The 72,089-nt window shown below is 37.6% G+C and overlaps 1 pseudogene; it reads right to left on the minus strand.

Annotated features, from left to right (window-relative positions):
- Nucleotides 1-27,108: 27,108 nt before the first annotated feature.
- On the minus strand, nt 27,109-27,775 carry LOC130830507 (60S ribosomal protein L7-like; annotated as a pseudogene).
- Nucleotides 27,776-72,089: the final 44,314 nt, after the last annotated feature.

A 72,089-nucleotide genomic window follows, 5' to 3' on the forward strand; every position in this document is an offset into this window, starting at 1 on the left:
TGGGAGCAGGGATTTTCATGTTAAGCCCCACCCCCATCCTGGTAGTGTCAGTGGGGAGGCTGGACTTCCAAACTCGCCCTTCTCTCTCCCCACTGTGTGTGTCAGAGGAGGCCTAGAGGAAAGTCAGGACTTTCATCACTACCTATAGGTAAGAAGGACATCCCCATACCCATGGTGTTGACAGAAGCCACGTGGGGAGCAGTAACAAGGCACTCCTGCCCCTCTAAACCAGGGTAGTATCAAAGGACACTTATCAAAACTCCAGAATTCCCACCCACACCTACCAGTGATGAGGAGAAACTTCCTAACCAGCGTCAGCGGGGAACTTGGACTTCTGCTCCCACCAGCTAGTAACAAGGTAGGGCCCCCCTGCAACTTCCAAAGTGGAGTCAGAGGAGGCCTGCTGTAACAGAAGATTTAAGTACATTTCAGAATCTTATAGTACCCAAAATATCCAGGGTTTCACCAAAAGTCACTCCTCCTACCAGGAACCAAGAAAATCTCAACATTTGCTTGTGTTGTTATTCACCAAATGGAAGCACTCTGCCTACTAAAACAGCTGTGAGAAATCCCGACTTTCTTACACTCTTTAATTACCAAAGCTAGTCAGATTTTCCTTTACTCATGCAATTTCCATCACCGCAAAAGAGAATATGCACTCTCAAAGGAGGCAAAATCCATCAAAGGTTTTTGGGTTTGGGGGGGTGTTACTGGTTTACAAATAAACATTAATCTAAAAAAAGGGAAAATCTCAGCATGAATGAGAAAAGATAATCAACAAACACCAGCACCAAGATGACACAAAGATTAGAAATCTCTGACCATGATGTGAAAGCAGGAATTATTAAAGTGCTTCAACAAGCAATTCTGAACATGCTTGAAATAAATGAGAAACTAGAAAGTCTCAGCAAACATACAGAAAATATAAAGAAGAATCAAATGGAAATTTTAGAATTGAAAAATATAATAACAAAAACAAACACAAAATTAATGGATGGCCTCAACAGCAGAATAGAGAAGATAAAGAATCAGTGAACTTGAAGACAGAACAATAGAAATTTCCCAATCTGAAAACAGAGAGCAGATAGACCGAGGGGGAAAATGGACAGAACCTCAGGGAACTGTGGAACAATAACAAAATATCTAACTTATGTGTCATTGGAGTCCTAGAAAGGAAGGAGAAAGAGAATGGGGCTGGAAATGTATTCAGAGAAAGAATCTAAAGATCTGAATAAGACTCTTTTAAGTTAGCACCATCAATTCCCTGCTTTTCCAATTTCACTTATCCTTGGAAGCTAGAGTCCTGGCTTGCTGAATTTTAGGAGGAAAATACTGGCCTCGTGAACAGCACCAGAGGGCCATCAATGCAGTATTCCAAGCCCAATTTCAAAGATATAGGTAGATAGATGATAGATAGATATAGATAAAAGTTGTAAACTCAAAAACTCCTTTTCTGACCCTAATAACTTTCCAGTTCACTATCAGTTCCAGTCCCTTCCCATGATGTGAACCTGAGAATCCTCCAAAGACAAAGAGTAGGGCTCTAAAGGGAACCACACCCCAAATTCGGCAGTAGGAGCTGTATTAGGTCGTGAGGGAGGGGCAGATGGGGCAAATCTGACCCTTGGATTTTCTGTTCTAGGGAGGGGTAAAGAAGTCTGTGTTTGCCCTACTTCCTTTAACAAAAGCCCCTGGTCAGCGAGGAGTGAGTAATACTTTGAACTTGAGACTATCTAAGAATTGTATCTTTAAACAATTCAAGAAAAGCTGTGATTTTTCAGTTTCTATCCATTCTGGCATTGCTAAATATGCATTGAAACCTGGCATTTTGTTTGAAAAGACATATTCTTGGGACTTTAAAAGGCAGCGTCTGGGGCAGAGTCTGGAATGAGGAGGTTGACAAAGAGGAAGCTGACGTGTTCCACTGAACAAATTATCAGTAAATTCCACATGCAGTAATAACAGCTTTCAATTTTTTTTTCTTTAAAATGAGTAGGAGGTGAATTTGGGGCCTTGGAGTAAAGAGGAGGGGGAAAAAAGTCTCTGGTGTGAGAGAGAAGACCCACAAAAATGGCAGCAGGCAAAGAGCCAAAAAAAAGTACAAAAAGGTAAGAATCCCATAGAGCAGAAATGGCTGATGAACTGGAGGCAAAATGATTCATTTCTGCAAATTTAGGTTGTTTGCTGATTTGTGCTCTAATTCCTCACCACTATCACCAAGACTTCACATAAAAATCTCCATAGCAGCTCTGGGCTGGTGATAGACAAAGGAACAGAGGACAGGTGAATTTTTTGTTCACCTGTCTTTGAATGAACTGGTGTGGGCAGGACACAGGTACAGCAATGTGACAGATGCAGCCTTAAAGAGAGATGGGAAATGGTCATTGGGAGGCATGGCAGATGGGAGAATAGAGGAGCCACGGGCATCTTGTACCCATTCTCTTTCACTCTCTTACCTGGGAAATAAGAGAAAGGGTATTCGACGGATTGTATCATTTATTGCATTTGTACAGGAAGGTCTCAGCTATTGAATTTGTATTTGAAAGAGCAGAGAACTCCAGAAGGCAGAAGGTCTTGGGAATACTTAGCTCACATTCTTCTTGAGGATTCTTGAAATCTTGCAGAGTAGGGTCCCTGCCATTGAGAATTATAAAGGTTTCCCAGTAAAGCTGTGTGAGTTTGTTCTTTAGGCGACTACACGTGGGTTTGTGCATGTTTCCTGTCAGGAGTTCCCTGTCAACAAATGAGACAAATACCAAAATGATATAAATCTTACATAGTAAATACAGGAAAGATATTCTAACACAAAAATATCAGTCAGGTTGTCCTTGGCTGGACCTAATTGTAAATAAGGAAGTGTATGCAGGCAGTTAGGGAAATCGTATTGGGTGTTACATGGAAACTGGAGAAGAAAAGGACCCACCACATGAGGTTATTAATGTTCTAAGACTTCTGCCACTTGGATGGTATCTTGGTTTGGGTCTTCCTGACAGCAGAGCCTAAGATGGGGACTTGGACTTGGGTATTTCTTTGAGATGAGATCCCAGGAAGCAGGAATGAGGGAGCAAAATACTGAGAAAAGAAAGAGAAAAGAGTATATAAGGCTGCATTATCATGAAGGAGGGTTCGAGTCTGCCAGGCACACTGAAAAGAGAAGGAAATACCTCTCAGAATCATTCCCTAAAGGCCAAGAGGTTGAAGCATTTCTCCAACATCTTCCCATCATCTTTGATTAAGTATTGCTCCCAGGGACAGAAATCCCTGCCACTTCCAGTCTACACTTTCCTGAGCCAATTCCCAGGAAAACAGGACACATGTGCCAGCAGGAGATGAGTCTGAACTCCCAGGGAATGTCCAGCAAAGCTGTGGCTAAAGTCAGAGGTAGGCTAAGAGGAAGAGATACAGGGTAAGGGTACCAAAAGCATCTGCCACAACTCAATGCCCAAAGCAGCCACCCAAGTTCATGTCATGTTCTTTTCAGTTCCCACAACAAACTTGTTAGTGGCAGCAGAAAAGTAGAATTCAGTTTTCCTGTTGCCCCCAAAGTGACACTTTCCTTCTTCATCATGCCTCCTCCCCCAACCTCAACCTTCTGCAAATCAATCAATCTACTTATTCAATTAAATTGTTGGTGATGGGATTGAAAGATGAATAATATCTGTCACCACCCTTATGAATTGTATGATTCACTGACAGACGCAAACACATGAAGAGATCATTTCTAATAACATGGTGAAGACAGCGGAAAAGTACAAACACCGGCACAAAACACTAGACAAGGACAGAGATGGAACCCTTGGCCCAGCCTGGGGAGTGGGACTGTGGTTAATGACATCCCCCTGAAGGGGGCATTCTAGGTGCATGGAAGAGCTTTAAAAAGGCCACGAGAAAAATCAGCATTCTGTGCACTTCTGTTTTCCTTATTTATTCCTTCCAACATTTATATCCAATGATAGTGCCTTAAGTTTTGCCTTCAAAACAACTTTTCTATGTGTAAGAACTATTTCATGTTCATCCCATGAAGACAGGCTATTTCTGTCTTTTTCACTTCTCTACCCTCAGTATAAACCCATTAAGACTCTCAATATTTGATGAATGATTTAAAGAATAAGTGAATGAATGATATTTATAATCTCTTTAAATTCGATAATCTACAAGAATATTAGGACTATTCCACAGTAGACCAGACACCAACTCCTCTATGAAGGACAAACAAGGAACCCAGGAGGTCTAATACTGAATCTCAAGGACATTTGATTATTCACCATCCCAGAAACAGCAGGTAATTTATGTTCCAGGAAAATTTGTTTATTTTCATAATCTAGAAAGTATACATTCTAAGTGGTTTATAGAATTATTTGGCTATTTATGAATAATAAGTATATATTCATCACAAGCTTTATCTCTATATAGAAATAAATGGAAATATGGGAAACCAGTTGCTCCCCTCTGAGGTATGAGCCTCTTCTCTAGTTATATATCTGGGGCCTCTAGTGCCTACACATGTTTTGTGGGGTGGGAGGTGAGTACACCCACCTAATCAGCACTCTACTGTGCCGTGCTCATGGGGTTGGCTGTTGATTGAAGCTGACCTTGGCCAGCATGTCAGCAGCACGTAGTTTGTCTGCACTCCCAATTCAATAACAGTCATGTGTAATAAAACTAGATGCTTTGTTTTCACTTTTAATTTTGTAAAATTTGATTAAGTTCAACTTTTATGTGTGAATTACAATTTAATTTGAATACCAACTAATACATGATATACTTTTCCAAAGGGATAATTCCTGGACAATTTTTAAATCATTTTTTGTAGAATTGGTGATGTATTGGTTCAGGTACATCTATTTACTGAAGAGGGCTGAGTTTACTTATGACTTATAGCAGAAAGTTGCAAGCTGGTATATAAGTTTAGGAAATCAGTCTATTTTTATGGAGCAAATCAAAGCTAACCAATCCTTCCAGAATATTCAATTTGGAAATTTCATTCTTTCTGCAAACACTCACTGAGTATCTACTATGGGCCAAATATTGTTCTATATGTTAATCCCAAACATCAAGGAACTCACAATCAAACTTGCTATTTATACTTGTACTAAATTACATTGGAAAATAGTTCAAAGCCTCAAAACTGGTCTAGGTCTATAAATGTATTGGGATCCATCAGCAAATAGTCAGTACAAAACAAATTTTCTTATTCAAGATTTGAACTAGGAGGGAAGAAAAGTGGTGCCTAAGTTTGTTAATATGTTACAGACCTGTGGGTATCAGAAATGAGGTCAATTTCATGTCCTAATTGCTGTTTTTAAAAAATCAGAAAAAGATTTATTCTGGGAAATTGATTTTCTTATATGAAAAATACTATAGATATTTCAATATGAAGACAATGCTTTCAGGTTTTGAATGTGTCTGTCTTTGTACCCTTCCTTTAGCCACTCTGTTCTTCATTATTTTATAGCAAAATGTTTGAATAGATTTAATTTCCACTACTTTAAGACTTTTTAAAGGATGATTCTGGTCTAATTCATTGATCTAATAATTATAATAATATAATACATATAATTATATTAATTTTACTGAATCCTTGTTATCAACAGGGCAATCATCTTGACAGTTATATGAAGGAAAACACAAAAATCAAATCTAAATAATAAATTAAGAGTTTGTGACCAGAGCCTATTCATGTACCTTAGGAAATAAATGCATAACTATAGAATTTTTTAAATTACTGTGGACGATATCCTATCTCGCCAGTCTCTTTCTCTTTAGTATTTCCTTATAGCCATTTTTTTCTACTTTGCATAATTTTAGACCAAAGCTTATGCTTAAAGCATAGATGTGTACTTTTTACTTACCTCTTCTTTCTCCTCCTTCAGACACCTCATTTTCTGTCGCCCTGTCTGTCTCTGTCTGTCTCTCTCTTTCTTTCGTTCTTTCTTACATACCTACACCCACACACATACACAAACTTCTTGAGTCTTATAATCAACGACCCATGAAACATTTGTTCTTTGTCACTCCCTTTTTTACTTTTAGAAAAGGAATATGACAGTATCTGTTTCTATATAGGAAAACCAGTGGAAATTTGAAGCAGATTTCTAGATAGTTGTCCATAGTACACAGTTTTTTTGTCTTAAAATATTATACTCTTAATGACTCAACGTTTACCTTCATTGTACTTACACAGAGGGACACATGAAGTAGAAGCAGTATTTGCAGTCTTTCTCCTCAGTTATATTGAACATACATTTTTATCATGGAGCCACTAGAGGAAAAAAAAACAGTATTCTCCAGGTGTCAACCCAAAATGAAATTCCTTTTCCAGAGAACTGTTTCATATCTGTTCCTAAAGTAATAAGAGTTTCTCATGTACAAATGACATAGAGAAAAAAAAAGAACATGTAATTGCCAGGAAGAACTAAAATTTTTTTCAAAACTTTTCTGGGTTCTTTCATTTCTATTTGGAAAGTCACTGATGTGACAAGACATCAAGTAAGGAAATTCCCCTCTGATTGTAACTTATACTGGGTCAGAGAAGCCTAGAAGAGCAGGTACGGCCTGGGACAAACCGTAGGAGGTTACCAGTAACACAGTAGTAAGTTTCCTCCCTAGAAGATAGACAATATCCTTCAGGACTGACAAGTCCCTATAGAAGTAACTTCAACATTATTGTCATAGGAAAACACCATGCAAATTCTCTTCTCTCTGCCCTTTCTATCCCTAGCTTCATAGAATCAATCTGTTTCCAACCAAGTTATTTTCCTCTATATTTTCATCAACCTAACTGTAAAAAGGAGGGCCCATCCTGTTGTTTTCGTGTGTATGTTTATTTATAAACCTCTAAAGTTTTTAAACTTTTTTATAAGGAAAAGGAATAGATCTTTGAAGGTACACAGAGTGTAACAATAAAAAGGAGGCAGAAAGAAAGGAGAGAGAATATAAAGAAAAGCACACCTGGAATAAAAATCTCTTCTTGAAAAGATCTGTAAAAATCTCAGCTACCACTTAAACATGCATCACAAAGTCACTAAGGGTAGTCTTAGCAGCAGACTCCACACCCACACAGCTGGAACTCACAGTGGTCATCTTCCCCTCCTCCAGGGGAACTGGAGCCATTGAAAATAGGTTTCTGACTTTGTAAGTCCTACCTCTTAGTCTTTAATTCCTTGCTGTTGTCAGCAGGGTAGAGATAACAAAGTAAATGTGTTAGGTTCTAAAGCCAGGGACACATTTTCCCAATACTGCAGCCTCCATGGATCCCATAATCTCCAACATATAAAATGTACAAATGGCTCCCATTTTGGAATAAGTCCTGGGTGAAGATGAAGGAGAACTTCTCATGGGTAAGAGCTGTAACTTCATCACACACTTTACCGGTGGCACCCATCATTAGTATTTTTTTTTAATTTTTAAATGTTGCTTGTTTATTCCTTTTTCAACATCCACATTAAAGCTGCCTCTTCCATACAGTCTTCCCAAAATATCTTTCTTTTTAAATATTTATTGGGGTAGAGTTGATTTACAATGTTGTGTTAGTTTCAGGTGTACATCAAAGTGAATCTGTTATTCATCTACATATTGGGATTGACATATACACACTACTATGTATATAAAACAGATAACTAATAAGGACCTACTGTACAGCACAGGAAACTCTACTCAATACTCTAATGGCCTATATGAGAAAAGAATCTAAAAAAGAGTGGATATATGTATATGTATTAGTACTTTTTTATAGTTGGTATTTAACATATATCTGTTTGATAGAATAAAGGCGTGAATGAATAAAAGTACGATAGCAACACATCGAAAAAAGCTGATACCTGGGGCTAAACATATGCCATCTTGGAGACATATTTCTTTTGGATAGGCTAAAATAAGATACTGGTGTTATCCAATTGTCTCAGTTGTAATTCACCCATATTTGGCCCTCACCTCTCAGCCGGCAAAATTCCTGCAAGTCTTCATTAGTTTTTTTACTTTTGCCTTTTTCTGACTTCAAATTTTTCTCATTATTAAGCAATTCATTGTATTTTCGAATCGAAATTCCCCTTTGAATTGCGATCAAAAAAGTTGAGGTGCAAAAATAAAAGTCATTTGCAAGGGCACTGCAGTGACTCAGCTACTGGAAAAGACTTCAGGTTGAGCTTTCAATCTTCTGACATATGGTCCCAAATAGTATTATAATTATTGTTTGATCACCACCGAGAAGCTTTCCAAGTGACCTTGTCCAGAATAGAATCTTAGTCATTTCTCAACCAGACAACACATGAACAAGTCTGTGTACTTTCTGAGACTGATCTAGGTATACTAAATAGGAATAAGAGAAATAGTTCTCTTTTTCAACTCAGTGAAAAATTGCTCCCTCTTTGTGTGGATTTGTATCAAGGAACTTGTTTCATTTGTGTATATATATTTTTTCTTACTGAATTTGCAATTTATTTGAGATTTAGTTTGGAATTTTTCAAATAAGAAACATGAAAGTTTAGGAAAGCTTTCTCAACACCACACAAAATAAAATATTTCTTCAACATAGAATTTGCCAGCCATAGATTTTTTTTCTAATTAACTGCACAAATCAGATTTTAATGAAAGTAATTATATTCAGAATTGCATTCTCCAAATTGTGAATCATAAAGTGTTTGCTAAATATCCAATTTTAATGTTCCAGAAAAAAAAATTTTGTTTTTTTCTTAACCAGGGTTATGGAGAAACATATCAAATGAGATTAAGTTCCAAAGCCAAAGAATTAACAAAGAAGAGGGGGAAAAATTGTGTAGTATGTTTTATATGACCCCCAATATTTAATACTCATGTTCTTATTATCTTGCTTAATATTATTAAGTAAACTTAACTAGACAATAAATGCAAGTTTCAAATTAGTATGACACCACTCTAGGATGTAAAACTATTTCTTCTCCAATGTTTACCTCTGTTTTCTTTTTCATCTACAACACACTTTTTTTTAATGGACATAGTAATTAATTATCAAGTATTTAAGTTTAACACAAGAAATATCCATGTGAGTGCTGTCCTCAAAGTACAAATCAGCTACTGGAGAACGTTTTCACACAGTTCAAAGCAGATTCTAACCTGAATGTTATGGCACAAAAGAAATATAGAAAAGGGAGTGGTCCCTATTGGCTTGAAAGCAGTGCAACCCAAGAAAAAGATGAAAGTTGAGCTTACCTGCTGGAGAAAGAGAACAGAACATGCGTTCAAGGTATTTAGAAATCTGCAGGTTGAGTACAAGCTAAAAACTCAGAACACAGATGAAGATGTGATCCTCTTCATCATCTAATTCATGAAGAAAACGCTAAGGAAATAAAACCTCTGCAAAGAAATTAGTATATAAAAGAAAAGAGAAAGCTAAAGACTAATCCTTGAGAAACTCCATTGACTGGGATGTAGAGTAAAGAAGTGCCAGTGGGAAGAAAATTGAGGATGCTGTGGTGACACGGTAAAGGGTAAGAGATTTTTCAAGGAAGTAGTTCTCAACAGAATCACATAAAGCTAAGTAGCCCAAGAGGTTGAGAATTTTAAAAGGCCATTGATTTTCACTAGAAATATGTCACCAATGACCTTCCCATAAGCAGTTTCAGGAGGCTAAGTTTCCATTTCAAAGTTTATGAACAAAACAGATAATGTAAAAATGAGAGTGAATGTAGACTATTTCTTGGAAGAGTTGGTCATTAAAGGAAGAAAATTAATTCAAAGTTCATTCAGTAGACATCAGAAGCCAAAGAAAAGCATTAATTTGTTTAAAGTAATTGACCTCTAGGCATGACTAACAGCAAGAAAGATTAAAAAAAAAAAAAGAAAGAAAGAAAAGGAGAGATTGAAGACCCTAAGGAGAAGGGATATGGTGAGATGTGGGAGCAATGCATGAAAATCTCCATTGAAGGATGGATTCCAAAGCAGAGAAAAAAAATAACGTTAGAAATTAAAATAGAAATAATAGTGGTTAACATTTACTGAGCAGTGGTTATGTGCAAAAAGCTCTACATCATCTCCTAAAATACTTATAAAAACCTTGCAAGGGAGATATCATCATTCCCATTTCTCCTGGGAGAAAATTGGAACTAAAAGAAGTTAAGTAACTTGGCTGAGATCACCCAGGAAGTATGAGGCAGTAGCCACACACAGGCTTACCTGATTTCAAGCTTAACCTTGAAAATTCTTATTTCTGATTAATTGCCTGGTGTCACAAGGCATAAAAAAGCACAATTCCCATTCAGTGTGATTGGTAGAAGTTATATTCTTAAAACTAATCTACAAATGCGTACTTTGGACCCCCACAACTTCTAATATTGAAAATACAGATTTTTCATCCAATGTTTGCTGCATAGATCATGCTCAGAGAGGCTCTGAAGGTGGAGAAGGATAAACCTTTATTCCTGCAGCAGTCTCCTTCTAAAGAGCAGTCCCTTGATCTCTGTGAGTGGAGTGCACACATAGAAAAATTATATGAGGCTGATTTCAGTAATCTTACTTCAAGGAGCCAAAAGAAATACTTTTCTAACATGCTGCCTCTTTATGAATATTGGAGCAGTGTGCAAACCCCAAACTGACACCCCTCTCCCCAGCCATCTCTAACCACACGAAGCCCTATCCCAGTGAGGAAAATGAGCAACAAAATTTGTCGTTAAACTAAAGAGAATGTTATATCAATCATCACCCTATTGCTAAATTCAAAAGATGCTTTTCAGTCTTTTCTTACTTCTCTGCAGAATTGGAAGCCATTCTGCACATACTCTTTTTGGAAGTTCTCACCTCCCTTTGTTTTTTTGACTATAGTCAACCCTGGATTTTTTTCCACCTACCTGCTTTTTCCTTCGCTTCACTTTCACAGGCTCCTCATCCTCTGCCCCTCCTTTAAATTTTGGAGCTTCCTCTACTCATCCTCTTCTTTCTCTTTCTTCACGCTGTCCCTAAAACATCTCATTCTCTCTAAGGACTTGAATTACCACCTTTATGCGGCTGTGTTCCAGAAGCGTATCTTTAGCTTGGACCTCTCTGCTGAGCTACAGATCCACTGGTACGACTCTAAACGTCCCCATCTGTGTGTCCTGTGGAAGTACCCCATCATTTTCCTAATAACCTGTTCCTCTTATGTAGCCACTCCTTTGATGAAACAGTCAACCAATACAGTAAACTAGCAATCATCTTTGAGGTTTTCTTCTTTTTTCATCTCCTCTTCACATTCAATCCAATCACCAAATTCAGTAAATCCTATTCCCAACATCTCTCAAATCTTCTCTTCCTCTGCATTCACGTCATCAGTATCATATTTGGGGACTCGTCTCTTCTTGCATAAATTACTTCTTAACAGCAAAATCTGATTTTCCTGCCTCCAATCTTGGTCACTTCAAACCTGGTGTCCATACACCTCCAAAGTGAGATTTTTTTTTTTAATTCATATCTGATCATGTTACTCTTACTCGTAAAATCCTCAAAGTCTTCCTATTAATTTATCTATAGAATCCAATCTTTTAAGAGTGCCACATAATCGTTCTCTATAAGGTCCCTACCCACCTCTCTACTCCCAACCAAGATCACTCCTCAAATTCCACTCTGGGTGCCAACTGCACAAAAATACTATATCATTCCCAGTATGTGCACATGCCCCTCCCAATGCCTGAAATGTGGTTTTCTTCCATCACCATTGACTGATTCTTACTTATCAGCATGACCACGTTTTCCAGGGTACCATGTCTTATCCCATCAATTAAGTTTGTCTCCCCCATATTCTCTTAGTGTCTGTGCTTTCTTCCATCACAATCTGCTTGATTGATTTCTAGCAGGTTTACCACAATGACTAGAATTTCAGTCCCTTTGTCACCAAGCTGGGTTCTTTTGGCCTGATGCACTTCAAGCCAAGAAGCTGAGATACAGAAGTCTGCAGAAAAGAGAGGGTTTACTTGAAAGGCAGCCAAGCATGGAGACAGGAGAAAAATCTCAAATCCATTTCCCTGAAGGCAAGGGGCTTGTGGTATTTATGGTGTAAAGAATAAAGAAGCACGGTGGGGAGCATGCGGAGAGTAGAGAAAGGTGACTGGGAAAAGCTGACATAGTCATCATCCTGGGTATGCATAACCAGGCTACAGGCCTCTGCACATTCCAAAGGTCACCAAGCAGACACCCTCACAGGCCCAGCTGAAGGGTCAGAGGTCCCACCCAATCTTAACCAGCTCAGCTTAAACTGGACACAGCTGTCTCTGGAAAACAACGTATGGTTTAAGCAAACATCTTATTGTTTAGGCTACATGCAGCTTGGAGGACATGCAAGTCTTTTGTAACAATTAAAATGACCTTGAGTAGTAGAGGCAGGTTACAGCTGAAATGGATTCAACTAATGATTCCCCATGGTTTCACCTTCAAGGCAAAAAAAAAAAAAAAAAAAAAGGTACTTGGAAGGAGAAGGTATATTAGTTAAGAACACCAGCTTTAGAATAAAATAAACTTGCATTTGAATCCTGTAGTTTCCACTTACTTAATCATTGTGTGTATGTGTGTACAGGGGAGCAGGCAGGATCACCTCTTTAAACTCCAATCTCTGTATCAGTAAAACACGTTTCAATAACATCTTCTTTTTAGGGTTTCTTTTACGATTGAAACAAAATAGTACATAGGCTTTGACAGTGCCTTAAATTTGATAGAATGACATCATTTTATCCATTCTGCCCAAGTGGTAACTAGTACATGGTAGATACTTAAAGGGTAGACACATTTGCTATGGATGCCTCCTTCTTGACAGCAGTGGTCAGTGGACTCTGAAGCAATGGCAGGCAGACAGAGAACTAGTGGATCCTTCAGAATCTTGATACACTTTTTTTATTAATTTTTATTGGAGTGTGGTTGCTTTACAATGTTGTGTTAGCTTCCACCGCACAACAAAATGAATCAGCCACGCACATACAGATATCCCCTCCATTCTGGACTTCCCTCCTGTTTAGGTCACCACAGTGCATTACGTAGAGTGCCCTGTGCTATACAGTATGTTCCATCAGTTGTCTATTTTATACATAGTATCACTAATGTATATGTGTCAATCCCAGTCTCCCAATTCCTCCCACCCCATCCCTTTCTGCCTTGTGGATACTTTTATTGATCCTACAGTGACAGTGATTGCGGGCATTGATGAAAGGCTATACAAAGTCTCAAGCTTGGCTTGAAGGAAAATGCTTTCATGAAGGTTTGTGCTTCTATCTCATGATAAAAAGCCCCCTCCAAGCTCAGTCCCTCTCTAATCCCCATAAAATCTACATCCCATTGTATGCAACATATTACTTGTCAGGGATAAGAAACACAATCCCTCATATCCAGTCCTTGCTCTCAGTTCAGAGATACTGTCCTTGGGGTGCTAAACCAGAGACATGATCTCAGAAGCTCTTGAGGTGAGCTCTACGCTCATCATTTACCCTTGGGAAAATTTCAGAATCAGACTATATTCTACTGATATCTGGTACCAGGGATAACACATTTTTTAAAAAGGAAGATATCCACTCTAAATTACTGAACAAACATTTCAAAAAGAACTGTAAGTCAGCCCCAGATCTTCTTATCCATAGATAAGCACAGATATTAGAGAACTAAGAAGAACTGATGTCCTGAAATAAAGAAAAGAAAGACAATTCTTCTTTTTTTAATTTTTTTAATTTTTATTTTATATTGGAACATAGTTGATTTACAATGTTGTGTTCGTTTCAGGTGTACAACAAAGTGATTTAGTTATACATATACCTATTGAAAAGAAAGATGAGTCTTCTGATTTCAGATCTTTACCCTTTGAGTTCCCCTCAGTCTTTGTTTGAATAACCTGCTCTGCAGGCCAATTAAAAGCTTTGTGAAATAAATAAAATACATTTATAATATCCCCCAGTGTTTGCCTTAGCAAACAATTTTTCTAATAACACGTTCATACAGTACAGGGATGAAATCTTTTTATAAGGAACGAGACCTAAGGTCTAGGCCAATAGATTTTGTGGCTGTATCTCTAAAACTTGAAGTGTGGTCAGAGGTGATCTCTTTGGTTGTCCATAAACAGCAAGAGCTCAGACTAATCCCTTCTTAAGGGAAAAGGGAAAAGCCTTCTAAAATCCTCTGGATCAGAAATAAATGGTGCTTGCTTGTACACTTATACTGATTGTCTAAGATAAAAACCCATCTAAGAACATGCACTGCATACCTCATTGAAGCAACATCTTCCTTTGCTTGGCTACTGCTTTCTCACAGTCTAATTGGCCAACATGAAATAAATTTCCATTCTGAAAGCCAAGTTTCCCAAGAGAAACAATAATTCTTTTTTTGAATAGTTGATCTTCATATTTATCTTGATACTTTACAAAAGAAAAGGAAAAAACCTCATGTATATCACCCCATTTAATTCTTGTCTCGGTCAGTGATTGTTTGGTGGTAAGAGAAGGCATTTTCTCTAACAAGGGAAATAAAAGAAGTTTTATTAGAAGGCCACAGAAAGAAATTTTTATGCATATTCACAGGTAAGATAGAAAATGTAGCAGGGCCCCTTAGAGACAGATCAGGAACTGGAAATTCAGTCATTGAGGTCATTTCTCTTGGTCAACGTGATTTCTCATCTCCTTCTCTCTAACAGACTTTATTTACCTCCTGATTCCTGGTCTAATCCATTGCACCCATTGTTTCCACTCAACATGAGTAATTGCCAAGAGTAGTATCAAAATTTGCAGGAAGATACTGCTTCGGGCCATTTCCCTAAAAGGAAATTATAAGTAAAGTCTTTGGAGTTTCATGAGCTCCTCCATTCTTTTTACTACATGGGAACTTATTACCCTTGATCGAATAACAGATTCCCTCTAACTAGTCCACAGCATCCAGATGGAAGATGGGTGCACCTACGGTTATGGGGAAGAAAAAAGAATCAACATTTTAGTTAGAAAAGTCAATCAAAGTTGGCCTCTTTTTAATGGGTTGATAAGAGGTAAAATTTTCCTGGGTCACAGAGGACAGACAGGGAAATATCCCTTTATGAGGGAATTGATCCATAAGAAAATGCTGTTTTGTGGTCGAAAAGGGTCAAACATCATCAATTTTATAAGGCCCAACTTAATAAAAAATGTATAACCAGACAAATTATTCTGATTATTGCTACTAGAGATGGTAAAATTTTGTCAGTGTATTTATTTATGTACTTGAATTAAATAATCCTGCTTTTACCTCAATAGATTTGTTTTTCTTGCAGAATACTTGGAATAATCCTTCATTAATAAAGATTTTTCCCAATTTTCTGGGTCTATATTTTTATTCCACTTAATCAAAAATATCCAGAGTTCCTGATTATGGGACCATCAGAGGTGATTTTCTCTTAATCATATTTCATTAAAATTAGTTTATTTTTCCAAAACATAAAAATGCATGTTCATAGAAAACAAATTCATGGTTACCAAAGGGAAAAGAGGTGGCTGAGGGAGGGATCAATTAGGAGTTTGGAATTAACAGATACACACTGCTATATATAAAATAGAGAAAACAAGGACCTACTGTATAGCACAGGGAATTACATTCAATATCTTGTAATAACATATAATGGAAAAGAATCTGAAAAAGTATGTGTGTGTGTATATATATATAAAAAAATCTGAAAAAGTATATATATATATATATATATAACTGAATCACTTTGCTGTACACCTGAACATTGTAAATCAACTATACTTCAAATAAATAAATAAATAAATATATCTGTTACCAAAAAAGTTAATAAATAGAAAACCAAAAAAAAAAAAAGCATGTTCATAAATAAGTACAGTCCCTGAAAGCCTAGATGTCTAGTGTAATCACTAACAAAAAAAGAGGCGATGGGCGTAGTCATGTGGTTCTTATTCCCCAAGCTTAAAAAACAGGGAGGTTTAAAATTAAGCATGGAAGAGTAAAAACAGCATGACCTGATTTCAGTTCCAAGTTCTTCCACCTACCAGTTTTGCAATCTTGGGCATGTCAATAAACCAACTGAACCTCTCTGGCTGCACATGGAAACTGAGGCACGAAAGGAGCTGCGAGGGAGAGTTGATATGAGCATTGATGGAAACCATACGCATATTTGTCCTTCTCTGTTAGGGCGGAGATATAATAGGAGGGAGAGGAAAGACAGGGTCCCTTTTGGACTTCTGAGTATACTTATAATCTAGGGGGGAACACAGACAGTAATCAAAGGCTCACATGAATAAAGGTAACAAATAATCAAGGTAAATTAGGGTAAATTCTCTGAAGAAGAATAAGGCTCTGAGAACATAGGGAAGGGGGAGCAGGCAGAGGAATAGGTCCTATGGCCAAAAGGTACATGATGGGAACAAGCAGATGGCAAAAGATCTGTGTGGCCAAATGAAGAGAAGCCTGATGTGAAATGGGGCTGCAGTGGTAGTTAGGGTCCAGAAATTATAACCTTAACTTATTCAATGAACATGAGAAATTATTAAATATTTTTGGAAGAGTAGTGATATGATGCGATTTGAAATTGAAAAATACCAGCCTGGCTACAGTGTAGATAAGAGATTAGAAGGGGGTCAAAAAAGAGTGCAGGGGTCTAATCCACTGATCCAGGTGAGGAACATTGGCAGCCTTGGATTCAGAGGGGTAGTAAGTCTTGATGTAGGGTTGGATTTGGAGAATAAAGGGAAAGGGATAAGGGATAACAAGTTTCTGGCTTTGGAAGATACAAGTTGGAAACACTGAAGATGAACAAGGTGTACGTGATGGGGAAGGGCAGGTGAACACGTTTTAGGACATGTTGACGTAGATGTCTCTGAGACATAGAGTGGAGGGACTCAGGTAGGCATTTGATTATTCAGATCTGGAGCTCAGTGGAAAAGTTTAGGCTATAGATACAAATTTGTGAGTCATGTGCCGTACCTGTGGTAACCAAGGCCTTGTAGCAGTGTGGATGGAATTTTCTAGGAAGAGAGCATAAAGTGAGAAGAAGAGACAGACAAGAAATGAACTTGATCCAGAAGAAGACTAATTGTGCAAAGGAGCCAAAGTTGGAGCACATAGGGAAACCAGAGAAAACCAGGAAATATGCTAAAAATCCAGTGTTTCGAAAAGAAGGCCATGGTCAGCACTGCTGAGTGCTGCTGAGATCAGGTAGAATCAGGACCAAAAGGAATGCCAAGCACAGTGCCAAGTGCATACCAGTCATTCACCGAATGATGCAAGAAGTCAATGCAAGTTGGTTGAACTATAAGCCACAGAATATATTAATAAGACCCAGCTGCTGATTTCCCTGTGGTGAAACAGAAAGTGAAGCCCAGAGAAGAGGGTCTGATGTTCCCTTCACTGGAAATTCATCCCTTTTCAATTAGCCCTTCAGGATCTGTCAGCTCCTCAACTGTCCAGATTTTGCTCAAGCACAACCTTATTTAACTAATATTTACTGAGATGCACTGTCTCAGACTGTTCTAAATGCTTTAATGTATAAAAATTATTTAAACTACATAACAACCCCATGCAGGAGACTTAATTAGTACCCTCATTTTACAGATAAAGGAAACAAGGCACAGAGAGGGTAAATTTTTTGCTCTGGTCTACCCATCCAGTGAAGTGGCAGAGCAGACGTTCAAACCCAAGCATTCTGGTTCCAGAGTTTGTGCTTTAATCATCTCACCATCCGTGAGCAATCTTCCTTAACAGCCCCAAACAGATATCAACATCTTTCTTTCATGCTCCCATGGTATTTTGTGCATATATCTTTTATGAAACTTGCTATTTACTTCCATAAATGTCTAGAGCAGTACTGTCCAATAGAAATCTGATGTGAGTGACAAATGTGAGCCGCATACAAAATTTATGATTTTCTAGCAACCATGACTTAAAAAGAAAAAAGGAAATAATTTTAATGGTATATTTTATTGAGCCCAGGCGTGTGTCAGTGTGGCTAGGCTATGGTACCCAGTTGTTTGCTCAAACACTAATCCAGATATTGCTGTGAAAATATTTTTTAGATGTGATTAACAATTTAATCAATAGATTTTAAGTAAAGCAGATTACTCGTCATGGTATGGGTGGGCCTCGTCCAATCAGTTGAAGGCCTTCAAAGCAAGGACAGAGATTTCCCAAAGAAGAAGGAATTCACCCTTAAGATTGCAATGTAGAAACCATGCCTGTTTTAATTTCTTAGGGCTGTCTTAACAAAATACCACAGACTAGGTGGCTTCAATGATAAAAATTTATTTTTTTCACAGTTCTAGAGGCTGGAAGTCCAAGATCAAGGTTGGCAGTTTAATTTTTTCTTAGGCCTCTCTCCTTGGCTTGCAGAGAGGCTTTTTCTCACTGTGTATTCACATGGCCATTTCTCTGAGTTCATACATTCCTTGTGTCTCTTCCTCTTCTTATAAAGACACAAGTCAGATTAGGACCCCACCCTTTTGACTTTATTTAACCTTAATTACCTCTTAAAGGCCATATCTTCAAATATAGTTACATTGTGAGTTAGGGCTTCTAATATGAATTATTGGGGTGGGGGGGAATGGGTGGGAACAATTCAGTCCATTACACTACCTGAGTTTCCAGCCTGCTGGTCTACCCTGCAGATAACAGAGTCAAGACTACAATAGCAACTCTTACCTGAATCTCCAGACTGCCAGCCTGCTCTGTAGATTTCCGTCCTGCCAGCCCCTACAAGCACATGAGCCAATTCCTTAAAATAAATCTCTCTCTATCTCCTCTCTGCCAGTCTCTCTGTCTCTTTATCTCTATCTCTCTCTGTCAGATAGCGAAAGATAGACAGATGATAGATAATATAGATACATACATACATACATACATACATAGACAGATAAGTACTAAGGGTTCTGTTTCTCTGAAAAATCATGACAAATACATTAGTATATCCATAACATTATCATTTCTACAAGTAACCAATGTAAACATTAATCAATGTTAACATAATCCATATTAACAACATATTTTACATTCTTCTTCATACTAAGTCTCTGAAATCTAGTTTGCACTCTGTGCTTACAGTACATCTCAGTTTGGACTGGCCACACTTCAAGTGCACAACAACCACATGTAGCTAGTGGTTATCACATCAAACAATGTGGGTCTAGAGCAAAGTAACAAAGGGAAGTAGAAAACAGAATATGTGTGAAGCCATAGACCCAGGTTTGAACTCCACTCTGTCACTGAGGCTCAGTGAATGCTAGCTATAGTTTCTACTCTCCTAACTGGAGGACTTCTCTGAGCCTAGGTGTCCTCATACATAAGTGAGGGATAATAGTACCTATTTTAGAGAGCTGTTGTGAAAATCCATTGTAAAGTCTTTAACAGAGCACCTGGTAAAGCATAGCACCTCCATAAACAACAGGCACTTTCCTTTTCCTCTTAGCCTTCATATCTGTTTTCCTATCTTCCCTCTTTAAGGAAAGGGTCTGTGTTTGTTTCATACTTGTTTCTCCAGTCTGGTACATTGATAAGTGCTCAATAAATGCTTGTGGAATTAATGCTTGGTCTTTTGTTACCATGGTGGAATATATCCACTTGTTGATTTATATTTTCCTTTAACACATATACCTTAAAAACACTTTTGCAGGACTTGCATGTTATGGAACTCTTGACATTGTAGTGGAGAGATGAGTCAAGTCTGAGCTTGGGGATTTGAGGAAAGAATCCATTAAGCTGAAGCAAATGTGGCAGCATCACAAATAAAACCAACCAGGTGAGATGTACCACAGACATCTCTGACATAAGAGGACACCAAACTTTTAAGTTCATTACTGCATATAATTTTCCATTACTGTGGATAGATTTGACATGAATTAATGAGATGGGCTATACTCTCATTAAAGAAAAAAAACAGGAAACATTCACACTGAGTCACAGAAAAAGCTAGTGTAGATGAGAACATTTTCCACCTGCCAGTGAGTACATTAAGGACCTAATTCATCTGCAACAGTAAAATGTTCTTGTAATTTCATTTCATGAAGACACCTGATATATTTAGTCAGGGTTCTTTAGAGAAACAGAACAACTAGGAGGTATATAGATGGAGAAAGAGATTTACTTATAAGGTAGAAGCTCACATGATTATGAAGGCTGACAAGTCCCAAGATCTTCAACTGGCCAGCTGGAGACACAGGAGAGCTGATGGTGTAGTTCCAGTCTGAATACCAGCAGGCAGACCCAGAAAGAGCCAAAGTTTCAGTTAGGGTCTGAAAGCAGCAAAAAAAAACTCATGCCTCAGCTCAAAGGCAGCCAGGGCAGAATAAGTTTTCTCTCATGCAGGAGGTTCAGCCTTTTGTTTGATCCAGGCCTTCAACTGATTGGATGAGACCCATCCACAATGCAGAGGACTATCTGCTTTACTCAGTCTAGCAATTCAAATGTCAGTCTCATCAATAAACACCCTCACTGACATCATCACCACCATCATCATCATCACCATCATCACCATCATCATCAATAATGTTTGACCAAATGTCTGGGCACCCCATGACCCAGTTAAGTCAACACATGAAATTAACCATCACACCTGACAAGGTATCAATACAATATGCTGTTGCATATGTTGGAGCTTAATATGTCAATAAAGCATTCCTTCAGCAAGGATGCTGAATGCTCTTTTTCCTCCCTGCTCTGCTTCTTCTCAGTACACTATTTCCTTTCCCTCTTCCTCATGTAAGTGGTGCACCACTCTATGGCATGCATTTTACCAGGTACTCTTTCACACTATCCCCATAAGAAGTGAGAACTCACTAAAGTGGCAACAGCCTTGGGGAGCCATTGCAGTTCAATCTGTTGATCACTTTTGTCTATTTGAAAATTCAACTTCCTCAGTGTCCCAGACCTGGTCAGACTTGGGAACTGTAACTTATACAAGCTACATTCAAGAGAGTTCTGTACAAACCAGGAAAAATACCTTATTAATTATAGTGAGATATAACTGCCAAAGCCTCCTCTAGCCAAAGCATTCCTTCCTTGTAAAGTTATACCAGAAATCAAATTATAATCAAAATATTACTTAGTGAATATAAATTTAGAGTAAGTGAGGGTTGATTTAAACAAGATGTTTAATGGCATCAAGCAAAGAATAACTAATGCTACAATTTCAACGATCAGTACCGAAAAGGACAAATCGCAGGAACAAATGGCTCTAGAATTCTCTGCCAAAGTGTACTTCATGGGTTCTTTGTTTTCTTCTTTCATATGCCAGGCTGACCAACTCCCTTTCTTTATAACATATTATTTCTTAAAAAAATATTAGCAGGCAATAAGTTAGGTCTTAGTGGCCTATAAGCTATTCTATCTCAGTAAGATAACTTCTATATTTCTGCTCTTAATTTTGTTAAGTTTTCAAAGAGAAGATCACTGTTTGACATTCTTTTCAGTAATATTCATTTACTCTTTACAGCAGTTCTGTTCTGATAATCTATAGGTGATGAATGTTTTGCTATCCCAAAATGTAATGATTTAAAGCAAGAATCTTTTTTTTTTACTATCACTGCTATTCTCAGCATATTCTTGATGTTATTTTCAGCTCAGGTTATTGGTATAACTGGCACTGGGATGTTTTAAAATTCTTAAATGATGTTTTGGGGATTCCAGACAATTTTTAGAAGGAGTAACTTTTCTATTTCCTACTAGAGAGTCTTCTAAACATTTTTCACTCCTTACCACTTACACAGTCATCTCCCTCCTGTGTTCCGACCTCTTAGAAATACAAAGAGTGACTGACTAGCTGGTCTGTTAGATTACCCCATTTTAAGATATTAATTATGGTTTAAAATAGAAGGGTACATCCTCTCAGATAAGATCATTCTTCAATGGCTTAAGCTAAAGGAGTTGGTAGATTTGAAGTACAAACATCAAAGCAGTGTAGACAGAAAACTATTTTGGTGATATTTTATATTTTTGAAAGAGATTTGATTTTGAGGAATTCATTCATAGGAAAACACATATTGACCCACAAGACATAATTCTTTGGTAGGAACTCCCCTTTGGTGACAGACAGCCCAGGGAAACAAATCTATACTTAAAAAAAGATTTTTTAAATCACATTATTCTTTATAAAGGGTTTATAATCTGTGGCAAAATTCCCATTCTACAAATAATGTTAAATGAAGAATCACAAGGCATTGAGGCATCTAGCTTTAGACCTCATACCGTATGATACTATGCATTGCTACTTTAAGAATCTCATAAGAGAAGGATCTCATTAGATTCCTGATACTTCTTAGTTACTACAACACTGAGACCTCAGAACACATTTTTTTTCTTGTGGTTTTCCACAGAAAACCATGAAATACAAGAAATTACTTTTAACCTGCTATGTTTATTTACTCAACAAATATTTGTTGAATGTTGCTATGCACCAGGAACTGGCAAAGGTGCAGGAAATACAGCAATGAGCAGGAATGACCCCTGCCCCAACAAAACATGAAGTATGAATAAAGGCTCTCGAGCCTGGAATTATGTTTGAACTTTCCACATGGTCCTTCCTTCCTTTCTCTTCCTTCCTTTCCCTTTCTTTCTTTCTTTCTTCCTTTCTTTCTTTCTTTCTTTCTTTCTTTCTTCCTTCCTTTCTTTCTTCCTTTCTTCCTTTCTTCCTTTCTTCCTTTCTTCCTTTCTTTTTCTTTTTCTTTCTTTCTTTCTTTCTTTCTTTCTTTCTTTCTTTCTTTCCTTCTTTCTTTCTTTCTTTCCTTCTTTCTTTCTTTCCTTCTTTCTTTCTTTCCTTCTTTCTTTCTTTCCTTCTTCCTCTAGCTAACTAGCTAGCTATCATCATCTTTCTACCATAGTGTAATGGTTAAGAGAACAAATTCTAGAAATAAAAGGCTAGGATTCATAAACCAGTTCCATGAAGAAACAGAGTTTTAAAAGAATGACAAATAGCTGGACGATTGATTGACAATAGATAGATTAGATGATTGATGATAGATAGATGATAGATGATAGATAGATAGATAGATAGATAGATAGATAGATAGATAGATGATAGATGATAGATAGATAGATGATAGATGATTGATAGATAGATGGATGGATGATAGCTAGGTCGATGGCAAAAGAAATCTTAAGCAATGCTCCCATGTAAAGCAGAACTCTGACAATCATCATTGTTAACACCCAGATTCACTCTCTAAGAGCAATTTTTTGGTCACAGCTACATAGTTTTTTCCTTCAGAAATGGTTTTCACAATATTCTTAGACAATAAACCTTAAAGATTTTGTAAATTATTACATTCCACTATATTTTCCTTCTCCCTAGTGAACTGTTTGCCAGTGAAACACAGTTTCACTTTCACTTTTTCAAAATGATAGTATAAAAAAACAGAAGTGAAAGTATGAATCATAATACAATCAGGAGTTCGTAGTGAGCTATCCATTTATAACTCAGAAACCACGGGGTATTTCCAAACTGATGTCATTCATAGAAAGAATGCCATGTGTCGTGGAAGAGTAAGAAAAATTACCTAGGCCAACTGGGGGATTTAGAATGCATATGGGATATTCCCAGCTAATTTTTTTTTTAATTTTATCGCAAAGATCAAGCTGTATTTCAAATACTTAAATTGATACTCATCTTGGAAATTACACACTGGATTCTGGGTTATACTTTTTAATTCTGATAACTTAGGTGATGTACACTGACTTCTTACTTCAGATCTTACTTCATAATACCAGTATAAATGATTTTTTTTAATTGAAGTGTAGTTGACTTACAATGTTGTGTTAATTTCTGATGTACAGCAAAGTGATTCAGATGTGTACATATATTCTTTTTCATATTCTTTTCCATTATAGATTATTATAAGATATTGAATATAGTTCCCTGTGCTCCGGTATAAATGCTTTTTATAATTCAGTGTTTTATTTTCTTTAAAAAGCTGTATAGATACTAAGATTACCATGAAATTCCTTGTAGTTGTTTTACTTGTAGACAAAATGGTAATCTCTGCTCAAATTGTTAAAACTGATTTTTTGTTTGTTTGTTTATTAGGGGAGAAATATATATAACTTTTTTAACTAAACAATTAAAATAGTATTTTTCTTTTCTCCCCACAGTGTTGAGTTTTTTAAGAACTTAAAGAAGACTATAGTATATGTTAAATAAATTAGTGATATTACAGAGAGGAAACATTATCCAGAAAATGCTTTCCTCTGGATTGTCTCCATTTGGTTGGAAAATACTTTGGCTATGTTAGTTCTGCCTTATTTCCTGCTATGGTTGCTGGTTGGTTGGTTGTTTTGACCCAGACCTTGATATCCTGTTGTGAGCCTAGGCCCATTGTATCCTTTTTCAATCAGTTGAATGTCCCTGGTTCCCCATTAGTTGATGTCCATGACATGGGGGTTTCCACAGCGGTCATCCCACTCTCTAATCCAAGTAACATAACGAGTTTGCTCTTTGATTTATGAGGCTAATTCATGAGCCAGTGGTTTACCCACAATGCTCAGTTCTGATGCCTACTATGAACTGCTTTGCTACCCTCAATCTTTCAATGTGGCTGCAGGTGAATCTGCCATTAGGACAGGTTGACCTCATATGATTGAGGAACAAATTTTCAAATGTATCAAAATACTAAATTCCTCCTCATTCCATACACAAGTAGGGAGTCCACATGGATTAAAGACTTAAAGGCAACCCTCAAAAGTTTTAGAAGAAAATGTGAGAGACTATCTCATAACATTGAAGGAAGGAAAGATTTCTTAAAATATAAAGTTTCATCAGTTGTAACACACGTATGAATCTGGTGGGGATATTGATAACAGAGGAGGCTATGCATGCATGGGGCAGGGACTACATGGGATATCTGGGTACCTTCTGCCCAATTTTTTTTTATTTATTTTTATTTATTTATTTATTTTTGTCTGCACTGGGTCTCCGTTCCCGAAGGTGGGCTTTATCCAGTTGCGGTGCGATGGGGCTACTCTTCATTGCAGTGTGTGGGCTTCTCATTGTAGTGGCTTTTCTTGTTTCATAGCACTGGCTCTAAGCACACAGCCTTCAGTAGTTGCGGTTCATAGGCTCAGTAGTTGTGGCTCTGGGCTCTAGAGCATAGGCTCAGCAGTTGTGGTGCACGGACTTTGTTGCTCCGCAGCATGTGGTATCTTCCCGGACCAGGGACAGAACCCGTGTCCCCTGCATTGGCAGGTGGATTGTTAACCACTGCACCACCAGGGACGCCCCTGCCCTATTTACTATGACGCTAAAACTGCTCTGAAACAAAGTCTATTAAGAATAAAAAACCCAAACTAAAAGATGAATAAATCTGATAACATAAACATTTTAAATAACATACTTTAGATGGCATAAACAAAGTTAAAAGGCAAGCTAGGGACAGAAAATATTTACAAGGCATTTGAGAAATAATTGCAATCTAGAATATATAAAAATATCCTATAAGTAAGAAAAAGACAAAACGCCCAGTAAAGAAATGAATGTAAACCTTCAGTTCACAAACAAGAAGCTCTATATGACCAATAAAGATATGAAAAAAAAAGTTGTAACTTGCTAGTAATAGAAATATGCAAATTAAAACAAGATACCCTTTTCATGTCGTCACACTGGAAAAAATTCAAAAGTTTGTCGATGACAAGTAGTGGTGAGGAAGTAGGGAAACAGGAACTTTCAAATTCTTATGTTAATTACTGATGATTAATGAGCATTGAAGTTTTACAATAGGGAGTGTGGTTTAAATTTAAGAAGAAAAAGATTAAGAGATTGAGAGCAAATTGGTATAATGCTGAAAGATTTTTGCAATATCTAACAAAGTTGGAGGGTTAGCAACCAGAAAGTCAACTTCTAAACTATAAATTCCAAAAAACTCTTGTACAGGAACACAAGGATAATTCATTGCAATTCTTTTTGCTTTTTTTTTTTTTTTTTTTTTTTTTGTAATTCCAAAATGTCCGCCATGGGGGAGATGGATCCTTTTAGTTTCAGTTGTCTCAATACTAAGCATCCATTTCCTTCATGGAGTCTTACTTTTCCCTTCTTAACATAGTTGGAAATCAGGCACTGACCCCATCTCCTCGCTCCCACAGACTCCTCCCTTCTCCTCCTCCCTACACTTCCCTATGCCCATGGGAAGCACTTTCCAGCTTGGAAAATTCCGCCCCCATCATATCTCTGGCCCAGACACTTACTTGGTCCATGTCCATAAATTCTCCTTCTTCTTGCATTTTCTGGCAGACTTGTCTGATTTCTCCTTCAGATTTCAGTCACTGGCAATTAATAGCCAGAAACATTATCCTGCCTCACATTTCCCCAGGATCCGCTTGACTGAGGAACAGAGAGAGGAAAAGACATATACAGGGAGAAGAAAAAGTATAGATTAATAACTTCAAATATTATTCTACTATATTCTTCTCCTAGCAAATCCTTGGGCAGTTAAACACACACACAAATTGGTGCCTAGTTCTGCGGGTGGGATGAGGAGGGAAGCATGGATATGGGGCAAATATCTTGACTCATCTGGAAGTTTTTACTCACAACTGGAGTAGATATACCTTCATCCATCAATAATCTCATGCTGCCCTCATCCTCCCCACTCTAGGAGCTAGAGCTTGTCACTGGTAAGGGCAGAACTTCTTCTGTGGCAGGGTATTACTGCATGGCTTCACATAGCTGTGAAGAGAGCTGCAATGAGCCACCTAAAGAAAACTGTGCAAGGGAGCGGGCCTGTCAGTAACTGCAAGCAACTTGGGGGGTCCAGCCATTCTCTTCCTTCTCTGGCAACAACCTTCTCCAAACCTCTGTGCTTAAAAAGTAAGTGGAAACCCCCCTACTCCCATTTAGGGAGGAGATGATGAGGTTGGCTCCCATATTGGTGTCCAGCCTTCTTCGCACACAACACCCATCACCAGGATGGTGTTCCACCCTTTTTCTTTTACTCTCTGTGTCTTCTCATTTTTGATATAATGAATAAATGAATGAATGACAAGTAAATAATTCCCCATATCTCCCTTAGGTAACACATGTGAAGAATTGGGTGTACACTTACCCTATTTTCTCTTTTCTTGGTCATGTAATCTGTGGGGTTTTTGGGGGGAGGGGGTTGTTTTTGTTTTACATTTCGATTTGAAAGCAGTCACTGTTTATTATCTGACTATATTACAGAATGAATCAAGATAGACACTTTAGTTCATCCTTCTAATAAGCCTGTTGATTTGGTCTTTTCTATTGCCAACACCTCTACCTTCTACAAAATAGATGATCTTTTATTTCCTTCCACCTCACAGAAAAGATCATTTGAAGGGCCAGCAGAAGTTGTTGTTTTCTTGAAAGCATTGTTCAGCAGTTGAGATCTCGTGAATCAGATCCTCCATGCAGATGATTCCAAATTTAACAAGAGAGCCAGCAATCAATGTGTTATCTGTCAGGGCAATTTATGTGCAATATGTGGTTCCACAGTCCTCAGCATGTTAACTGAAGCCTTGTTGATCTTCACAAAGGTACCATTGAAGACATGGCGAAGATGAAGAAGCTGCAACACTTTTCAGACCTTTGGGGTCACACCATGGATACTGATCCCAATGGCAAATGCCAGCATGGGTTCTGCAGGTACATAGAATTTGCCAGCTTATCTTGCCATCCTAGCCACTCTTGTGTCAGTTCTGTGCATCTCCCCATATTCCTTGTGATTGTGCTTACCTTTTCACAGATAAGCTTTGTCCCTGCCTTTCAAAACATTTTTGGGGCAAACTTCTTTCCCAGGTGCCTCATCTTGAGCTCTGTGAAATTCTTTCACTTTTTTCTAGGAGTTTCAGCAGGAACCATCTTTTTCTTCTCTTCTGCTCCTTCCATGGTTCCAGCTGGAGAAAGAAGGACTATGTAACCTGCTTTTAGGTTGGATTTTTTTTTAAGGTTAATATTATTCACTTTACTTTGAATTTGCTTTATTTAATCTCACTGTATATTGTGAACATCCCTCCCATTTAAGACATCAATATATCCCAATATATCATTTTCCAGTGTGTGTGTGTGCACATGCGCGTGCATGGATGCACGTGCCCACATCCGCACACACACACGCATGCCATGATCTATCCAATACCCTGCTCATGGGCATTCAGATTGTTTATAGCTTGTTGACACTACAAACCACGCTACAAATAGCATTATGTTTACATAGTTCCTTAGCAGGTGTAAATTTTTTAATACAAGGTAGAATTCAACAAATGGAATTGCCTGAGCCTGTGCTCTAGAACCCACGAGCCACAACTACTGAGTCCATGCACCACAACAACTGAAGCCCGCGCACCTAGAGTCTGTGCTCTGCAACAAGAGAAGCCACCACAGTGAGAAACCCATGCACCACAACGAAGAGTAGCCCCCGCTTGCCACAACTAGAGAAAGCCCATGCACAGCAACAAAGACCCAATGCAGCCAAAAAATATAAAAAATAAATAATAAAATAAATCTTAAAAAAAAAAAGAAATGGAATTGCTGTAAAACTTATAGTAATTTTAATTCAAATAATTGCTGCCAGGTTTATTTGCCAGAACAGTTGAGGAATTCACATTCCTACCATCAAAGTAAGGGAACACTCACATCCCTGAGTATTTGACAGTGATGATTGTTATTGCTTGTTTATAACATTCGCAAATCCAGCAAGTGACAAAAGTGATTTCTCATTATTTTTCCAATTCAGCATCCTCGGGTAGAGGCAAAGATGTAAATCCCAAGCAGAGAGAATTATGCCTGAGAACCTGAAATTCTTGGTTGTACTCACTGGTAGCTCTGTCTTCACCTGACCCTGGTAGAGACCTGCATTCCTCCTTACAGAGGTCTGAGAAAGTTGGAAATAGCCAGTGTTTTCCTTAGTAGTGTTTTCTTTCAGCTCAACAGGATTATGTCAACTGTTATTACAAGGAAAGGCCATCGACATACCAGTTTAAAAAGGAAAAGGTGTGTCCACCGGCTAAAATAAATAAAAGGGCAAAACACGTAGAAATAGTTTTAAACCCTGACAGTTACAATAGTGCTGAGGAAGCTGGTAGGACAAAGCCAGGCTCAATGCTTGTAAACTCAGGGTGCCTCCTGACCGTTTATAGCCTCACTTGGGGAATTAACCATAGAAGAGCCTTGGAAAGGTCTGATGGTGGCATCAATATTAAAGAGGGTTTCAAAAGTGTATTAACTGTGGTCTTTTGGCCACTCTTGATATCAATGATTTCAGAACTACTGGTGACTAATGAAAGGGTTACCAAGCATAAATTACATAACACACTGATGTACGAACACACATAATTTCATTTTACGTAGAACCAGAAATTGACACAATTGCAAAACTTTAACCCTTGCTTATTTTAATTTAAAGTCTGTGAGAAAGTATTCTTCAGAAGTGCCAAGTGATCCAGTTCCAATTAAAAACAGTCCTATCAAGAATAGCATGTCAGTTCCTTAAAAACCTAAAAATAGAGTTACCATATGATCCAGCAATCCCACTCCTGGGCATATATCCAGACAAAACTCTAATTTGAAAATATACACGCACCCCAATGTTCATTGTAGCACTATTTACAGCATCCAAGACTTGGAGGCAACCTAAATGTCCATTGACAGATGAATGGATAAAGAAGATGTGGTGTATATATATACAATGGAATATTACTCAACAACAACAACAACAAAAAAGAATGAAATGATGTTATTTGCAGCAACATGGATGGACCTAGAGATTATCATAGTAAGTGAAGTAAATCAGAGAAAGACAAATATCATGGTATCACCTATATGTAGAATCTTAAAATGATACAAATGAACTTATTTACAAAACAGAAATAGACTCACAGACATAGAAAACAAACTTATGGTTACCAAGGGGGAAAGGAGAGGAAAGAGATAAATTAGGAATCTGGGATTAACAGATACACACTACTATATATAAAACAGATAACCAACAAAGACCTACTGAATAGCGGAAGGAAGTATATTCAATATCATGTAACAACCTATAATGGAAAAAGAATCTGAAAAAGAACTGAGTCACCTTGCTGTACACCTGAAACATTGTAAATCAACGGTCCTTCAGTTTTAAAAAACAGTCCTATCAGTTGATGGGGCAATGAATTAACTTTCCAAGGGCATGAAAATCATCTAAGCATTCCAAATAATACTGATCATATATTGAGGGACAGAAGAATTGAAGAGAAACGATGCCACAAGAATAGCCTTTGCCACAGTCACTGAAACAAGCAAAAATTCCAGCACAAGATCCTAAGGCAGCTCAGAAATAAAATGCTCTACCTAAAACATAATATAGTTCCTTGTGGCTCAATGGACAATACTTGCTATATCAGAGTTCAGAGCAGAAAATAATGGACTGCTACTATGTAAAAATATATATCATTAAGATATACTGATGAGAAATACATTATAAAGAGAAATTTTTGCTGAATTAGCATATGCACATTTCTATTTGCTTCTCACATGGTATTATGATATTTGTGGGTGTACACATCAACCTCACCCTTTAGACTGTAAGCTTATAGATAGAAGATTCTTTTATTCATCTTTATAACACCTCAGGTCTAACACAGTGTCAGATACAGAGTACATGCTCTGTAAATGTTGTTTGTAGAAACTGAAACATTATGCAGGATACTAAACCACTGAGAATATTGATATAGTTAGATGTAATGTTATATCGGGGCTATGGACTGAACTTTGTCCTTCCAGATTCATATGATGAAACCCTAAACCCCATTGTGATTGTATTTGGAGATGGGGCTTTTAGAAGGTAATTAAGGTTAAAGGAGGTTATACGAGGAGAGTCCTGATCCAATAGGATTAGTGGCTTTATAAGAAGAGGAAAATAGAGATCTCGCCAAATGAACACACCAAGGAAAGTGATGTGAGCACATATCTACAAGCGCTCTTGCCAGAACTAAGTTGACCTACATTTTGATCTTGGATTTCCAGTTTCCAAACTATGAGAAAATAAATTTCCATTGTTTAAGCCACTCAGTCCATTGCATTCTGTTCAGACAACCAACAACCCAAACCTCTGATGCTTTTCATTGGTTTTACAACAATAAAGAAAACTAAAGGAAAAATGGCTTTTAAAGTCATTGTAATCGTTATCCAAGAAAGAATTTTACCACAATATTTGACATGTATGAATTTAACAGTGACCCAAAAGCTTGATAATACTTTGTAACAAAGTAGAGAAGCAGAGAAAAAATAAGAGTTGTAAATTACTTTTAACACAAAAAGATTTTGTTCTATATGGAAACTTTTATTCACCCTGTATCTCATTTGACAGAGACTCCTTAAATAAGTTTGGTTTATCTTGATGAAGCTTGAAAATCATTCTGACCTAATGCAAATGCTCCATTCTTTTCCTAGATTTCATCAAGAATTGGTAACAAATTGCATAAGTGTTGCTTTTAAAATATAACCCCAGTGCATTTTCTAAATTGCAGAAAGGAAACCTTTCAGTGTATTTTAGGAAGTATAAGATCCCACAGAAAAACAAATATTTACTTCTCATATTTGTCTCATGATATTACATATATTTATGTAAAGTTGATCATCAGAAATTTACAAACCAAAATTAGTAAGATAACAATTTGCAACTCCACCCTCATTATGGTTGCCTTGAAAGAAAGTTGCCTTTATGAAGTAAAGGGATTAACTGAGAAATTTGACACATGCTTTACACATTTACCATTATCATGCCCAAAATGAACATAGTAGTGTAGATTTAGAAATCCAGAACCTAGGTTACAGTCTCACTTTAGCAACTTTTAAAGCAGTAGATGGAAGAATGTTCTAAGCCATGATCACAAAGATACTTGACATCTTCATAACAATGCAAGCAACTGAAGAAGGAGAGTGGTTTGGTTCTTCTGAAGATAACTTTTGCTTTGCTTTGCTTTTTTCCTTCACAATTTGAATTTGCCCCAGACAGTTGCTGGCCTGAATATGCCACTAATTTCTAGGGCATTCTGACATATTTGTCATCACCATCCCTCCAACAGCTTTAAGAACTGTCACAGTGGTATGTGAACTTTTGAAAACTAAAGCTCAAAAATGTATTCTCTTATACTTTTTATGCCTTTTCATTGATAATTATAAGCCTCATGAATTGAATTATTTTCCCCCCGTGGCAAAAACTTTGAAAGTAAAATTCTGAGTTTTATTTTTTATTATATTATTTTACTCTAAAATATACGTTCAAATAGATCTTCCATGCTGTGCAGTATTGCACCATGAAGAGAACTTTGTAACTAGGTCAACATACACTGTTTCTAGGCACCACTAAGGAAATATACCCATATTACAATATTACCAGAATAACAGGACTAAAATGACTCATTGGGTTCTTTGTTGGAGTGTTCAGTGCTGCAAGTGGTGCTAAGTTGAGGGCTCAGAAGACTGATGTAGTTGCGGATGTCTCTTTGAGAGGTCATAAGTGACTCTCTTCCAAAACACAAAAGCACCAACTAGGACAATGTGTTGGACTGGGAGAAAAGAAAATGTGGAAAGCTTAGAAGAAAAGACCTAAGCCTTCCTCTTCCTCTCTGAGAATGCACAGGCAGGGTGACTATCTTCCCTGAGTCTTAGAAGAATCAAAGGAAGCTGGTCCCCACACCATCTTGTCCTACGTGATCTAGAAGAATAAAAGAATTACCAATTGCTATCTTTCAGGGCTAGAGCCACCAGTATGAGAATGACAGGAGGACATTTGGAAGAGACACGTGGATGTGAAAAGGAAGACTTTCCTCTCTACTCTCTGCTTCATATACAAGCTATCAATATAGTGTCCAACATTGTTTTATTTACTCAGTCAGTACTGATTATTTCTTCCTGTGGATTAGATGCTAGAAAAGAATACAACCTGAACAAGCATGTAGATTCCTGTCCCTACACAGCTTACTATCTAGTGAGGAGATAGATTCCACACTTACTTGCCTTTTCCCTTTCTTTTCTGTCTCCTTTGCCAGTTCTTCCCTATCTCGCGACATCTAGATTCTGGAGTGCCCCAGAGCTCAGCCTTTGATTGCTTCTCTTTCATCTACACATTTCCTTTAGTTGATCTCATCCAATCTCATGGCTGTAAGTACTATCCTCACACTAATGACTCCTAAATTTGCATCCCCAATTGGAATCTCTCCTCTGAATTCCAAATGCCTGTGCAATAAATCCGCTTGGAAGGCAATTCAAACAAAATGACTAAAGGCCAACTCCTGGTAACTACCTAACTTCCCCACCTCCTCCAAACTCCAGACCTGTCCCTCTCCAGTCTTCTCCACCAAATATAGTGGCAACTTCATCCTTTCAGTTATCAACCAAAAACTTCAGGCATTCTCCTTGATGTCTTCCTTCTTTTAAAAGCTACACAAAATTTGTTAACAAATTGTATTTGCTCTATCTTCAGAACATATCCAGAATTTAGTTGTTTATCCTACATCAACCCAGTTCAAGACACAATTATTTTTGCCTGTACTATTGCAATCACCTCCTGTCTTCCCTGCTTTATGTTTTTCCAGATTCAATGTATTCTCCAAAGTGCAGAAATAGAGATGCTATTAAATATAATCTAATTCCTCTACTCAAAACCTTTCAATGGCTCTCAAGTTCACTCAGAATAAAAGCTAAAAGTCCTCACTGTGATATATGGGGGCCTATGTGATCTGATCCACATTTCCTTCCTGACCACATCTCCTCCTACTTTTTCATTCCACCTTAACTCAGTCAGCTTCATCGTTATTCTTTCAACAGAGCAGGCAAGCCCCTTGTTCAAGGAGGGCTTTGCACTTTATGTTCCCACTGCCTGAAATGTTCTTTCCCCCAATAATCCAAATGGTCTCAGGAAGCAGGGGAGTGAACATTTAAAAGTTTAAAATTTCCATTTCTTTTAAAACGTTAGAACTCAGAATGTTCATTATTTTCTACTTACCTCAAGCCCAATTTGGTTATATTAGTAAGATCCACTATGTACAAATACTTACAAATATTTTATAGATACTTTGTCTTGCTTTAAGTATTTTTCTCCACTCAGAGCCTAATTATATCCATCAACACCATAGAGTTGACACTCATTTTTGTCAGATTCCAATTTTAACATAAACCATGGTTTAATATGTCATAGTTAACATAGCCTGACTAATGGCATCAATTACTCCACAAATTCCAAAATGAACTTGAAAAGGTGAACAAGAAAGGATAATTTTCTTACCTTTAAAAATTCTGTCAGGATGGCAGACTTTGTACACGTGTTTGTCTCTAATACTTCACACACCCTGCTGATAAAAAAGTTCAAAAAGGAATAAAATCATTACAGAGAAGATAATGTGGTAGAGAAAGGGCTGGGGGTGTTTTTTGCCAATAAGCAAGAAATATCAACATATTTCTGAAAGATCAAAACTGAATGGAATTGGATTTATGAATAAAGCAAGCCAGGAAAGTCTTGAATAAACTGCTCAGTATTTATAATACAAAGTGAAAAGCCAGTCATATGGATATCTTATATCATTGTTTCCCCGAGACAGTCTTTAATCCTAAAAACATTTTGCTAAGTAAAAGAAGTCACAACCTAGCATATGATTCCATTCATATGAAATGTCCAGAATATTAAAACATAGACACAGAAAACAGAGTAGTGTTTGCCAGGAGCTGGGGGAAAAAGCAAATAGGGAGTGATTGCTGATGGGTATGGGTTTCTCTGGGGGCAATGACAATGTTATGGAATTGGATAATGGTGATGGTTGCAGAATTCTGTGAATATATTAAAATACACTAAATTGTATATTTACAAGGGTGAATTTTATGGCATATGAATTATATCTTAATAAAGTTTTTATTTAAATAAATGAAAAGAATAGTAAATTTTTTAATAAATTTAAATTCATTTATTTATTTATTGGCTGTGTTGGGTCTTCGTTGCTGTGCACAGGCTTTCTCTAGTTGCAGCAATAGGAGGCTACTCTTCATTGTGGTGTGCAGGCTTCTCATTGTGGTGGCTTCTCTTCTTGCAGAGCATGGGCTCTAGGTGCACGGGCTTCAGTAGTTGTGGCTTGGGGCTCAATAGTTGTGGCTTGCAAGCTCTAGAGCGCAGGTTCAGTAGTTGTGGCACACGGGCTTAGTTGCTTCTCAGTATGTGGGATCTTCCCAGACCAGGGCTTGAACCTGCGTCCTTTGCATTGGCAGGTGGATTCTTAACCACTGCACCACCAGGGAAGCCCCAAGATTAGTAAATTTTAAAAGCATTTATACAAATAACTATTAAAAGGGAAGAAATGGTAAGACAGACACACACACACAAAAATCCATATCAAGATTCAGAAAAAAAGCATCATTACTTTCAACCAGGATTATCATGGGGTCCTATGAAAGATATGGCAGTAAAGCGAAACACAGAGATGGAGGCTATTGGGATTTTTTTTTTAATGAGAAGTCAAGGTAAGAAAAGAAAACACAAATATGAGGGAGGAAAATGTATAAGCAAAGACCCAGAAGTGGTAGAGAGGGGGAAAAATTATAATTGACAAATAATTAATTTAGCATTCTCATCTACACTTCATTACAATTCCATAGATTTTTATAAAAATATTTACATAGAGAAGAGCTCTTGAATGAAACAGTTGGTTATGATTTTTTCTTCACTGTAACACTTGGAAAGAGGAACCCCTTCCACAAGTCTCAGAGCCAGGTGTCTGCAGACTGAAGCCAGATTTTTATGGTGTACTTTATTATTCTGTTCAACTAAATTCCCAGAACATCAGCACGTGCTCAGTTAAAAACGATATGAAAACACATCGCATGCAGTCCTACCTCAAGAAACAAGAAAATATAAAATAAACAACCTAACCTTACACCTAAAACAATTAGAGAAAGAAGAGCAAAAAAACCCTAAAGTGAGCAGAAGGAAAGAAATCATAAAGATCAGATCAGAAATAAATGAAAAAGAAATGAAAGAAACAATAGCAAAAATCAATGAAACTAAAAGCTGGTTCTTTGAGAAGACAAACAAAATCAATAAGGCATTAGCCAGACTCATCAGGATAAAAAGAGAGAAGACACAAATCAACAGAATTAGAAATGAAAAAGAAGAAGTAACAACAGACACCGCAGAAATACAAAAGATCATGAGAGACTACTACAGGGAACTATATGCCAATAAATTGGATAACCTGGAAGAAATGGATAAATTCTTAGAAAAGTACAATCTTCCAAGACTGCAGCAGGAAGAAATAGAAACTATGAACAGACCAATCACAAGCACTGAAATTGAGACTGTGATTAAAAATCTCCCAACACACAAAAGCCCAGGGCTAGGTGAATTCACAGGTGAATTCTATCAAACATTTAGAGAAGAGCTAACACCTATCCTTCTCAAACGCTTACAAAATATAGCAGAGGGAGGAACACTCCCAAACTCATTCTACGAGGCCACCATCACCCTGATACCAAAACCAGGCAAAAATGTCACAAAAAAAGAAAACTACAGACCAATATCACTGATGAATATAGACGCAAAAATCCTCAACAAAATACTAGCTAACAGAATCCAACAGCACATTAAAAGGATCATACACCATGATCAAGTGGGGTTTATCCCTGGAATGCAAGGATTCTTCAATATACGCAAATCAATCAACATGATACATCATATCAACAAATTGAAGGATAAAAACCACGTGATAATCTCAATAGATGCAGAAAAAGCTTTTGACAAAATTCATCATTTATGATAAAAACTCTCCAGAAAATGGGCATAGAAGGAAATTACCTCAACATAATAAAAGCCATATATGAGAAACCAACAACCAACATCGTTCTAAATTGTGAAAAATTGAAAGCATTCCCTCTAAGAACAGGAACAAGACAAGGGTGCCCACTCTCACCATTATTATTCAACATAGTTTTGGACGTTTTAGCCACAGCAATCAGAGAAGAACATGAAATAAAAGGAATCCAAATTGGAAAAAAAGAGATAAAATTGTCACTCTTTGCAGATGACATGATATTATACACAGAAAACCCTAAAGACTCTACCAGAAAACTGCGAGCAATAACCGATGAATTTAGTAAAGTAGCAGGATACAAAATTAATGTGCAGAAATCTCTTGCATTCCTATATACTAACAACAAAAGAGCAGAAAGAGAAATTAAGGAAACTCTCCCATTTACCACTGCAACAAAAAGAATAAAATACTTTGGAATAAACCTGCCTAAGGAGGCAAAAGATCTGTATGCAGAAAACTTTAAGACACTGATGAAAGAAATCAAAGACGATACAAACAGATGCAGAGACATACCATGTTCTTGGATTGGAAGAATCAACATTGTGAAAACCACTATCCGACCCAAAGCAATTTACAGATTCAATGCAATCCCGATCCAATTACCAATGGCATTTTTCATAGAACTAGAACAAGAAATCTTATGATTTGTATGGAAACACAAAAGACCCCGAATAGCCAAAGCAATCTTGAGAAGGAAAGATGGAGTTGGTAGAATTAGGCTTCCTGACTTCAAACTATACTATAAGGCCACAGTGATCAAGAGAGTATGGTACTGGCACAAAAATAGAATGGAAAATCAATGGAACAGAATAGAGAACTCAGAGGTAAACCTAAGCACATATGGGCACCTTATCTTTGACAAAGGAGGCAAGAATGTACAATGGAAAAAAGACAGCCTCTTCAATAAGTGGTGCTAGGAAAATTGGACAGCTACATGTAAAAGAATGAAATTAGAACACTTCCTGACACCATGCACAAAAATAAACTCCAAATGGATTAAAGACCTACATGTAAGGCCAAACAGTATAAAATTCCTAGAGGAAAATATAGGCAGAACACTCTATGACATACATCAAAGCAAGATCCTTTTTGTCCCACCTCCTATGATAATGGAAATAAAATCAAGAATAAACAAATGGGACCTCATGAAACTTAAAAGCTTTTGCACAGCAAAAGAAACCATAAACAAGACAAGAAGACAACCCTCAGAAAGGCAGGAAATACTTACCAGTGAAGCAACGGACAAAGGATTAATTTCCAAAATATACAAGCAGCTCATACAGCTTAATACCAAAAAAGCAGATAACCCAATCCACAAATGGGTAGAAGACCTAAATAGTCATTTCTCCAAAGAAGACATACAGATGGCCAACAAACACATGAAAAGATGCTCAACATCACTAATCATCAGAGAAATGCAAGTCAAAGCCACAATGAGGTATCACCTCACACCAGTCAGAATGGCCATCATCAAAAAATCTAGAAACAATAAATGTTGGAGAGGGTGTGGAGAAAAGGGAACCCTCCTGCACTGTTGGGGGGAATGTAAGTTGGTACAGCCACTGTGGAAAACAGTTTGGAGGTTCCTTAAAAAACTAAGAATGGAACTACCATATGAGCCAGTAATCCCACTCCTGGGCATATACCCAGAGAAAACCATAATCCAAAAAGAAACGTGTACCATAATGTTCACTGCAGCACTATTTACAATAGCCAGGACATGGAAGCAACCTAAATGCCCATCAACAAATGAATGGATAAAGAAGATGTGGCACATATATACAATGGAATATTACTCAGCCATAAAAAGGAATGAAATGGAGCTATATGTAAGGAGGTGGATAGACCTAGAGTCTGTCATACAGAGTGAAGTAAGCCAGAAAGAGAAAAACAAATACTGTATGCTAACTCATATATATAGAATCTAAAGAAATGGTACTGATGAACCCAGTGACAGGGCAAGAATAAGGATGCAGATGCAGAGAATAGATTGGAGGACACCGGGTTGGAGGGGCAGGGAGTGAAGGGGAATCTGGGACGAAGTGAGAGAGTAGCATAGACATATCTACACTACCAACTGTAAAATACATAGCTAGTGGGAAGTTGCTGTATAACAAAGGGAGATCAACTTGATGATGGGTGATGCCTTAGAGGGCCAGGACAGGGAGGGTTGGGGGGAGTCACAGGAGGGGGGGGATATGGGGATATGTGTATAAATACAGCTGATTCACTCTGGTGTACCCCAAAACCAGTACAAGAGTGTAAAGCAATTATTTTCCAATAAAGAGCTTAAAAAAAAAAAAACCGCAAATATAGAAATGTTATTTTTGAAGTATCCATGGATTTTGGTCTATTTGTACCTCCATATTGCCCAATGATGATAACTAATCACGTTATTACAGTAAAATATCTTCTCAAGTAACTCTTATAAGAGCTTAAGTTCTATTATAACTTACCCTGCAAATACCCAAGGCATGACATCAAGAGAAAAGAGGAAAAAAAGCAGAAATATTGTGCTGTGTTTTGTTTCTTAAATTTTCTGAAAAAAGCCGACTCTCCCATTCCGTTTCATTCAGTTTTCCCTTATGTATGGACACAAGAATGAAATAAGAGAATCCTGTATTGTGAAACAACTAACACAAAATGTCAATGAATCATAATGGCAATTATGTAAATTAGGCAAGACTTTAATATCCCCAAGGTTTTCTATCCCTTAAATGAGAGGAAAGCACTAGTATACTTTTTGCTTTGTTAAATTATTACCTTTTTGTCCTTTAATTTGTATTATATGAAACTACTGAAATTCCTCCAAAAAAGAAGCTTAATTAGTCTTCACAAATAAAAGTATTTTCTTCCATCAAAAGATATCAAAACAAAAAATCAGAGTGTGAACAAACAGATGTATCAAGATTGGCAAAATAGTGATCATTGTTGAAGCTGGGTGATGTGTACATGGATTTCTCTGGACTCTTCACTCTACTTTTGAGTATGTTTGAATATGTTTATTTATAAGTAGATAATATCATTCTTATTACAAATGTTTGTGAACATTCTCCCTTAGTTCCATAAGACAAAAACATCAGATTCCTGCTCTAGAATTGAGGAATGCAGTAGGAAAACCAATATTGGAGGCCTTGTATGGTGTGGTAGGCAGAAAGGGCCCCCAAAGATCCACATCCTAACCCCTGGAACCAATAAATATGTTACTTAGCATGATGGTTATTTTCACGTGTCACCTTGATTGGCCATGGGGTGGCCAGATTAAACATTATTTCTGTGTCTCTAACGGTATTCCTGGATGAGATTAGCATTTGAATGGATGGACTCAGCAAAGTAGATTCCCCTCCCCAATATTGGTGGGCATCATTTTAATCCATTGAAGACCAGAATAAAACAAAAGGCAGAGGAAGGAGGAATTTGCTCCTTTTTCCTGCCTCACGGATTGATGCAATAGGACTAGGATTTATACCATCAGCTTTCCTGGTCCTAAGGACTTTGGCATAGATAGATAGATAGATGATAGATGATTGATAGATGATAGATGATAGATAGATCTATATGCATATATAGAGATATAGATAGACATAGACATATAGAGATGGATAGATAGATATCATCTGTTGCTTGTTTCTCTGGAGAATATAGACTAATACACCTTACATGGCAAGAGGGGCTTTGCAAGTATAATTAAGTTTACAGACATAAAACAGGGAGATTAGCCTGGCTCGTCGTATCCAAGTTGGTCCAATCTAATCACGTGAGCAGAGAACTTTCTGGAGGCAGAAGAGATGCAGCAGAATTCGGAGAGATTCCAAGCATGAAAAGGACTTAACGGGAAATCACTGCCTTGAAGATGGAGGGTCAACGTGATGAGGCATTCAGGCAGCCTTACAGAGCTGAGAGAGGCTCCTGGCTGACAGCCAGCAAGGAAACAGAGACCTCAGCCCTGCAGCCCAAATAACGGAATTCTGTCAACAGACTGGATGAGCTTGGAAACAGCCACCTTCAGAGCCTCCAGGTAAGAGTCCAGCTTGCCAACAACTTGATCTCAGCCTGTGAAACCAGGGCCAGAGGAACCAGCTGAGATCACCAGACTCCTGACCTATAGAACTGTGAGATCATAAATTTGTGCTAAGTGAGTAAATCTGTAATAATTTTAAGGTTGTATTAGGTAATGAATACATCCTACTTAACATAAAAAAGAACCAATAGCTAACAACATTATAAAAGACTTATTCCTAACACAAAAAATAAGAGAAATAATTTTAACTTAATGTTTCACTAGTTATATTGGGAAAATATGTAAAAAGGTATTGTGGTTGAGAAATGCATTGCATCATGTGTGATGAACTCCTGATGGTTATATAAATTGCTCCAAAGTCTTGCAAAAGTAATTGGTGGCATGTTTAAGAAGTCAGGATAACATGTTTGACCTTTGACCTAAAATTCCTTATCTATTTTTTAGGAAATAATTCCTGTAGCATTTCTTAACTTTGACCCAGTAATTCTACCTGTATATACTAAGAAAATAATTTTAGATGTATTCTATATGAAAATAAATATTAAAATATGAAGAAAAATTAATCTATAAAGATGGTGGTCATGTAGATATTACAGAATGTAATAGAAAAATTGGTAATAATATAAAGATCCAGCAAAAAAGGATTGGTTAAGTTAGGGTACACCCACATAATGAAATGCTGTAAATTCAGTTAAAATCATGTGGTAATATGTACATATTGACATGTAAACAAATTTCAAGGGGAAAATATCAGGTAATAAAAATAGCATTACATTAAATTGTCTGAAAGTATATGCACCAATTTTAGGTTCTTTCTGCTGGTCTGTATCATTTGATTTTTCTTTTATGATAACAGAGTTAGTAATAAACTAACAAAAGAGCTTTAATTTTTAATAAAGTTTACATTTCTGTGCTTGTATATCAATTTCCAGAAAGTTACTTACTTAACTAGGACAAAAATGATTGTATATAGTTCAAGACAAATGACAAAATATTTCTTCTTTATTTGGAGCAAAAAAATAAGGCAAAGAATGTCTTCCTATTTCTCAGATGATTGCAGCTGTTATATAAGAAAATCTGTCACTAGTTTTATCACATCCAAAATATACCTACTACTCCTCTACTAGCATTACAGCCTTTCCTTCTGTTTAAAATATGCACCAAATTTCATTGGTCAGACTCATTCATCCAATCTAAATTTTACTACTTTTAGAGCTTTAATTTTAAAGTTTAAGAGCTTTCATTGAACTTAGACTAAAATAAGAAATGTTTTCCTGCACCCAATCCTCATCTCTTCCTGCACCATCACAGAAATTGTATTGGGAAGTTTTGTGTCCAAACATTGGCTGGAGGATGAAACATGATTCTATTGATTCTGAACACAGCAAAGATTGTAGTAAAATTTGGCTTTCAAGAGAGAAAGGAAGTGAAAAATTAGTTTTTGGAGATAAGTATTATCTGAGACAAATCTGAAATACACATTTAAGGAGATTTTTCTCAATTTCAACCTTCAGTTCTTGTATTGACTGGCCTAGAATGACTTTTTAAATCAAAAGATGATATTTGAAATATGTCGGGTATTGTTGCTAAGTCCCTAATTTCTATTAAAGCATAGGAAGCAAAAATTGGTGTTGATTCTTAAAAAATTTTTAAATTCATTTCTGTTTAGCCCAGTGGTATGCTAGAGAGTTAGTTATGCACATTTTCAAGTTGATGGCTTGAAACCAGTAAATGCTACAAATCAGGTCTTTTCTTTTTTTTTTTTTTTCTTGTAGATCCAGGTAATGCACAGCACTCCTTCACCACCTCCCAAGTCAGTAGGAAGACTTGAAGTAGCTCTGCAAGCATCACAGTTTATTCAATCACTTGGACCGTTGGCTTTTAGTCTCCGTAGTAGCCTTGGTCACGTGAGAATCACGGATGACAGCAACATCCATTGCATCCCACTGAATTTGTAATGCCAAGGGGGCTGCAAAGACAGTACTCCTTGGTTAGTACTTCTATTCCCTGATAGGAGTACATCAAAGACCCTGCTTAGGATGCAGATATATCAGGTGGATGAAGCATCACATAATCACAGAAACCAGTGGTACTGAACATGTATGCAGGGACTTCCCTAGTGGTTCAATGATTAAGAATCGGCCTTCCAATGCAGGGGACAGGGGTTCGATCCCTGGTTGGGGAACTAAGATCCCGCATGCCACAGGGCAACTAAGCCTGTGCGCCACAACTACTGAGCCCACAGGCCTTAACTAGAGAGCTCACATGCTGCAATGAAAGATCCCACATGCTGTAATGAAGATTACACGTACCACAACTAAGATCCAATGCAGCCAAAGATAAAATTAAATAAAAACAAAAAAAGAGCGTGAGAATGTTACGGTGATAAACTTGACAAAAAACAGAGACAGAGAGAGAGACCATTGAAATGCTGATAGTTAAAAAAAAAAGAAAAAAAGGACATGTATGCAGGAGTATACTTCAGAACTAGTACAAATAGACAAAATGTTATTTGGATACACCAGGTTCTGTCTAATCTTTATTGCTAATGGCACAAAATTCTTAATATTATCTTATTAAATAACACTGAAATCAGTGTTACGGATGGACTGGAAAGCAGGCAAACAGGAGGCAAATAAAAAGTAATAGCATTGTCAGAGATGTCTTTATTGACTTGATCCCAAACCAGTTCAGCATGTGACCAATGCTAATGATTCCAAAAATAATATATATTTCTCAGATTTCCTCATTTCCTTCTTCATCTCTCCTATTCCCTAGTGCTTGGGCATTTTAAACTGTTATGTGTTATCCTTCAATTTAATGTTACATTTATGAATTACCTATGGATTTTATTACAAATGGGATGCTCTTTTCTATTGCAAGCTGGCAATTGTTCAACATAAATATACACTAGAGTGAAATGGGAGAAAAGCCTTAGTTTTTTTGTGTGACCACAGATTTTTCTGGTGCAGAATTTCAAGCATAAGGGACCAAGTAAAGCTTTTCTGTATATAGAAACACATGTATTAATCCAACATGCTTATTGAGCGAGTAGTATACATGAGACAATATTTGTTGCTGTGATGGGTCAAAACATGGAAGGTAGTCCCAACCCTGAAGGAGATGAATAAATAATATTTTATATCAACTGTGTGTAAGACAAACAAAATGGCAGTGAAGGCAAAGAAAAAGAAAAAAAAGCAAGCAAACAAACAATAACAAAAAAAACCTCTACAGAGGAAGTGGGATTTGAACTGAACCTTGGAGGATGGCGAGGTTTTTCATAGCGGTTTTGAGTCACAGGTGCCTGACTGTCTTAACATTATTACACATTTGATGAACATTGTTCACATTAATATATACCCAATATTAACATGTAAACAACCTAGTCCTCTAATAAATAGCCAATCATCTATCATTTCTTTTCTCACACTAATTTAGAGCAGTAATTCTCTAGTTGAGCATGCATCAGAATCTCCTGAAAAGCTTGTTGGAAAACAAATTTCTGTTTCTCCCACAATGCTTCTGATTTAGTAGATTTGGGGTTGGACCCAAGCATTTCAGTTCCCAAGTGATTCTAATATTGCTGGTCCAACAACCACAAGTTGGGAACCATTCCTTTAAAGCACTTGCTTTGTTGCTTTATAGCATCTAGGATGGAACCCTGGCTTGAAAATATGCTAGCTCATCTTCAGAAAAGTCTCAATCTCTCAAGATATAGTTTTACCATTTATAAAGGTAATAACAATACTGATCTTGTAAGCCTATTCTGAGAATTAAATTGAGTTACACATGTAACCTGGAGCTTAATACAATAAGGGCCCCGAACTGATAGCAATGATTACTACTAGGCGAAGCCAGTGGATGAGGGTATGTCAGGTGAAATGGACTGAATATTTGTGTCCCCTCCCCCAATTTTATATTAAGGCCCTAAAACCCAAAGTGATGGTATTTGGAGGTGGGGCCTTTGGAGATAATTAGGTTTAGATGAGATCATGAGGGTGGTGTCCTCATCATAGATTAGTGCCCTTATAATAAGGAGAAGAGACCATAGAGCTTTCTTTCTCCCCTGTCCCTCTGCTTCTCTTCCCCCCATCTCCCCTCTCCTTACTAGCACATGCTAAGGAAAGGCCATGTGAGCACACAGCTAGAAGGTGGTTGTCTACAAGCCAGGAAACAGCTCCTCACCAGACCCTGAATCTGCCAGTGACTTGATCTTGGACTTCCCAGCCTCCATAACTGTGAGAAATAAATTTCTGTCATTTACAGGCTTGTTACAGCAGCCTGAGTAGAGTAAAATACCAAGGAAACCGTGTGAGATACAGTACAGAGGTGAGAATGGATCCTTTGTGTTAAGAAAATGGCAAGCAGTTAAGACAAGCTAGGATGGGACATTCATGCTGGGGAGAAGAGAAAAATATCAGAAGACCTGAGTGAGGATTGAGAATCCTGGAATTCCTTGAGTGCCTCTTTCTTCTGAATTGTCTAATGTTTCTGGCAATCATTGGCCTCTACTTCCTCTTGAAATGCCCACTATTTCTAGAAGGGCAGCAGGAGTACTCAAATAACTAGCCAGAAATCATAGTGGAGATGATTTTAGCTGCTCAGTCAGAGCATGCCCTAAATATAATGGAGCAAAGAAGAGCTCAATGTGCCCAAGGCAGAAAAGCCATGAAAATTCTATATCCAAGAACTCTATTAATATCCCAAGAGGAACTTCAAGATGAGGCTTTGCAGAGAACTTTATTATGAAGATGCATTTAAGCATCCTTTTCATTAACCTCAGACTGCGAGGTGCTTATCTTTTTGCTTTCAAATTGACCTCTAGTGATCTGCAGTTCTTTTGGAAATGCCTTTATTTTAGTAGATAGATCTACTCTTCCAACTCTTTTTTGCTTTGTGTTGTTATGAGTAAATGTGTTAGAATGATGCAGTAAACAGAACAGATATTGCCATTAAGTTTCAAGCAGCTGAGGTATAATAAATTAGCGTAAATTTGTATCTAGGGCATCAATATCACTTGGTATTGGTATAATTGACATTATAATGGTGTTCTAGATCCATGCTATTCAAAGTGGGCCCACAAAGCTACATGTAAAAGAATGAAATTAGAACATTTTCTCACACTATATACAAAAATAAACTCAAAATGAATTACAGACCTAAATGTAAAACCAGATACTATAAAACTGCTAGAGGAAAACATGGGTAGAACACTCTTTGACACAAATCAAAGCAATATTTTTTTGGATCCCTCTCGTCAAGTAAAGGAAATAAAATCAAAAAATAAACAAATGGGATCTAATTAAACTTAAAGCTTTTGCATAGCAAAGAAAACCATTGACAAAATGAAAGACAACGTATTGAATGGGAGAAAATATTTGCAAATGATATGACTGATAAAAGACTAATATCAAACATATATAAACAACACATACAACTCAACATCAAAAAATAAGCAACCTGACTTAAAAGTGGAAAGGAGAGCTGAATGGACATTTTTCCAAAGAGGAAGTGCAGGTGGCCAACAAGCACAATGGAAGATTCTCAACATCGCGAATCATCAGGGAAATGCAAATCAAAACCACAATGAGATCTCACCTCACACCAGTGAAAATGGCTGTCATCCAACTGTCTACAAATAACAAATGTTGGCAAGGATGTGGAGAAAAGGGAAACCTTGTACACTGTTGGTGGGAATGTAAATTTGTACAGCCACTGTGGAAAACAGTGCGGAGGTGTCTCAAAAAACTAAAACTAGAACTACCATATGACCCAGCAATTCCACTCCTGACTATATATCTTAATGAAACAAAAACACTAATTTGAAAAGATACATGTACCCCAATGTTCATGGCAGCATTATTTACAGTTGCCAAGACATGGAAACAGCTTAAGTGTCCATCGACAGATGAATGGATAAAGAAGCTGTGGTGTATATATCTATACAATGGAATACTACTCAGTCATAAAAAAAGAATGAAGTTTTGCCATTTGCAGCAACATGGATGGAGCTTGGAGGGCATTACACTAAGTAAAATCAGTCAGACAGAGAAAGATAAATATGGTATGATAGTTCTTATATGTGGAATATAAAAAATACAACAAACCAGTGAATATACCAAAAAAATGCAGACTCACAGATATAGAGAACAAACTAGTGGTTACCTGGGGGTGCTATGTAAAGGTGGGGGAATGGGGGTACAAATATTGGGTGTAAGATAGGCTCAAGGATGTATTATACAACTCGGGGAATATAGCCAATATTTTGTAATGACTGTAAATGGAAAGTAACATTTAACAATTGTATAAAAATACATTTTTTAGAAAAGTGGGTCTATGATCAACCCGGTTAAGGTAGGTACATTTCCCAAAATCATCTTTCATGTCTTGTTCCAGGTTAGAGTTGGCCCAAAGGGGAATATGTGAGAGATTCTGGAGGAAAGTGAAAATTATAAACCTTGTTCTTTGAAAGTACTTTTGTACTCAGAAGCAAGGTTGCCCTGCAGATCTCAGCTTGACTTCACTCGCACCTGCTCCACATTATATATCTTCTTCCCAATCACTGGCCTTACTGACCGATAGCAGCCCCAGGGCCACTGACATTTGAAGCTCACACAGGTGGTAAACTCACACAGAGGAAAGCTTCCCACAGACTTCTCCACAGCTTCTCCTTCAAGGTGCCATGGTGGCTGGACACATCTTTTCAGCATCCCCCTTGCACATTCTTATTTGTCCACTGGCACTAGAATTTCAGGAAGGCTAGTTAGTGACTGTGACTTTCATCTTCCATTTTCCCCCTTCTCTTCACTTACTTAATTTCTCCCACAATTAATAAGATCTAGTTCCTTTAATAGACCCCTTATCTCAAAGCTCTCATCATGGCTCTGCTTCCCTGACTGAGAACTGACTGTTATAATGCAAACAGTGATGTCTTTCCAAGCCTGCTATAAAAATGAATCAACTTGATAGCAGTTAGATAAAAAAACAAAAAATGTTTGTCTATTCCACTGTAAAAAGAACTTGAATACTGAATTTTGAGTTCTCATATACCTTTAGTGAAACAACCTATTCCTTGATATTTGTATAAAGCTATTTTCATTGTGTTTAGTTGTGTACCATCTGTCTTTATCTTCCTGCAGTCTCTCCCCACCCAAATACATCCCTCACCACCAGAGTAACTGTCATTGGACATCTCTAATTAGGTCAGTCTGTTGGTTAAATCCTTTGGTGGCTGTAGACTGCCTAATGGATAGAATTCAACTTATTGTGCGGCAAAGAATGGTCCTTCCCAAGGGTTCTAATATTTTTTTAGAGCAACAACTCTTACCTTTGCCCCTCAAATACTCTATTCCCCTCTGATACCAAGCTCATCCCTCTTTTTGCATCTGACTTTTTCCCACAAATGTGCTTTTGCATATAACCTATCATCTGCCTAATCCTTCCTTTCTTCTCTGACTGGTGAAATCCTATTCATCCTTCAAGGTCCAGCCCAATTATTAACTCCTCTGTGCTGTCTTCCAAGCCCTTCTGGGTTGATAGATATCTCATTTGTGTGTCCGTGTGTGACAATGTCCCATAATCTATTTGCTTAATTATCTGTGGGCTTCACTCTATTTTAAGCAGCAGGTAGTATCACTAACTAGCAAAATTCCTGACACATAGTAGGCATACAATAAGCATTGGTTTAATTAATTAATCTTCTCAGACATTCTGAGAAAATATTTCTTTTTCTCAGCAGGGTTACTTTGGCTATTTGTAGGTCATTCAGATACATGATAGAAGTGGTTCAAATGTAAATGTGAGATTTTGAATATGTAAAGATGCATTAAAAGTTTAAGGAAACAAGGACTTCCCTGGTGGCACAGTGGTTAAAAATCCACCTGTCAATGCAGGGGACACAGATTCAATCCCTGGTCTGGGAAGATCCCACATTCCGCAGAGCAACAAAGCCCATGTGCAATAACTACTGAGCCTGCATGCTACAACTACTGAGCCTGCATGCTGCAACTACTGAAGCCTGCACGCCTAGAGCCCGTGCTCTGCAACAAGAGAAGCCACAACAATGAGAAGCCCATGCACCGCAAGGAAGTGTAGCCCTGCTTGCCATAACTAGAGAAAGTCCATGTGCAGCAACAAAGACCCAACGCAGCCAAAAAGAAAAAGAAAAAAGAAAGTTTAAGGAAACAGTATGAAAATACAAATATATATGCTGTCACCATATATTTGCCTTATATAAAATTGAGCTTGATTAGACTTAATCCATAATTTAAAACCTTCTCACAAAGAAAACTCGGGGCCCAGAAGGATTATTACCAACATTTAAGGAAAAAATAATATCAAACTCACAGAAACTTTCTCAGAGATTAAGGAAAGGAAGAATGGCTCCAACATATTTTATGAAGTTGGCATAATAATGATAAATTCAAAAAAAGAAAAGCATAGGCCAGTATCACTCATAAATATAGATACAAAAATCCTTAATAAAATATTAGCAAAGAGGGTCAAATAATATATAAAAAAGAGCGAGTGAGGTTTATCCTAGAAATACAAGGTGTTTTAACATTTGAACACTAATCAGTATCAACACATTAACAGAATAACGGGGAAAAAACAATTATACCAAAGGACAGTGAAAGGCATTTGATTAAAGAAATACTTGGTCATGATAAAAACAGACAGCAGAAAAAGAATTAAAGGGAAATTCCTTAATCAGATAAATAGAAATCCCTTAATCTGATAATCTGATAAAACTACACCTACAAATCTCCAGAGCTACCATTATTAGTTTCATTCAACATTGTACAGAAATTCTAAAATGTGCAATAAAGTAAAAGGATGGGGGGGTGGGTATAAAGATTGGAATGAAAGAAGTAAAACTGTCACTATTTGTATATGACATGGCAGTATACATAGAAAATTCAAAAGGATCTATATTATAAACCAGTAGAACTAGTAAGTAAATTTAGTAGAAACTCTGGACACAAGAATAATATATAAAGACCAATTATGTTTCTCTACACTAGCAACGATTAGAAAATACAATTTTTTAAAGTTATAATAACATCAGAAATAAAATATCTAGGAATAAATCTAACAAAAGTTAAACAAGACCTCTAAAATGAAAACTATAAAACAGTGCTGAGAGATTTTTTTAAAGACTTAAATAAACAGATAGATATCCCACAGGTATGTATTAGGAGACTGAATATTATTAAAATTTTAATTAACCACAAATTGACTTGTAGATTCAATGTGATCCCAATCAAAATCCCAGTAGGGTTTATTGTGGAAATAGACAGGTAATTCTAAGACTTATATAGGTAGTTAAAGGACCTAGCATAGCCAAGATAATAATGAAGAAGAGTGAAGTTGAAAATTTTACATAATTCAATTTCATGACTTACTATCAAGCTACAGTAATTAACACTAGGTATTGGGTATTAATATGAGAATGGATAAATAGACCAATGAAACAGAAATGCAGTGGGTTGAGTAGTGGCCCCAAAAGGTTATGTACAGAACCTGTGAAAATGATCTCATTTGGAAAAAGAGATCTGATTAGATCATGGATGTAATTAAATTAAGGTGGGCCCTAAATCCAATGACAGGCATCCTAATAAGAGAACAGCAGAGAGAGATTTGAGACTCAGACACCCTGGAGAGAAGGTAGCGATTAGAGTCATGTAGCTTCATGCCAAGAAATAGACGGAGCCACCAGAAGCTGGAAGGAGCAAGGAAGGATTCTCCCCTAGTGCCTTCAGAGGAGCTTGATCCTGCCAACATTTGATTTCAGACTTCTGGCCTCTGCAACTACAAGGGAATATATTTCTTTTGTCTTAAGCCACCAATCTGTGGTATTGTATTAGTGCCACTGTAGGAAACTAATACAAGACGAAAGAGAAGAGACTCCAAATACAGACCTAATGTGAACAACCACACAGCAAGTGCAATTCAGTTAAGAAAAAAATGTCTTTTCAATAAATGGTTTAGGGTCAATTGAATATTCATGAGGGGAAAAAAATCCCTTATCTCACACCATACACAAAATAAACTTGATAAAGATCATAGACTGAAACATGAAAGCTAAAATAATCAAGCTTCTGGATGAGACCATAAGAGAATATATCTTTATATCCTTAGGACAGTCAGAGATTTAAGGAAAAAACCACTAACCATTAAAAGCAAATATTATTAAATATGAGTAATAGCCCCCTAAACATGCCCACATTCTAGTCCCCAGAACCTGTGAATATATTTAGATCACATTGTAAAAGTGAATTAAGGTTGAGATAGAATTAAGTTTGCTGGTTTTGAAGATGGAAGACGGCACACAAGCCAAGAAAAACGGGAGCTAGAAAAAGCTAGGAAATGAATTCTCTCCTAGAGCCCTGCCCTGCCCACACCATGATATTAGCCCAGCGGGACCTGTCAGACTTCTGATGTTCAGGACTGTATGATTAGAAGTGTGTTGTTTTAGCCACTAAGTTTGTGGTAATTTGTTCCAGCAGCCATGGAAAACAAATGCATCTGACTTCATTAAAATTAAAAACACTCTTAATAAGAAAAAATATATCAAATTGTACACTTTAAATATATGCAGTTTATTGTATGTCAATTGCATCTCAATAAAATTCTTTTTAAAAGGAAAAAGAAATCAAGAACACTCATTTATGGAATGATCATTAAAGATTGAAAAGACAAGACACAGACTGGGAGGAGAGATTTATTACACATATTTCCCACAAGAGACTTGTATCCAGAATATAAAAGTAACTCCCCCAAATCTATAACAAAACAACAGACAACCCAACTTTAAAAATGGGCAAAAGACTTGAAAAGGGACTTCACAAAAGAAGAATCGAAACAGGCAATAATAATTAAAAAGAGGATCAGTATCATTATTTATCAGGGAAGACCAATAGAAACCATATGAGAAACCCTACATACCCACAGACTCGGTGGGTTAAAATTTAAATAGACTACAATGTAAGGCATTGGCAAGGACATGGAGCAAATGGAAATCTCACACATTGCTGGTAGAGTGTAAACTGGAACAACCACTTTGGAAAATAGTTTAATAGAATCTACTAAAGTTAGACATAACTATTCACCAATCATACTTCTACACCCATCCTAAATTAGAATATTCAAAGCCGCTTTATCCAGAATAACTGAAAACTGGAAATAATCCAAATGTCCCAAATAAGGAAATGGATAAATAAATTTTGGTAATATGATGGAATACTACATTGGAATAAAAAGAACAAATACATACTCAGGGCGTGGGTGAATCTCATAACCATTATCTTGAATGAAGGAAGCCAGACAAAAGTGTATATATAATATGATTCCATGTGTATGAAATTCAATAATAGAACTACTAAATAATGATAGAAGTCAAAATAGTGGATGTTTTTGAAGAGGGGGTGGTTATTGTCTGACAAGATACACAAGGGAAACTTATGGGATGTTTGAAATATTCTCTATCTTGATCTGGATAATTTAAACACTCAACAAGCCTTACAGTTAAGATACTAGTTTACACACTTTACTCCATGTGTGCTATAGTTTAATTTAAAAAAACAATAAGTGAAGTAAAATAAAATATTATATTCAGATTGCTGGAATGTAGGAGATAGGGATTTCCAAGCATGTAAAGGCATAGGCATGTAATAGCTAGAACATAATGTACAATCATGTTCAATTTCTCTAACATTCCTAAACCAATAGAATAAGAGGAGAAATTAGTCTAGTTTTGATCAAAACATAGTCAGGTCTTTGAATTATTTATTGTTTAAGCCAGCTCCTGGCATGGCCACATCTTCAAGGGGATTTCTATATAACAGAAAACATGAGAAGCCCAGGTACACTGTCTGTTACTGACTAGGACTTTGAACTCCAAAAGTTGCTTAGCACCACCTAAACAGCCACCTAATTTTGACCACCTGTGACCCACAGGTAATACAGATACAGGCATACACCAGATATATTGCAGGTTTGGTGCCAGACCACATCAGTAAAATGAATATCACAATAAAGCAAGTCCCATGAATTTGTTGGTTTCCTGGTGCATATAAAAGTTATGTTTACACTATACAGTAGTCTATTGTATGCAATAGCATTATGTCTAAAAAACAATGTACATACCTTAATCAAAAAATACCTTATTGCTGAAAAATACTAACCATCATCTGAGCCTTCAATAAGTCATGATCTTTTTGCTGGTGGAGGGTCTTGCCTTGATGTTAATGGCCACTTACTGATTAGGGTGGAGGTTGTTGAAGGCTGAGGTGGCTGTAGCAACTTCTTAAAACAAGACAATGAAGTTTGCTGCATCGATTGGCTCTTCTTTTCACAAATGATTTTTCTGTAGCCTACAATGTTGTTTGACAGCATTTTACCAAGAGTAGAACTTTCTGAATTGGAGTCAATCTTCTCAAACCCTGCTGCTGCTTTATCAACTAAGTTTATGTAATAGTCTAAATCCTTTGTTGTTATTTCAACAATCTTCACAGCATCTTTACCAAGAGTAGATTCCATCTTTAAAAAAAAAAAAAAGTATTTGCTCATCTGTAAGAAACAGCTCCTCATCTGTTTGTGTTTTATCATGAGATTTCAGCAATTAAGTCACATCTTCAGGCTCTACATCTTCTACTTTAAGGTCTCATGCTATTTCCACCACATCCGTAGGTATTTACTTCGCTAAAGTCTTGAATCCCTCAAAGTCATCTATGAAGGTTGGAATCAACTTCTTCCAAACACCTGTTAATTTTTACATTTTGACCTCTTTGTATGTATCACAAATGTTCTTAATGGCATCTAGAATGGTAAGTCCTTTCCAGAAGATTTTCAATTCACTTTTCCCAGATCCATCAGAGGAATCACTATAGAATCACTATATATGGCAGCTATCGCCTTAAGAAGTGTATTTCTTAAATAGTAAGACTTGAAACTCCAAAGGACTTATCCAGGTTTGTTGTTCCAGTTATAGAACACAGGCAGAGTAGAATGAGCATAATTCTCAAGGGCCCCAGGGTTTTGGGAATGGTAAATGAGCGTCGGCTTCAACTTCAAGTCGCCAGCTCCATTAGCCCCTAACAAGAGAGTCAGCCTGTCCTTTGAAGCCAGGCACTGACATCTCCTCTCTAGCTATGAAAGCTGTAGATAGATAGCATCTTCTCCCAATATAAGGCTGTTTTGTCTACATTGAAAATCTGTTGTCTAGTGTCGCCACCTTCATTAATTATCTTAGCTAGATAACTTGCTGCAGCACTTGCTGCTTCACCTTGAACTTTGATGTTAAAGAAACAGTTTCTTTCCTTAAAACCTCATGAACCAACCTCTGCTAGCTTCAAACTTTTCTTCTGCAGCTTCCTCACCTCTCTCAGCCCTCACAGAATGAAGAGAGCTAGGGGCTTGCTCTGGGTTAGGCTTTAGTTTAAGGGAATGTTGTGGCTGGTTTGATCTTCTATCTAGACCACTAAAACTGTCTCCATATCAGCCATAAGCTTGTTTCACTCTCTTATAATTTGTGTGTTCACTGGAGTAGAACTTCTAATTTCCTTCAAGAACTTTTCTTTTGCATTCAAAACTTGGTTAACTGTTTGGCAGAAGAGGCCTATCTTTCAGTTTATCTCAGCTTTCAACATGCCTTCCTCACTAAGCTTAATCATTTCTAGCTTTTGATTTTAAATGAGGGATGTGTGACTCTTTCATTTGAACACTTAGAGGCCATTGTAAGGTTATTAACTGGCCTAATTTCAATACCATTGTAACACAAGGAATAGGGAGGCCCAAGAAGAGGGAGAGAGATGGGGGATGGTCAATGGAGCAGTCAGAACACAAACGACATTTATCATTTATTTGGTCACAGTTTGTAGTGCCCAAAAACAATGACAATAGGAACATCAATGGTCACAGAATCATCAAAGCAGGTATAATAATAATGAACAAGTTTGAAATATTGCAAGAATTACCAAAATGTGATACACAAACTTGAAATGAGAAAAGGCTGTTGAAAAAAACGGTGCCAATAGACTTGCTCGGTGCAGGGTTGCCATAAACCTTCAATCAGTAAAAAATGCAATTATTGGCTAAGTGCAATAAAACAGGGTACACATGTAGACCAAGGCATCCTGCTTCTTTTTATACCCTGAACTCCAGAATGTTTCCTCCTTGGCTTTCTAAGGCCCAGGATTCCTCTGAAGTGGAAAGTGGTCCAAAGCCAGACACTACCTGAAAATTAAAAATCTCTAAAGAGGCAGTGTAAAACAAAAACAAGGAAATGATCCAATTTGGAAGTGGGAGAGAGTGATAGAGATCAAAACTGAAAGAAAACTCCATGATGAAGGTAAGCATTCATTTCTTTAATGCTGTTTTCTTCTTCACCTCCCAAGCCCAATTATGTGACCTTGTCCCACGTCCTGAATCACACAACTTTCTCCTTCAAGTTGGATGAGGGCATAGCACAAGAGTTCCTTTCTAGAGGTGGTCAGTTTCCTCTAGAGGTGAAAATATTTGGCCAACAGGAGCTATTTTTAAAAGTGCCTCAGAAAAGCAAGCTAGAAAGCTATAGAGTCAACATCTCAACTGTCACCCCTGCTTTTACAACACTTCTTATTTTAAATAAGATCCAGAAGTATTGACCAAAGTTATACAAAATTGCTTTAAAAAGTAAGCCAATTTCATATCTCCAAGCCCCAATCTACCTTTTCCAACCTTATCTCTCCTTATATTCCTTATACACTTCCTAAGCTCCAATCACACAATGCTCTCAGTAAACCAAGCGCATTGCCTGATACACAGTAGAGGCTCAAAGTAAATTTGCTGAATACACATGACTATGCACATTCCCTCAGGGTGGCTAGCATCACCCCAGACTATTGTCCTCTCCCATCCCCACCTTTAGAATTGTTGCTTCTTCCTCAAGGTGCACACATTGACATCTTTTCCATAGAGTATCTCCTGATCCCCTGAGTTACAATTCTCTCTCTTCTTTGTGCTGCCACAAAAATTGTTTGTAACACTGTTATAAAGATATTTGCTAGGTCTTTCTTCATGGTCCATGCTCATGCCATCTCTTTTGATGAGGAAAATCAGCCCTCCCCAACACAGTCAAAGAAATTGATTTTATGTGTTCAAAAGTTAGCTCAACCTACAGACAGGATCTTACATGCTTCACTCTCTAAATGTCATAATTCTCTTTGTTCTCGGGAACAAATATGGTGGTTCTGTTTTTTGTTTTGTTTTTTAAATAAACCTGAAAATCTTTCCACAGGTGTATTTTGCATTGTTTACTACAATTCTTTTCCTTTTCAAAATATAAATTTGAATCTCTTCATATATATGTTTGAGCTCCATAACATTTGCTCCACCCTTTTTTCAAAATAGATATTTGAATCTCTTTTCAAATGTATCATAGAAGTTTATAAGTTCATTTATTTGTGAGTACAAGGGTCTCCCTCACCTTTGGATCCAAAAACAGTGCCCAGAAAGATCAGGGGAATCTTGGGTTTTATTCATGTATAAAAAGAGAACAAAGGTATAATGGTCCTTGGCTTCCAACTGGCAGTCAATCCTCCCCATTTCTCTTTGTGTGCACATTTTTAAGTAAATATTGAGTCTATGGGCTTATTTTTACAATAATCTAATGTTGCTGACAGGACCCGGAGCAAACAGACCCTGATGACGGTGGAGTGAGCTATGGGATGATAACTAAGTGAGCATATAAAACCTCTTGCTGTCCTGCTTACACGGTCTCCTCCTTATTTTCCCTCCACTGCCAAGGGATTCCAGCCATAGCTCCATCCCTGAGCTGCTTTCAATTCAGAAAGGCTTTTGTCCTTTCAGGTATGGATTGTAGACCAAACCCATCTGTTTGTCTAAGCTCTGTGTCACCCTTTTCACTTCAAAAAAAACAAAAAACAAAAAAACAAACAAAAAACTAAAAGAAAAAGGAAAGGAAGAAGAAGAAAAGAAAGAAAAAAGGGAAGGGAGTTGAAAATTTAGGATGAATTTTTTTTTTAACACTTGAAAGTCTTGGAAGTCATACTAATAGATAAGCTCCAATAGTAAGAGAACATTTAATGAAACAGCCAAAAGAGGAAATCAGTCATGTGCCCTTAGAGAATCTACAAAGACCCAGAGTTCAGGGACATCTCCCTCCGTGCCCCCACTTTTATATATGTATTGCAGTCTCCATAAAAGCAGGGAGACTTTCTGTCTTGCTAATTATAATAATACCAGTACTTACCACAGTGGGAGCACATAGTAAGTGTTCAAAGGAGAGGAAGGAAGAGAGGAAAAGAAAAAAAGAGGGAGAGAGAGGGGGATGAAAGTGTTATTTTGCCCTCATTCTATATTGCAAGCAAACTTTTCCTTTTGAATAACAACCACAATCTACCCTACATCAAGAGATTGGTCTTAGATAACCATTATAGAGATTATAAATATCATTCTCCACATCATAACTCTTACATTTATATTGACTTTTAACCAACCTCAATACCATTCATCTCTATTTCATATTTTCCCCCATATAATCTTTACTTCTTTGAACATTTCAACACGCTTGGTAATATTTATTGATAGTATTTCTAGGGTAGCTTCAATAAATTATTGGGCCTTTCAGATACCCTCTTAAAAGTCTTCCCTTTTCACTGTAAGGTTGATAGGAAAAGGCAAAAGAATGTTCACAAATTTCTTTCATTATGTATAGACTCTTCTTTAGTAGTCCTTGGACTTAACAGAAAAACTTAGTTTTCAACACCTCTTGAGCGCATGCCGTTATAGGTTGGGAATGTATGTATTTAGAAAATACAACTTAAAAGGATACTGGAAAAATCCTTCTTTGAGACAAAATTACATCAATTATCTGGAATATAATTAGTATAGCTAAATCATTATCTATTGTCTGGAGTGCAAAAAATATATACTTCCTCCTAGCTTATAATTTTAAATGTAGTGAGTGCCAGTGATAAATGCCTTTATATGTATAATCTTCATGCAATGTAAAATTAAAATTTAAAACCATTTGAACAGAAAGAGGTTTGGAACTCAGTGAGGCAATTTATCTGAAACTATCTAAAACCTTAAGGTCAGTTTTTCACAGCTCAACCACGTCAAACTCATAAATTTGTTTTTGATGCGGTCTTGAACCAGCACAGGAAGATTTTGAATAACAGCATGGACCAAGACTTATCCTGAAGCACATAAATCACTTTTGACATATATGTTCATAACAACAGCCTTCAGAAGAAAAGGGAACAGTGAAAGTTCTAAGAAACTGGGCAGGAATACTTCCTAACGTTCAGTGGTTTAGATGAGTTGCTAAATTCTAACTTGCAAAAGTGTATGTAGTTTGCATGAAAAAAAAATTTATTCACTATGTAGACAAAAAGTCCCTTTGAACATGCTCTACTGGGGGTAATTTTGTGACTCAAAGAGTTCTTCATATTTCCCCAGGGGTGCTCTAATCATTTCTCTCTTTTACCCTTCAAAGACCTCAAAAAATCCAGTTATGTGTCATAAATGTACATGTGTATCAGAGACATTCAGAACATATATTTCCTATTAAATAATTAGGAGTGAAAGCAGGTCTTTGTGAGCAAAAGGATAACTTTCCCATATAGTTGAAAATTGACCTTTGAAACTCAACATTTCACAATATCTCCTTAATATTCATTAAGGGATCAATGTCTAAACCAAAGTATTGTGGTTCTGAGAGATTTTCTACATTGCATAGTTCAGCCAAAGGACACATTTTGCAGCAGTATCTGAGGTCTAGAGAAATTTAATGGAAAAATATATTAAAAAAAAAAAAAAACCCAAATCTTCACAACTAAGCCAAGCCAGGAAATGTTTGGATTTAGACACAGTGACTATAACCCAGAGGGGTATTTTTTGGAGAGAGAAAGTAATTTTTGTGTCCTCTTAAACCAGAATTGACTACAACATCCTATATAGGTCATTACTAGATAGAGCAACAATCTTTTTCTTCTGTAATTGCCATTATTTGTTCTGATACTTCCATTGCTCATTCTCCATTTTTCGGAGAAATTGATAAATCCATTATCAAAACTTTCAATTATTTCACTAATTTAAATGTGATTTTAGTCTGGAAGCATAAATTTACATAAATGACATTCATCCATCTTCATCATTATTCTCTGCTGCTTATAATATTTCCAGTCTGAAAGGTTTGCCTTCTTTCTGTCAACTATTATATTATGTTAACTTCCATAAGTGGAGGGATGGCCTCTACCTTGTTGGTTTATATTTCTTTTTCCTACTGAGGGTCTGAAAGTCCTTTGTGGCTATTAGAATTTTTCTAAGCCACAGCTTCTTCTGACCTCACACAGTTCCTAAGGTTCATCTCCCTCATTCTACTTCTCTAAGAGTTTGGAGAAGTATCTACATCCTGTTCATTTTTCTATTAAAATCTAAATATATCCAAGGATGCTCCTCCTTTCTTGTTAGAGATTTATAGTTATCGTTTAGAAAGATTCTTCTAATCCCTCTTGAAACATGTGTCTATGTACTAGGATCCCTCATACGGAATACACCACTGTTTTGTCTTAGTTGTATTTGAAATTTGTTTCATGAAAAACCAGAATGACATTTCTGAGTGCCTGGAGTTGCACTCCCTTGATTCTTTTGATTTCCAAGAACAGGTTATTCACATACTGTTACTTCTACCCAGAATGTCCTTCCTCCCCTTCTTTTTCTGGCCAGTGCTCTGTCATCCCTGAAGAGGATCTACTTAGTAACCACTTTTTCTCTGAAGACTTCCTATCCCTCATTTCTGTTTATCGCCAACATTTTACACCTGCCTCTATTAACACTTAGCACATTTCTCTAAAACTAGTGACCTAGACTGTGAGTTCTTGCAGGAAACTCTTGACCTCGAAATTCCCAGTGCTTATACATTGTATTCATTCATCCATTTATTTACTCATTGACTCATGCATTTTAAAATTCTTTTCAAGAGCCTACTATATGCCAGCAGCTTGTTTGTCTCCAAAGATCACCAGTGAATGACACAAACAAGATTTCTGTTTTCTGGAAGCTTTTATTTTAGTAGAATGAAGTCTGACAATGAGCAGTAAGTAAACAAATAAATGAAGAAGGTAATTTCAATCGTTAATTGGTTTCCATAAAATACATAAAACGGGCCAGTATAGTGTGATGAGAAGCTACTATAGATAAGGTGGTGAGACAAAACCTCTTTGGGTGGTGATATTTGATCTGCAATCCAAATGGCATGAAAAAACATCAAGAATATCTCGTCAGGGAAATGCAAATCAAAACCACAATGAGATATCACCTCACGCCTGTTAGAATGGCTAGTATCAAAAAATGAGAGACCAAAAAAAAAAACGAGAGACAAGTGTTGGCAAGGCTGTGGAGAAAAGAAAATTTTTGTGCACTATTGGTGGGAATGTAAATTGGTACAAACACTATGGAAAACAGTATGGAGGTTGCTCAAAAAATTAAAAATAGGACTACCTGGAAGCAACCTAAATGCCCTCAACAGACGAATGGATAAAGAAGATGTGGCACATATATACAATGGAATATTGCTCAGCCATAAAAAGGAATGAGATGGAGCTTTATGTAATGAGGTGGATAGACCTAGAGTCTGTCATACAGAGTGAAGTAAGTCAGAAAGAGAAAGGCAACTACTGTATGCTAACTCATATATATGGAATCTAAAAAAAAAAAAAAAAAGGTACTGATGAACCCAGTGACAGGGCAAGAATAAGGATGCAGATGCAGAGAATGGACTGGAAGACACGGGGTTGGGTGAAGCGGGGGTGAAGGGGAAGCTGGGATGAAGTGAGAGAGTAGCATAGACATATATACACTACCAACTGAAAAATAGATAGCTAGTGGGAAGTTGCTGTATAACAAAGGGAGATCAACTCGATAATTCGTGATACCTTAGAGGGCCAGGACAGGGAGAGTGGGAGGGAGTTGTGGGAGGGAGGGGATATGGGGATATATGTATAAATACAGGTGATTCACTTTGGTGTACCTCAAAAGCTGGTACAAGAGTGTAAAGCAATTACATCCCAATAAAGAGCTTAAAAAAATTATCCACGAAAAGAAAAAAAAATAGAACTACCATATAATCCAGCAATTCTACTTCTGGGTATTTATTCAAAGAAATGAAATCACTATCTCAAAGAGATATCCACACCCCCATGTTCATTGCAGCATCATTTACAATAGCGTAGCCACAGAAACAACCTCAGTGTCCACCAAGAGATAAGTGGATAAAGAAAATGTGGTGTATTTACATACAGTGGAATAGTATTCAGCCATAAAAAGAAGGAAACTCTGCTTCTTGCAACAAAATGGTTAAAGCTTGAGGGCATTATGCTAAGTGAAAGAACTCAGACAAAGACAAATACTGTACGTTCTCACTTAATATGAGGAATCTAAAAAAGTAAACTCAAAGAAACAGGGAATAAAATGGTAGTTGCTAGGTCCTGTAGGGTAGGGAAAATGGGAGATGTTGATCAAAGGATACAAACTTCCAGCTATAAGATGAATAAGTGCTGGGGATGTATGCGTGGTGACTACAAAAAACAATAGTGTATTATATACTTGAAAGTTGTTAAAAACAGTAGATCTTAAATGTTACCACCACACACAAAAATGCATTAAAAATGTGAAAGGATGGATGTGTTAACTAACTTTATCCTGGTCATCATTTTGCAATATATATGTGTATCAAACCATCACATTGTACATCTTAAACTTACATATGTTATATGTCAATAATATCTCAATAAATCAGGGTTAAACTATTCTGAAATAATTTTTTTCCGAAAAGAAGATGTTATGGACACAGAGCTTATAGGCCTTAGAGCAGGAGCATGTCCAAGGAACAGAAAGAGGCCTAAGTGGGTGAATCACAGCAAGTAAGAAAGAAAGAGTGGGGACTTCCCTGGTGGTCCAGTGGTTGAGACTCCGCGTTCCACTGCAGAGGGCACAGATTTGATCCCTGATCAGGGAATTAAAATCCCACGTGCTGCTCGGTGCGGCCAGAAAAAAAAAGAGAGAGAGAGAAGTAGGTGGAGGACAGATCAGGTAAGACCTTGAAAGCCATGGTTAGGAATTTGGATTTTGTTCTACTGCTATTGCAAGTCACCACAAGGCTTTCAAAATAGTGATACAATCCAGCTTGCATCTAAAAACCCAGTTGTTCCATAATTGTTGAATAAGTGAATACATTATGTTCCCTTCATTTCTATATCATCAGCAAGTTCTTTGTGTTAATTTTTAAATCCTGAATTGCGGTCTCAGTATTGGAAGAAGGTGGAGAAGAATGTTGGTGCCCTAGTCCTGGTGGCTGGCATCCCTCCTCCAGAGTCAGCACTCACTTCACTGTCTTGATCGCCAAGAATGGCTTATTCACACACAGTTCCCTCTGCCCAGTATGTCCTTTCTCCCCTTCTTTTCCTGATTAACTCTTGGTCATCTCCTGAAGAGGCGTACTGAGTAATCGACATCTGAAAGTTGACTATATCCTCTAGTTGGTGGATGACAGTTATTGGTCTATATTGACTGAAAGGAGCTAACATTGCAAAACTTCTACACAAGAAGGATGTGGGATCTTTCTGCCCTTTCTCCCCCTTTCTCTCATACTCCATCCTCTACCCTAGAAAGGCAGCAGTCTTAGTTGACTTTCCTTTGGATTTGTTCTACCAAAGTTTAGATTGGAGCACACGGGTGGGCAAGAGAATAGGGCAGGGATTTGATTATTGTCCTATATCTAAGTCATAACCTCCAACTCAACTTTTATGAGTAATAAAATTTTTTAGTATCATTTGCTTGACTCTTATGTCTACCCTAAAACTGGTTCTGAATTCAGAGCAAAGTAAACGGATTTCTGAAATTCCAGCAAGCTATAATGTGATATGATTGGCCAACACTAAATTGGAAGTTTGTGAACCAGCTAGATTTGGGATCCAGATGCAAAATTAGTGCTAACTTTCTATGGAACTGTTGGCCAGTCCCTCAAAACCAATAACTAACTCTATAGCAGGCACTCATTAGGCACTACATAGGTTATGACGTTAATCTTCAAAACAATCTGAGATAGGGACTTCCTAGGTGGCACAGTGGTTAAGAATCCACCTGCCAATGCAGGGGACATGGGTTCGATCACTGCTCCAGGAGGATCCCACATGTCGCAGAGCAACTAAGCCTGTGCACCACAACTATTGAGCCTGTGCTCTAGAGCCCATTAGCCACAACTGTTAAGCCCATGTGCTGCAACTACTGAAGCCCACGTGCCTAGATCCCGTTCTCTGCAACAAGAGAAGCCATGGCAATGAGGAGCCCACGCACCACAACGAAGAGTATCCCCCGCTCACCTCAACTAGAGAAAGCCCGTGTGCAGCGATGAAGACCCAACACAGCCAATTAAAAAACAAACAAACAAACAAAAAATCTGAGATAGATACAATTATCATCCCACTTTACACATGAGGACTTGGATCGAGTAAGTCTGATAGCTGCAATTTGAACCCAGACAGCTTGATTGGAGAGCCTAACTCAGCCTCTGCAAGTTCCCATTTTATTCATCTATAAAATGCAAGGGTTGGACCATACCATCTCTAAGATGTATTTCAAGCCTAAATTTCTCTGACACATTCCCATTGCCTCATCTACCTTCCCAAGGATGAAATGTTCATCTTCAAAATGCTTTGATTATGGCAAATTAGCCCCATTTCTCTGTCATTTTCTTGTGGAAGATGGGGATCCTCCTTCACCCTAATGTTTATTTCTGTGAGTTGTTTGTGGAACACACTATTTAGTTTGACAATTGTAGCTGAATGTTTACCCACCCCACTTAAAATGAATGTAAAGATAATTTGATCAGGTCAATGAATCTGAGCTTTATGTTTTCCCCGATATTTATCATTTCAACTCTATGTCTTGCCAGAACCAGATGACTCCAAAAATCAGATCCTATATCTTGGCATTCTCTATATCTCCAACTATTCTCTCCATATCCTCTTTCTCTTCCAAGTTGTAACCTTCAGCTGGGAATATTTATTAATGCCCCACACTTAGTTTGCCACCCAGACTTAAATCACCAGATGCATACTGCACCGTATGTCCTACCATGTTGTTTGTTTCCATGTGAGATACATACTGGCTACATCCAACTGTGATTATTGGAACCATAATCACACACTTCTTACCAATTGCTCTTGCTTAAAATGACTCCTCCTCTTCCTCACTCAACTCTTTGTTACATAGGGAGTGAGTTGATAAGTCCTGGCAAACTCTTCATCCTAATTCAGATGTGCCCCTTGAAAAATCAGCACATCTCCTGAATGGCCACTTTAAGTCTGCTAGTGTAGTCCATGGCCCTCAGCTCAGAGCCACCATCACATACTCTCATCCTCCCTCCTGGAAACTGTAACCGAATCCTCCCATGGTCTAGTGTCCATTGGTCCTTCTTTTTTTACTGTGAGTTATAGAGTGCATCTTATTTTTTGAAAGTACAGATTCACACAACATGGGATGAACCAGAGAATTATGGCTAGCTCTACAGAGTTCTGATTTTTTTGCCATGTTATTTTTGTTTTGCCACATTTTCTCACTCTTGACATTAGTTTTTAATACATGCTAATAACTTAGGCTCTTCTTCTTCTTGGTTTCCTCCTGACTAAACCATTATGCTGCACTGTCCTTAGTGTACATAATGTTTAATAAAAACAGCTTACATGTGCTCACCAAAAGACATGTACTAGAACATTTAAGACAGTACTATTCACACGTGCCCCAAACTGCAAACTAGCCGATCCTTTTAACAGTAGAATGGGTAAATTGTGGTACATTTCCACCATGTAATACAATAAGAATAAACTACATGCAATAATATGGATGAATCTCACAAATGTAATCTGAGTGAAAGAAGCCTGACACAAACTAATAAAACTATATGCTTCCATTTATATAAAGAACAAAATCAGGTGAAAGCAAATTGATGCTGCTATAAGTCGGTTATTCCTGGGCAGTGGGGGGGATAGTGCCCAGAAGGGGGCAAAAGGATCTCTGGGTACCGGCCATATTCTGTGATTACATGGGAGTATTCAGTTGGTAAAAATTCAATGAGTTCTACACTTTGGAATATGTGACCTTTCTTTATGTAGACTTTACTTTTTCAAAAGTTTATTAAACTAAACAAAAAAAAAAAGACATAAAAGTTGAAAATAAACTGAAAAAAAACTAATAGATATCCTTTATTAAGTACTTGCTTTTGTTCTAGTTGATGTTTAGATCATTTTTATGTGCTCACTCATTGCATCTACATTAATGGAGCCAAATCCGGATTCTAATGCAGACAGTCTGAGTGCTGGTTTAAATCTGGGCTTTGTACTTTCTAGCTGTTTTGTTTTGGTTTTGCTGTGTTTTCGTCTTTTGTTTTTACTTCTTCAATCCTCAGTTTTCTCATTTACAAAATGAAGACAATAATAGTAGCTACTTTGTAGGTTTGTGGTAAGTATTAAATGAGCAAATCTTTGTAATGTACTTAACATAATGCCTAACATGTGGTAAGTGCTCAATAAATCTTTACTAAATGATAGTTTGTGGTTTATCTTGCCTAGAAATACTCAGCTTTTTAAACTAAGCATTGTGAGATAGTCCACAAGCCTTTCCACCTTTAGATATTAGAAACTAAAAAGAGAACAGCATGCCATGTTCTGTACAGGAATGAATGAGCAAAGGAAGGAAAGGAGGGAGGGAGGGAGGGAGGGAGTGAAGGAGGGAGGGAGGGAGGGAAGGAGGGAGAGAGGGAGGAAGGAGCTAGAGAAGAATGCTACCCTAGCATGTGAAGATGGTGATTTGGTAACAGTAAGAATGGGAGCAGACAGATTGAAAACCATCAAGATACAGCATCATTATCAGATCTTTTTAAAGAAAAATTAAGGTAAAAGAGTAAGTACAATTGTGCTTTTCTCTGAATCCTGACATTCATTACAATTTTCTATTGTATATGCATGGCAGGCACGATGTGTAGTGGTGAGACTGCTGACTCAGAGACAGCACCCAGATTTAAGTCACGGCTACTTGTAGCATCTGGGAAAATCACTTCCCCCTTCCTCAGTTTCTCCACCTGTATGATAAGGATAATGCTAATACTATCCACCTCATAGTTTGAGGTTTAAAACAATTAATATTTGTAAAGAACTTGGTACCACTGGCATACAGAAAGCACCAATAACTACTTATGAAATACATTAAATACATTAAACGTTCAAGGTTTACTCTGGGAAAAACTGTAAAGTCAAAGTTTTGTTCTATCCTTCCTCAATTTTCTTCAAAGTACTTCCAACCTTGCTCCCTCCAGGTCCCTAGCACACACAGGCCAGCCCCTGGTAACTCAAAGCCCTCCCTGAAAATCACCCACTCTGACCTACCTCCTCCCCATCCAGGATTTCTCCTTGGAATCTTTGTAAAAATTACTTGTGCTATCTATGTTTTATTCCACTCAATCTTAAAAAAAAAATGTGATTCTTTCTAAGCGATGATAATGGATACCTTTCCTTCAGAGGACATTTTTGATTTTAACAGAGCTTCCTGAAATCTGCTTGCTACCTCATGAAGTGACACAAAAAGTACAAATTTCTAGCGCCTTTTCTTGCCAACTGGGAGATACTTCCAATCAGAAAAATCTTGTCATTCTCGACCACAGCAAACATATGACTACTTATTATAACCTTCATTATTTCAGAGCTGTAAATTGCAAAATAAAAAAATAATTTTCTCTTTTCTACCCTTTTATATCTAAATAAGGCGAGGGGGGGGGGGTGGCCAGGGAAGAAGTGGACAACTAGAAGAAGGAATATGTTCTGATTCTTCTGTTGAGTTTTAATTTCTACAAGGAAATGACCAGAAAGCTGATTCGTGCAACTGATTCTCTTCCATGTTAGAAGACTATATTTCCCAGTATTCTGGAAGCCTAAGAGATAGTTCCTCCCTCAACCTCACCCTGAATTTCCCTGACTGATTCCAGGGGCAACCACATGGCACACATGCATGTCCACACGTGTGTACATATTCACAGAAACACACATATTCTGCATTGCATCCCTATTCCAGCCCTACAGTAAATTTTCTCAAATGAAAAAAAAAAAAAAATGAATTCTGATGACCCAGAAGGCACAACCTGGACCTCACTGGTACCTGGGAACCCTAAAATAATTTAGTTAAAAACAGAGACACAAAAAAGATTTTCAATTTAAATTTAAAATTCAAAATGGGAATGAGGGGCAGGGGGCGAAGGGGAAGCTGGGACGAAGTGAGAGAGTAGCATAGACATATGTACACTACCAACTGTAAAATAGATAGCTAGTGGGAAGTTGCTGTATAACAAAGGGAGATCAACTCGATGATGGGTGATGCCTTAGAGGGCCGGGACGGGGAGGGTGGGTGGGGGGTCACGGGAGGGAGGGGATATGGGGATATATGTATAAATACAGCTGATTGACTTTGGTGTACCTCAAAAGCTGGTACAAGAGTGTAAAGCAATTATATTCTAATAAAGAGCTTAAAAAGAAAATGGGAATGAGACCTAAAATGTCTATGTGGGGAAAAAAATGGCTACACATCGAATAACTTTGAAATGGTTCTTAATGGTGTTCTCTGTATTGACTCGCAGGAGCACAAGGAATATATTTCACTCTTCATTTTGCTTCTCATGGCTGTATCTAGTCTACTTTTTATAGTAAGCTATGAAACATTAAAATAAATATCATCCTTTTCTGTTGGAACAAAAAAACAAAAAGCAAAAAAAAAAAAACAAAACAAAACAATAACAACAACAAAATAAACAGAGACCCATTTGAGCTGCAGAAGCTCAGGTTTTATTTACCTGCACAGTGCATCATGGAAGTAAGGCTATAACTAAGGTTCAGAAGACCAATCACCCAAGTCGTATGCTATTGCAACCTTCAGGATGGTCCTTTAACCTGCACTTGTATTTTAGTCCAAAATGGCATTGAGAGTGTTGTCAGTCGTCAAAAGGGTGTGTCTGACGTTAGGAAAATATTGAGTGGCAGTTAACCCCAGAGGTCCAAACACCTGACCCTTCTCTTTCTCCATAGATATCTGGCCTGGCAGACATTCATTATAACATGAACCCATCAGAGTTTGAAATCCCCGTACGGGTCAGGGCATTGCAGACATTTCCTGGCACTAGGGATACTCTCCAAACAGCAAGCATCAATACAACAAGATAGAACCAACACCAACTTTCCTAGAGCACACACACCAGTCACGGGCAGAGAAAGAACGTAAATTCTCACCATGATATAATCACAGAAAATGACTCGTAAACATTCCAAACATTGGTTTAGAAGTATCTCACGATACAAACCTTCACTAACCTATGACTCAGAAAGTACCAGATATAAACAATTACCCATGCACAGAAAGCACTTCCAAGGAAACTGATTCAGGTCAAGACGGATGGATGGATCAGGACATCCAGTACAAAACTTTCTCCTTCATTTAATCTCTGGGCAGAAAAAAACTGTTTGAAACGCTTTTAAAACTCCTTCAATATTTTGAACAGTCCTAAATGCCTCCCTTCTGACCCAGGGAAATTCCCCGTTGGAGAAGGGGTTTCCCCGTCAGATAAGGGACATTTCCCCGAATTCGGCAATCTCCCCTCTGTTTCAGGTCCCCCCACCCTAGGGTGTGGGACCCGTCCCTTTCCTTTCTTATTCTCCTCTTTCTCCTTTTTTTTTTCCCTCTGTCCTACCCGGTTATGTCAGGATCTTTGCAGTCCTTTCTGGTGCCCGAGGTCATCTGCTGCTGTTCAGCTGGTTCTCTGTGGGAATTATCGCATCTTTTGGTGTATTCCTGATGCATCTGTGGAGAGGGATGCATTCCATGTCCTTCTACTTCACCACCATCTTTTGCCCTCCTCCTTCAATATTTTGGATTTATGTATAGCTTACACATGGGTATTCTATAATCCCTAGCTATTCCAAAAATCTGAATCCTTAAAGTCCCAATGTAGCCATCTACCTTAAGGTAGCCTCCCTCGATGAGAGCCATGTGCTGTCAATCACAGGACTGGGTCCAGCACCTCCACACTGACTCAGTCTGTCACCTAATTCCCTCCTGGCAGACGTCCACAGCCAGTCTCAGCCCCATTCATTTTCCCACTAACCTCAGTACTTTCCACCCATTCACACTCTAATCCAACCCCCAACAGCCTCACCCTTTTGTGGACTTCTGCAGTGTGAAGAAAAGTGCAGCATAAGACTCTGGCTGCTGTACTCGAGTTTAAAAAAAAATAGGTTGACCTTTTGCATACCATAGAGCTTAAGGTGTCGTTACCCTTGACCTGCATGAGGCCCCAGCCCTGAGCCCTGTGTTTTAGAGGGCTCACTCTAGTCCGCCTCTTGCCATGCCCCTCCCAAGGTAAGAAGCTTATGGAGCTAAACTTGCTCATGTGGAACATTTGCCTCCCTTTACAGACCAGGCTCTGGGTACCTGGGACCTTGAAGTTCCCCTCCACCCCCCAGACATCACTGAGTCTGCTTCCAAAGCCAGAATGGAAGCAGACTTTTTTTTTTCATTTTCTTAATGAGCATATATCAGTCTAATAAGCAGAAAAACACAAGTAAAAACAAATCATGATTAGTAAAGCATTTCATAATTATTTTTAAATTTTTTAACATAATGAATGATGGGTATAGCTCTGGGTACCTAGGACCTTGGAATTCCCCACCCAGACATCACAGTCTGCTTCCAACTCTTCACCAGGGGTGCCTCCTGCAAGCAGATGGCACTGGCCTTTTGCTCCTCCCAGGCCAGAGGAGTGGCTGAGGCACTGCTGTATTTAGGGACTATGGACACAGCTTTGATGTGCAGCCTGGATTGTCCAGACACACGTGGTGAGGGCCCTCTCAGCACGAGAGAGTGCTAGTAGAGGGGAGGAAGGAGGAGTGGTCAGAGCCAGGGGCCAGCTCTCCCCAGGATGCCACACTTTAGCACACAATTGTGAGAAGTCTGAGACTCATAATCATGCACCTGGCCTCCCAGGTCAACAGAAAGTTAGATTTGCCAAGGAAAGAGGACAGGACAATAACAGATTCTCACTTGAGTTATAATTCTTTAATATTTAGTCCTTTATATGGCTTCAATTAGCCCTCTTGTTCTGGAGACAAAATTAGGGACAGAACTGCTGAAAGATATATCTTCTTAAAGTTTCATCGTCTTCAGAAACTAACTTCTGCAAGGAATATACACCTAAGAAGACTCAAGTCACAATTAAACTCTTTAAGATTTTCCTCGGACCAGCACCATTGCTCTCAAAGTAATGTGGTACCCAATAAACACTATATGCATCCATTCTGAGGCACGATATACCTCAGGTGGTCTCCAGGACTCAGTCCTGAGTCAGTCACCTTCTCTCCTAGCCCTCCCCTTGGGTCACATGCCTAAAAGTCAACTGGTGTCATCTGTAATGAAAACCAAAATCAGTTCCCACAGTGCTGCGCATCACCTAAACATAGATAACACAAGAATAAAGTTAACAATCACACCCACCCTCCAGTCTCTTTGCTTCCATTTAGAAGCATTATGACAAATATCATATGATATAGCTTGTATGTGGAATCTAAAAAAAAATGGTACAAATGAACTTATTTACTTATTTACTCACAGAGGTAAAAAGCAAACATTGTTATGGGAGGTAGGGGGGAGATGAGGGATAAAGTGGGAGATTGGGACTGACATACACACACTACTATATGTAAAATAGATAACTAATAAGGACCTACTATATGGCACAGGGAACTCTACTCAATAGTCTGTAATGACCCATATGGGAAAAGAATCTAAAAAATAGTGGATATACGTATATGTATAACTGATTCAGTTTGCTGTACAGCAGAAACTAACACAACATTGTAAATAGACTATACTCCAATAAAAATTAACTGAAAAAACATTGTAAATCAACTGAACCAGAAAAAAATTTTTTAAAGAAGCATTATTTTATTGACAATGCTAAAATACATTAACAGTTTATTATGAAAATCAAGGTAATGAGTAAGGCAGAAATACTGGATAAACTAAAAAGGCTAGCTGGGTTCAACCCGGAAAGGGCAGAGAAAATCAAGGGATGGAAGAAAGTGTGGATTGCAAAGGAAGCAGGGGGGAGATGAGAGAAACTGTTTGAGAGACAGAATTGGAGGGGGGGCTTCCTAGGTGGCACAGCAGTTGAGCATCCGCCTGCCAATGCAGGGGACACGGGTTCGATCACTGCTCCAGGGAGATCCCACGTGCCGCAGAGCAACTAAGCCCACGTGCCACAACTATTGAGCCCATGTGCTGCAACTACTGAAGCCCACGCGCCTAGAGCCCGTTCTCCCCAACAAGAGAAGCCACGGCAATGAGGCGCCCGCACACCACAACGAAGAGTAGCCCCCACTCACCATAACTAAAAAGAAAGCCCACGCACAGCAAAAAAGACCCAACACAGCCAATAAAATAAATAAATAAATAAATTTTTTAAAAAAAGAAAAGAATTGGAGGGGGCAGGTCTGGGCAGATTTGGGAGTGAGAGAGGAGAGAGATTTAGCAGCAGCAACCTCGTGTGAAGGATATTCAGAAAGACAGGATGTAGAGGATTAAAGATGGCCACAAATGTTGCTACTACACCCATCAAGAGGGGGAGTCTTCTTCAATCCCTTTGAATCTGTGACTTGCTTTGGCCAATAGAATGTGACAGAAGTGACAGTGTAACTTCCAAGGCTGAGCCTAAAAAGATCTGCAGTGGCCTCTTACACACACCCACATGAGCTTCCAAATGACCACAGCACCAGCCAACAGCACGAGAACAGAACTACTGCCCAGCCGACATCATCAAACCAGTTATTGATGTTCAGCCACTAAATCTGGGGGTGGTTTGCTATACAGCAATAGAGAACCAAACTACAGGAGAAAAGATTTTAAAGGTATTTAACTGTACGTTACAGACGTAAGCTCTCTGCGTTCTCAAAAGATTGCACTAAACAGAATTAATTTGCTTTTCAGTTATCTCTAGATGTCAGCTGAATGTCGAGATGGAATGAGACACATATGCCTTAATGGTCTGTACAATATAACACCAACTAGGAGCTCTGAATAGTTAGCACAAAAATCGTGTTTTCCATACCCGTGCAAAAAGTACTGAATTTTCATGCTAACAACTCAATAAAAAGAGAAAAAAACAAAAATACAACTTGAAAAAGATCTCTAACAATCTATAAAATTTGTAGTAACTACAAACAGTCAAAACTCCATGGTTATTTCC

Source organism: Hippopotamus amphibius, chromosome 10 (genome assembly GCF_030028045.1).
Source record: "Hippopotamus amphibius kiboko isolate mHipAmp2 chromosome 10, mHipAmp2.hap2, whole genome shotgun sequence".
In the NCBI taxonomy this organism is placed as follows: domain Eukaryota; kingdom Metazoa; phylum Chordata; class Mammalia; order Artiodactyla; family Hippopotamidae; genus Hippopotamus; species Hippopotamus amphibius.